This window comes from Numenius arquata, chromosome 9 (assembly GCF_964106895.1).
Source record: "Numenius arquata chromosome 9, bNumArq3.hap1.1, whole genome shotgun sequence".
In the NCBI taxonomy this organism is placed as follows: domain Eukaryota; kingdom Metazoa; phylum Chordata; class Aves; order Charadriiformes; family Scolopacidae; genus Numenius; species Numenius arquata.
In genome coordinates, this window is record NC_133584.1 from 16803657 (window position 1) to 16875745 (window position 72089).

Here is a 72089-nt window from a genome sequence, read left to right on the forward strand (position 1 = left end):
AAAACTAAGAAGAAAAAATTGTATTCATAATCTGGGAGAAAGGCAGGGAAGGATTAAAATTTTTCAATGTACAAAATCCTAGAGAATTTCACCCAGCAATATATATTTCCTGATAATCAGAACTGTAGCCCAAATTGTGCATGCATTTTACATTTCGGGATTAACCAATTCTTTGCTGCCTCTCAGCCTCTCTCCTCTGCACTTCAACTTACTTGCTACAACAAACTGCAAGGTATTTTCAAGCCCACTCCTCAGAGGACTTGTAGACTCCTCTGAGTCCACACACCTTAGTTTTCCTTCTGTGAAGCTCAGTATGTGCAAAGCAAACAGGCTGGAAGATTATTATGCCTCTCCTACCAGGCTTGGAAATGCTTCCTGCTTCCTGCTTTACAAACAAATAAGTATATAGATGTTGTAGTACAAACCCTGAACATTCACTCCTCTGTGAGGGAGAATTTCACAGTTCAGCCGCACTTTAAAGCCCCGAATATAACACTTTACTTACCCGAAAGGATTGCTTAGCAGGCTTAAACAGTTTCAGCAACTCTCAAGTGTTCCCTTCAGGGAAAGACTTGGCCTAGAACAGTCTACTTAAAATCCGTATGTTGAACACCAAGTGCAGTGATTTCTTCTGTGCCCTTCATTGCTGGAAGCTCACCCTTTCCTTGCTGAATTGTAAAGGGATAAAGGATTCCCTAGTTCCCTGGCTGCCACGATGCCTATGGACAGTATAAAATGGTAACAGGCTGGTGAGCTACAGCAGCAGCCTCCAGTGCTGACCAGGTTTGTTTTATGTTGCCTCCTCCCACGCTTTTTGCTGATCCATCCATATGTAGACTAATGCCTAAATTCTTATTCTCTGGGTCAAGGTTGTCTCCTTGCTTCTTTATTTTACAGAGATCTTTCATGGAGAGGCTCAGTCCTTGCAGCACCTAGACATTACCATAACATAAATTACTTCTACTAATAATTATATCATTATTTATGTTACTACATGTGTCATACAGAGAAAGATTTCTAACAGCACCATAAACAAGTCCAGGCTTTGCTTTGATGTATGTGAGCCTGTTCTTGAATAACAATAACAAAATACAACCTTAGCTCTTAAACATTATATACTTTCCCTATTTATGAGCTCAGTGCAGTAGCAATATATTCTCTTTTCTGAAACTGCTCTCTACAAATACCAGTCTTCAATAACTGGTAAAGTCTCTGGTAACACACCGCACCCACTGGTGGCACAACAGTAAGGGAAATTCAGCCCTTTGATTTTAAAACTTTGCACAAACCTTGACATACTGTGTGTCTTCACAGTGTTGTTTCAGTACTCAAACATTACTTCGTGGAAAACCCAGCTGTAGATGTATTTTCTGTAGGGATACACATGTGACAGACATGTCTGTCTCTGGCTAAACCATGGTGACCTGAACTGCACTCCAACGCGGGAGACATTAGCAGCAAAAGGAAAGTGCTGCCTAGGGGAAAGGAGACAGGAACTAGCTCTGTTTACTATATTTTTGGTAGAAGGTTCACAGAACCCTTCCCCTGCTTTTCTGGACTATCTGTCTTCAAAATACAGCATTGTCTTCCACGAACTTTTGAAGGAAGGACTTCTCTGGCACAGGGTGGAATAGCAGGTCAGGAAGTGAGTTAATTCAATACTTACTCCGAGAGATCTCTCCAGGGATTTTCGAGGATCCATGGCCACATCAATGCTCGACTTCATGCAGGGCGAGAACATCCCCTACGTTCCTATAACAGGGCAAAAACCTTAAACACTTTACACCTTACTAACTGTCCATGAGGGTGGGTAGGTGGGATCATCTCAGATTCTTTTCTTTATCTTTTTCAATTTCTCCAGGCATTGCTTTGTTCCACTGAAATCCAAGGAGGTATCAAAATCTGTTTCTACAGAAATCTTACTGTACATTGGTGAACTGTAACAAAAAGATCCTCTATCACATGGTATTATTAAAATAGAGACCGCAGCCTGCTGTATTATTTTAACTGGCAATTAATACACCTTTTATTCTATCTTTTTTCACTAGGAATCCAAGTTGGCAGTTAAGAGGATATAGTCTAGAATTTACATCATGAGAGTAGTTAAATATTACTGGGTTTAGCACATTCAGCAAGCAAGATAAAAGCTACCACTTTCCACACTAAGCTTTGAAAATGTGTTTGGTTAAGCATCAAAACATTTCCAAACATACTGGGGAAAAAAACCTGCAGACATACAAAACAGGATGGATTTGAATGGTATCTGTGAAAATTTTGACCCCAAAATTGTACTCAATATATAAAATCTATAATCTTCAGAAACACTGTCTGGTTTTGATGCCCTTGAATGCAACAACATTTTTCTTAAGAGACCAAATTACTTCAAAGCATTTCTGACACCTTGGACATCTATTCAAAATTACAAAAGCCATAAGGCGCTGGCAGACCGGTGTCTCGTTTCCCTCCACAGTTTGTCAAAGGGCTATAAAAGTCAAGGGCTACTTACAGTTATCTGTTAATAAGACAACTAGCAAGAGCCTTTTCAAAAGGCTAAAGAATGGGTGTCAATAAAATATATAATTAAATAACATAGATCTTTGAGTTGCAAACATATGATCTGAATACTCTATTAAGTAGTTTTCTTGTAGGGGAATCACATTTCGGCCATTGTGAATTACTGCTCAGTATCCCTTTTCATTACATCCACTGATAGACAGTCAGATACTGGTGAATGTAAAGTTCCCTAGAAACTGGACTCAGTTTGGTCACAGTAACTGCAAAAGAATCTCCAAGATACGTGGCTATTCCCAGAGTTAAACACTGTTTTCTCTTCAACTGGAACCTGGCAAAGGCACACTGGCTGATACCTGCCCCTGTAGGCTTCCTTTTGCAAGCTACCATTTTGCATCAAACAGAACTAGCAAATAATATATCCCAAGCCCTGTGAACTCTGAAACGTTGTGGAGGTGAAGCCTTCTGGCTCTGCCTGCATGCTGCTGCTCTAACACTTTTTGTTGCCTGAAGAGTAACACCAACACTTGGCCTTAGACTCCTTTGTCAATAGGTAAAGAAAAGCATAAGTCAAATTTATTCTGGCTCTTGATTGCAAAGCAGAAAACAGTTACCAAAGGGAAACTGGTAGAACAAAAGATCAACATCTACCTGGAACTCAGGGTAATTATGGGCTGCTGAACAGATTTCCTTCCGTGGACACCTCTCAGCTGCCTGGACTGAGGGGCTGTTTCAGCAGACATCCTCCCCTCATTGTTTCTTCTTTGGAAGAAACAACTCTTACCCTGGTTCATGGTCTTCTAATTATATTTCTTTTCTTCTTGCTAACTGTTGAGCACAAACAAATCTTAAAAACAGATCCTGACCCCCTGCAATACCTGCTCTTCCTGCAATTCAGTATGCTGATACCATTGTATACCAGATGCAAATTACCACGTGTAGCTCACTGGGAACAAAAGCTCTTCTAAACATAATCTCTTCTCTCTGGATGACTTTCCCATGTGTGGGGTTTTTTCAGACATGGTTCACTCTCCCTACGACGCATGTGAAGCAAGAGAAGTTTGACTTACAACCTCACTGCCATGGTACATTTTCAATTAGCTCACTTTCTCTAACCTAAGCAACTACCTTCAGCTTATTGCAATGCTTCCTAAATCACCATATGCACTTAGAAATCATTTATCACTCAGATGCCGTACTACTAATACCATTTTCAACTTATCGCCAGCACTTTTATAGAGACAGAACACATCAGAGAAATGGGTGGATTTAAGAAGATACCACGTTTGGACTGTGCAGCACCTTCTGCCCCATGCACACCGTCGGTGGGGAATCCACCACAAAGCTGTAAAAGGAGAAATGACTTGAGAAATGTTTTCAATATTAATTTAAAACTACAGCAGGAATGAGGTTTTTTAACAGACTCTTACTGTAACACACTCCTGTGTTACATCAAAAGACTCTTAATCTCACCATAACACGGTGATTATAAATTACCAAAAGGTCTTTTGTAGATATGTAAATCTAGATGTCTTTAGCAGACAGTCAAGTTCTGTTTTTTCACACATCTTCCACTCACGTCCTATTCCCGCAGCGGAGTTTCCCACATGCCTTGACATTTCATCCTACAAGTTACAACTGGCCAAAGAATATTAAATTTTAATATTGATTTTTAATAACATTTACATTATAGGAATAACCTCTCTACTTGGAAGACTGTGTCTTATGAATATTTCTGAATTATCAGTAAGATGATGAAGACATTGTCACAGGTAATTGATTTAATTGCAGTTTCTATGCAGCACAGGTTTTCCTGCCTACTCCATAACTGATTTGGTACCTGAACAGTAACCTGCATTCCTTCCTTTACCTTTCCAAACTCAATGTAAGGTTAAGGAATAGCCTTGAATTAATTGCACACATATTTTGAAGATTTAACCTTCTCTGGAAGGGAAGATAGGAAACGACGACAGAAAATAAAAACTTCAAATGTCTAAGAAGACCAAAATGGAAGCAGATACAAAATGGCATCGGACTCTCATTTCCCTGCCCTTTGAGAGGCACGTCATTGGCAAGGCAAAGTGCTTCTGCAGGAGGCACCTCTATCCCGTAAGAGACTTGTGGATGTCTGATTTAAATTTGTAGCATGGCAACTTTTAAAAATACGCGAGGCCTTAGAGTTTAGGCACTCAGAGACTGTAGCTGTCACAGTCCTGATCAGAGCCGCTCTTGGTGTCCCCACTGCACTCGTACCAATATTCATAGTCATCTACAGTTCCCCTTTAAACCCTTATCTCCTACATCTCCAAGTATTAGGAAGGATTTTGGTATGATCTTTTTTAAAAAAAAAAGATAGACATGGGAAAATATTACTAATGAGATCCTGTGTTCTTTGTATATTTTCATCAGAGGCTTTCTGTAAGAATATTAAGTAGGAGGGAGAAACAGACTTTCTTTTGTTTCTCTTCAAAACCAAATGATCTAATGCTTCGGTTTTGTCCATTAAAAGCACACAGATTTAGACCTGTTTAAAGACATTTTGCTTATTTCTAAAATCATAAAAAGGTACATCAAATCACATGATGTACAAGTGAGACGAAAAGCACATTTTAAACCCTGAATCTGTGTTTTAAAAAATGCTACAAACTAGTGCATCTGACAATCTAAACTCAATTGTCTACAAAATGGGCTCCAAAGAAAAATAAGTAATGTAGCAATCTCAGCTAACGTTTTAAAAAAGCTTTAAAAGCTGCTTTAAAAACTAATGGCATAAATGACCATATAAGGATATGTCTTCATCATCCAAACCCTCTACACACAGGAACATTATTTGTCAAAATATAGACTTCAAAATTAAGGAAGATTAATTGTAAGCCAAAGAATAGCAAGGTCTGCCTCTTGTTGGAATAACTCTTTAACCACTACAAATCTGAGATCTTGTTAGGGATGGTCTTCAAGTCAAAACAGTACATCTTTACTTTGAAAGTTACCTTCCTAGACTCAAAAGTCCACTATTAATGCTACTTCAGTGGAGTACTGCCAGCATCCATGTAAACCATGTCTGCAGTTCATCAGCCACCCCAGTGTTCAGGTATCTGGCTCTGAACCATTGATTTCACTGGGAACTGCCAGATAATCCAAATATACCATTGCTCCACAATTGCTAAGCACCTTTCCCTGTGTTTTAACTCACCTCTTCAGTTCAGGTTAGAGATCACTGGATCTGAAGAGCACTTTTACAGTGTAGTAGCCTATATAGTTGGAGATACAAGTTAGAATTCAGGTATCATTTTTATATAGACAGACCTCTCAGTCTATATATCACATTTTCACAGAATCACAGAATCTTCTTGGTTGGATAGGACCTTCGAGATCGAGTCCAACCAACAAAAAAAAACAAAAAAAAAAACCAAAAAAAACCCCACCCACACCAAAAAAAAAAAACCAACACCAAAACCAAACCAAACCAAACGCCCACAACCACACACCACACCACCCACAAACAGACACAAACCAACAATCTCAGGCACTAGAGCATGCCCTGAAGTGCCATGTCTACACGTTCCTTAAACACCTCCAGGGATGGCGACTCCACCACCTCCCTGGGCAGGCTGTTCCAGTGCCTGACCACTCTCTCAGTAAAGTAATTCTTCCTAATATCTAATCTAAACCTCCCCTGCCACAACTTCAGGCTATTTCCTCTGGTCCTGTCATTATTCCCTTGGGAGAAGAGGCCAACACCCACCTCTCTACAACCTCTTTTCAGGTAGTTGTAGAGGGCAATGAGGTCCCCCCCTCAGCCTCCTCTTCTCCAAACTAAACATGCCCAGTTCCCTCAGCCTCTCCTCATATGACTTGTTCTCTAGACCCCTCACCAGCTTGGTGGCTCTCCTCTGGACACACTCCAGCACTTCAATGTCCTTCCTGTAGTGAGGGGCTCAGAACTGAACACAGTACTCGAGGTGAGGCCTCACCAGTGCCGAGTACAGAGGCACCATCACTTCCCTACTCCTGCTGGCCACACCATTCCTGATACAGGCCAGGATGCTGTTGGCCTTCTTGGCCACCCGGGCAAGAAGGATCTAGGCCAAAAAAAAAAGTAAGGTATTATCACACAAGATGACATAGGTCATAAAGGTCTCCTGCAGCAGTATCCCATAATAGGATGACTAGAAAGAGTCCTATGATCTCACAACAGATAAGACATGGAAGTGTGGAGCCACTAAGGAATTGCTGTGCTTTACCTTGGTGACTTTTTTGAGTTCTTGCACATATATATTATTTCCCAGGTGCTCAGGCTCAGGCAAAGCAGGATCCCAACTAACAGCCTTTTTTTTTTATTTTGTAGAAAAATTATTGAGGCAGTTCATTGCTTGCAGCTTACAGCAATACACAACACAATATACACTTATTCAAGCAGCGTTAAAAGAGTATCTAGATCAATGTGTCTCGACCTACAAAAATGTTACCTGCAATCCACTAAATTTTATTCTGTATCCAATATAGGTTTAATTAGTAGCAGAGAAAGCAAGTTTCAACTATCTGTGATTTTTATGTATTCTCTAAAAATCTCTAGGATGAAAACCATGTCCCTCTTAGCAAAGTTAACTTTTTTTAATTATTTTTAAATTATTTCATCCCACATGTATAAAAGATCTGCTCTATGTAGTATTAATCACAAAAGAAAAAAAAAAAAAAGAGATTTTCCATTTGTACAGTGCATCTATTTTCTTTCCTTTCTCTGATGCTCAGCCTGTCTGCTTGTCATGATCACAGCACAAGTCTGACATGACGTGGTACCTTCCAGGATCTGCGCTGTGAGCTGTATGAATCCTGACTAACAGAAACGCACCTGTCACAGCTAAAACATACCCAAGCCATTTGCTGTACAGTAACAGCAGATTAATCAACAGAATGGTTCATTGCTTAGATACAAATTCTAGTCTGGTTGAGGCTTGGGCATCTCACAGGAACAGTAATAAATCCAGACTAGAGAGCAAGTCCAGAGGAGCGCTGGTGGTAAAGGCTTCTCTGCTGCTGAGCCAAGGCCCGTTAGAGAAGTGCTGCTCACTGCCTGAACTCCTGCAATGCTTCTTCTCTGCTCAGACACAGAAATCCCAACCACAGCATTCCTTTTTTTCACTAAGAAAAATTTGTGTACTAGGTAAATCCCAACATAATTTATGATGCTTTACTTACCCAAGTTGTTCTTGCTTCTTCCACGCAGTGATACTGTTCTTTGTTTCACTCCTCAAACCACTGTTTCTAATTTCTGGACCTCTGCTAGGTTGTAGTCTAAGGCTGGTGAAGTGGTATCTCTCCAAATCATCTCGCACATGAATATATCTTTGTGATATTTTATTATTTACTAAAAATCAGGTTGCTAGCAATGCATCTATGGAATCTGCTAATGCAGCTATTGCTTGCAGTCCCAGGTACTTTTAATTCACACAAATACACTTCATATTGTGGCTAATGTAATGGTACGTAAGTAATAGAATACAATTTTTTTTGTTTGCATAACAGAGAAGCTCTGATAATCTACTAATAAAGAGCAGTTCTAGAGACGAAGGACAGGTATCACCTCAATCAGGAGAAAGTAAGTGCTACTGCAACAGAATCCATATTACACAGAAATTTTAGTATAAAATATAACAGACAGGAAAGAGAGTGCCTCCTGGGTAAACCCAAGTCTGATACAAGTGATGTTTTTGGTGGGCAGCCAAAGTTCAATGTACCAAATAGAACTGCTAGCCCAAATATGGAAAAAAGTGTCTAGGAATAATCATAATATGAAAAGATGGTTACACTTGTCAAAAGTGTTTGCAATTACTGCTCATTTATGGAAATATATCACATAAAAATTATAAAATTCTACTTTAAAAGGTAACAATTATAAATTTCTAAAAAGTCTTGAAAGTCTTTCTTGACTTTAGCAAGATTTTAACATTATAAAGGCAGCATAATTAGACACATCTCATGAAGTGTAATCACAAACTCCAGACAAATATGGAATAATGCAAAACATAGAAAGATACAGGGAAAAAAAAAAGATATAACAAAAATTAATCTGTAAGAATATATTTTCTCCTTTTCATGAGGTTTTAGCCTTAAGGGAAGTTATGGTTGCTCCAACAGACAGGAATATTCTCATGCCCCCAAGTTAGATTTTGCATTTAAAGAACCAGTCTGCCCCAATTCTGCATGTAGCATTTGTGGGTGCATTTCAGAATTCCTACAACTGGCTCTGTTGACAACCACTGGATATCTAAAACTCAAGAGTCGCAATCCTTCTCTTACATTACTGACAAAACATCTAGAAGTCTGTAAGACGAGTATTCCAAATCAGCACAACATAAACACATTCATAATTATCAAAACAATCAATAATCACAGTTCCTTATCATATAAATACAACAGTGGCATACAATCTCAGTTACCACATCAGAAATCATAAAACTTAAGAATGACTTAAAATAAGAATATGAAGATCATTAGTCTCTTCCAAACAATAATTGTTTACAGAGTAACACCAGTATAAGATCAGTTTTTAGGTACTTAAGACATCAGATCTGCTGATCAAAGTGACTTAGATAAAGACAGCAAAGCAAGGAAATTAGGTTATCAGACTTCTCACAAGTAAAACACTTCCATTAAGGAAGACATCATTCTTAGCCGAGAACTTGGGAGTCCAATTAGAATTTTGCAATAGCAGCTTCTGCTAATATATACATACATATACACATGTGTATACAAGTGTGTAAATACATACAAATTTCATTTTTATATACTTATATAAATCAAATCTGTGTATATATATTTATACCTGAGTATACACTTGTATATGCAGATAAAATTTGAATATAACATCTGTAAAAAATAATAGATAAATGATGTAGAAACTCAAGAACTCAGAGGAAGTTCAGTCAATGCAGGTTCCTTACTCTGTCTAGCGAAGAACACATTTAGCTGTTAGAGTCTGGGTTTACATTAACATTTTGTTTCGGAGAGGAAAGGCAGATTTGGAGTGAATCTCTCAATCATCTTCCCACTTTCCAGGTTCGGTTGCAGAGCGGTGTTGATGCATGTGAACCAGGTTCCTTGCAGAGAAAACTAAGCCAGAAGCTCTCATCCATGCACATACCAAATGTCTTCCGAGCCCTAACAGACACGTACAAGTTCAACCTGCTAACCGAGCATAAACATACTGGAGGTGTTCAGTCAAGGAGGCAAGCCCCAATTTAGGCTGAAGCCCAATCTCAGACGTGTACACAGCAAAGATGTAGAGGCTTTGGCAGCAACGCTACAGTCCATCGAGCAGCTCCTGCTGCATGGCAGCGCTGGGTAGGGGAGAGACAACCCCGCGGTAGCAGGCACAGCCACAGAGAGCACCAGGGAAAGAACAGCTACTGCTGCGCCTGGGACGAGGACCTCCCCAGCCTTTTGTTTCCTTCCAATTGTACTTGCTGTTAAAGTAGCTGGATAATGCAGTCATATACATGATAAACATTTATAAATTCAGACAGCTGTGTCCAGAAGCAAAGAATTTCTACAAAATGGATAAAAAACGGTTTCTGACAACGTATGTATTTGGTGATGGGGCAGGTGTACATCATAGCAAGTATATGCCATATAAAACTAAACATTGGTCCATACTTTTGCAGTATAGCACAAATTTTTCACTTTTTAAACAGTGAACAACACCATGCTTCCATTAGCCAGTTTCTTTTTACCCAATCCCCATCTTCCTGAAAGGAACGGAGAATGACATGGCCCTAAGACTTTGTTTCAACTGACGATTAATTATTAAGGAAAAAATATAATGTTAGTAGAAAGTAAATCCCATCATATTTATAAGTATGATGTACTTAATGATTATTCCAAAAATAAACAGCATATAAAAAGAAGAAAGAGAAATGTCACTTAATATTATATGTATACATAATTTTACTATTTGGCAGAGACAAAATACCACCTCTTCCAACAAAGATCTTAAAAACCCCTATAATATAAAGTTTTGTGTAATGCCTTTGGAAAAAAACTGCAGTATTCCAAGTAATTAGAAAAATAATTAGAAAAATATTGTAACAGAATAGCTGATAGTATCTGCAAAAAAGACTGGGGAGAACTGTAGCAGTTATGTACAGCTGAGAAGGACTGGAAGGTGAACAGCTGAAGGGATAGCTATTAAACTGGTTTTATCTTCCTTGTCAAGTTCTCCTTTGTAAACTAGAAAGCCTTTTAAACAAAACTTCACCACCAACAAAAACAAACACAACCAACAGCATGTAAGTCAAAGAATGTACGGCTGTAGTCTGAGAAACAAACATGTTTTTCCATCCTTGGTCAAATCTGATCTTCCTCTAAAATAAATGAAGGGACAGCTGCCAGAATTAAAAAAAAAAGAGTCAGGTTTTTACAAGTGTAACTGTTATAAAACAATAAGCAAATTAAAAGAGAAATCTAAAGTCTTTTTTAAAAGTATATTGATTAATGCTCCATATTAGAACTAGATAACAAGTGGGAGCTGAGTTTCGAGAACGCAAACCCCAAAGTACGCTTTGCCATACATTGTGCATTCACTGTACAACTATTCTCTGCTCACTCACTGAGTGTGTTGGCTGTTGACAAAGAAAGAGCTCCCTTAAAGAGAGCAATTCTTAGTAGTTGTTGACAACTACATCTGCTTTCTGCCAGAGCTCTAAATTTACCCTTAGGAACACAAGCACGAGCATGTTAAACTCAACCATCTCAACATATAGTTTCCAAAATGAGTATCTAAATAAACCACTAGGACTGTTCTTCATATTCTAGAAGAAGTTAAATAATTAAGCCATATTGGTATACTAATTTTCTACTGTGAAGCACTGAAGTCAGTAAGCCCAAAATATTCCCCCTGATTTTTTATTTCCTCAGACTTATGATTATTATTTCATAGAATCATAGAATGGTTAGAGTTGGAAGGGACCTTAAAGATCATCAAGTTCCAACTCCCCTGCCATGGGCAGGGACACCTCCCACTAGACCAGGTTGCTCAAAGCCCCATCCAGCCTGGCCTTAAACACTTCCAGGGATAGGGCATCCACAACTTCCTGGGATGGGGCATCCACAACTTCCCTGGGCAACCTGCAACCTGTTCCAGTGCTTCACTACCCTTACAGTAAAGAATTTCCTCCTAATATCTAATCTAAATCTCCCCTCTTCCAATTTAAAACCATTACCCCTTGTCCTGTCACTACGTCTCCTGACAAAGAGTCCCTCTCCGGCTCTCCTGTAGGCTCCCTTCAGATATTGGAAGGCTGCTATGAGGTCTCCCCAGAGCCTTCTCTTCTCCAGGCTGAACAACCCCAGCTCTCTCAGCCTGTCTTCATAGGAGAGGTGCTCCATCCCTCTGATCATCTTCATGGCCCTCCGCTGGACCCGTTCCAACAGGTCCATGTCCTTCCTGTGTTGAGGACTCCAAAGCTGGACACAGTATTCCAGGTGGGGTCTCACGAGCGCAGAGAAGGGTAGAATCACCTCCCGCAACCTGCTGGCCACACTTCTCTTGATGCAGCCCAGGATGCAGTTGGCTTTCTGGGCTGCCAGTGCGCACTGCCGGCTCATGTTGAGCTTCTCATCCACCAACACCCCCAAGTCATTCTCCTCAGGGCTGCTCTCCAGCCATTCTCCATCTAACCTGTATTTGTGCCTGGGATTGCCACGTCCCAGGTGCAGGACCCTGCACTTGGCCTGGTTGAACTTCATGCAATTTGCACAAGCCCATCTCTCAAGCCTGTCCAGGTCCCTCTGGATGGCATCCGTTCCCTCCAGCGTGTCGACCGCACCACCGAGCTTGGTGTCGTCGGCAAACTTGCTGAGGGTGCACTCTATCCCACTGTCCATGTCTCCAACAAAGATGTTGAACAGCACTGGTCCCAGTACCGACCCCTGAGGAAGTCCACTCGTCACTGGCTGCCAATTGGACATTGAACCATTGACCACAACTGGCCATTCAGCCAGTTCCTTATCCACTGAGTGGTCCATCCATCGAACCCATGACTTCCCAATTTTGAGACCAAAAAGATCTTTGTGCTCTTTCCAGATGGAGGTAGGCCCTTCTCCCCACAGCAAAACTGCAAGTTTATTTGCAACAGTACGAAAAATTTTATATATATGAAATTGTCAAAAATCCCCACTAAATAAGAAAACTGTAAGTTTTCTTTTAAGGAAAAAAATATCTGTTAAGGTCCAGGTGACATAGCTGCACTCCAAGAACTGCTCGATTTTACAGAAAACCAGATGTTCTTATCCCAGCCTGAACAACCGAAGATGAGAACTTTCAAGTAAAAATTAAACTCCATAATGGTTGGAAGCAATGAAATCAGCTGCTCAACTAATTTGAGGAGCTTCAGAATTATTTTTTGGGGAAAAAAAAGCACAAACTAAAAATGCACTAAATTTTGAAAACCCTATTCCTTTAAAGAGCTACAGGGCATCTGTTTGGGAATCTGCAGCTCTACCAAGGGCACATTAACTGGATGCACTAAGCCTCCATTAATAATACCAAAAAGCTAGAATCTGTAGTAAAAGTTAAGCATATAAAAAAGCATCATGTTCAGAATAGAAAGATGCATATTAAAATTATTTGACTAACAGACAAGCTATTTGAAACTCTGTCCTAAAATAAAAAAAAAGGTCTTTTTTCTATCTGAACACAACCTGTATATTAAAGTCTATTTTGTTTTGAAGTATATTCTGCTTTCACATTTTTGTTCTCAGAAGACTGGGAGTTAATCCGCCAAATATAAAAAACAGCCTTAAATATTTTTTCTTTTAAAGTCAAAACTTTCCTGCTCTGACCTGAACATGCAAGTCAGTATTCGTGGCAAATGTTCATTACTAATGCTCCTTAAATTTGTCTAGCTTTTGAACCGCACAAACCAGGTATATTCTCGTACTTCCAGTGTGGAAACAAGAGACTCATCTGCTGCCAAAACAACAGGCTCCTCATTGTCCTAACATTACATGCACACTCTACAAAGACATCTAGCAGCCACAGGGCTTTTCTGCATCTGGCAAAAGCTCATTAGTGTAGTGTACAGTACAAGTCTGACCACCAAAGACTTTTGCCTGGAAGAACAGTGGAATGTGTTCATAATGTCCCAGTATGAAATATAAAAGGAATTTGATGCTTAGAAGTACCCCAGGCAAACTGACACTTGTCAGATCTGGAGAGTCACATTAAAAAAATGACAAATTGGCATAGGAAAAATTTCTTTAAAACACCCTAAAATGAAACTAGGAGGAGACAAAGGTCTATCTAAACTAGTGAATGTGATCTGAAAGTAAGGAAACAGAAAACAAAAAACTGGCAGACATTTAAATTAGAAATAATAGTGATGCTCATAATGAGTGAACTAGATGAAGGCTATCAAATAAATTAGCAGGTCTGTATATTGCAACTTCAACCAAAAAAAAACGTAGGTGAAATCAACAGTAATGAAGTTTCCATTTGATGGACTGGATTTTAAAGGCTTGGGAAGACTGTAAGATAGAAAGAAACCACGGCAAACTTCAAAAGTGGTTTAAGAAGGCTGTACACCAAACCTTCAATTGAGAAATATCCTTCCATAATGGAACATTTCTCTGATACTCACTAGACACATCCTTTTACAGATAGTCCTATCTATCCTAATCTCCAAATCACAGGCTCCAAACAACATAGATAACTAACAAAAAAGCTTAGAAGTCAGTACTGAATTCAGACATCATATGGAAAAACAGGAATCCATGAAAGCACCATTGCTAGTTTCTACAAAAACATTGGACTGCAGGGAACCAAAACATTTTAGTGCCTTTTGAAGGTAGACAAGGACTCGACTCTAACAAATATAAAGAAAACCACATTTATCCCAGTCTTTGTGGTAAGTCAGACTAGCATACAAAGTTTAACACATTTGAAGTGTCTCATAAGAGAAAAATGAAAAAGTACCTGACGAGCAAGTACTAGATACATGATGTCTTGAAGTTCAAGGCAACAAGAATCAGACTACACTATACTCTGGAAACCATTGAAAGAAAAGATGCAGCAGTTATTCATGCTAATTTCTTTTTAAGATTGTAATGATCTTGAAATGTGAGGCACACTGGGAAGTTTACAAGTTTCAGCCTGCATGTTTGCAGATCCTGGAGATGTACGTTGAGGCAGAAGGAGTGCAACCAAAAAAAAAAAAAATGCAAATCCAAGTGTTTTTGAGTCAAGTTGTTCCTATTATTTACACAGGCTCAGAAAGTCAGAAGGGAATATACGCCCCAGTATAACTGCAGGACTTAGTTTCAAATGCAAATGCTCACTGAAAAATCCAGAGTATAGGAGAAACATCAACAAGACATAATACATTTATATTACATTAACTGCTACAATATTGCACTAAAGACACAGGGGTAATATCAATATAAATGCCTCAATACAAGCAAAAATAAGTTTCTCAAACAATAGAGACACTATCAACTTGCTTAATTTGAAAGTATTTTCTTTCAGTTAATACAACAGAAAGACAAGGCTTGATCAAGTTGTTTTTAAGAAAATGAGCCCTACGTATGATAACGTCTAAAACAAAAAGATTCCTGACTGATCATTCATACTTTGGAGCAAGCATTCTACTAGAAAGGAGGGGAAAAAAAAGTTCCTACCTGTCACTTTTGACAATAGTGCATTCTCCAACACTACAAAAACTACTTCCATACATATTTTAATGCATCCTAGACTAAGTCAATCTTAAAAGACGTGCTGATCTGAAAATGAATATCTGAGATGAGGTTCTTAAAGTATTCTTTATTAATATCATTAGAAGTTGCAGAAACAACTTTCTTGTAATATAAAGGCACAGGGAGACAGTTCTGATAAAATATTCCAATCAAACAGTAACTTACAGTACAAAAGGACAATTGTAATGCACATACAAACCCCAAACATCTCATTCAAAAATATTTCACCGTGTTCATCACTAATAATGGGCAATGACTAAAAATATAAATTGTTATTGTACAATAAATATCTGATAGGTGCAAACGGAACAAGATTTATTGCTCTCCACAATGTTTTCCCTGTAGTGTTTGGGTTTTTTTAAAGTTCCAAATTCCTTTTATAATCGGCTTTAGTAACTTACTTCTGAGGGAACTAAACCCCAAACTAAATCTGATAGGACATTATGACAGTTACTGAACTGCCTCGAGTAGTAACCCGAACCTGCAGCGTTTGTTTCTTTTACAACTTCAACAATCATACTCCACTCGCTCATTAGGAAATGTGGTAGATGTTTAAAAATCAACTTTAGTGATAAGTCAAGGCTTTTATGGTAGGGTAGCATTACCTAGTCTGAGAATTAGTCTATTTTCTTCAAATAAGTGGATTTTATGATGGAAAACAACATGAACCTTCTCTGACAGCTTGTGCCAGAGCAAGCAAGTAAAACCATTTTCAAATGAGGGGAGGAGAGAAGTGAAAATTAAAAAGCTGCATTGGGCATTCTAACTTCAGAAAACGAGACAAGGGATTGGGAGCAAATTAGGACTACATAGGCAAAGATGACTAAAAGTGAGAATTTCAAATTCTAAAATATCCTTAATAGTCATCTAAAAAAATCAAAAAGCACTCTGCATCTTTATATAGCCCCACTTTTTGAGCTCTGAGAAAGAATGGCCAGTCAGTGAGTTTGCCATTTCCCTCACCTTGTGCTTGCAGCAATTTGGTAAAGCAACAGTTTCCATCAGTCTTTTGATGCCCTATGAGAGGCGCACTGACTTTGCTCTTGGAAGTAGAACATACTACCTTGCTCAGAATTCTTTTTAGCTTGTACAAAATATTGTTGCAGACATGTATTTAAGAAATATTAATTTCCTTCATTACTGTTACAAGAAGTAATATGCATACATTTCTTAAGAGTATCTTTTTATGAATAAGACTTCAGGAAAATGGAGCATTATAGTACTTGTAAAAAAAAAAAAAAAAAAAGAGGAGCAAGCTTTGAAGTGAGTTCTTGTAGCAGTAACTGAGGTTTTTATACAGACTGTAATTTATCAGAACAACTCCAAATTTACACAAACCTCAACAAGTCCATTTTAACTGTACTGGAATAGCTGAACTTAGTTCAAGAAAAGATGTTTAGAATGAATACAGCTTAATCAATTTAGCTGGTAAACTAAGAAGAATATTCAGTAAACTCCATTAAAATGAATCCAACAGAATTGGGAATGATGTAAAACAACCTGCTAACTTTCTAGACATTATTATTCCAATTAGGGTTTTCTTCTAACATAAGGACATAGTTTTAGAAGTTCTTCAAAAAGTAACCAAGAACCACTGAAATTTGAATTTTGAGAATTATTAGCTTCACTACAGTATAGCTTTTTTTTCTTTACTATTTGTTTAGAAACTAATAAACAAAACCATTTTCTTTGGTTTATGCTTAACTACATTGTATTAGTCAATTTTTACTGTTAGTCAAGCTTCTATCCCCAATTGAAATTAATACAGATCTTTTCATTGTAGTGTGTCTCCAATTCTCAAATTATCTCTGTTAAAAATAAGAATTTGCTCATACCATGATTTCCTGTTAAATAGTCATGTGTATTTACTGGTATGAAGGGTAAAAGTTTTGTACAATAATTAAAGTAAGTGATATTTCCAATGGCAGAACTACAAAAAGACACCAAATAAATGTTAGTTCAAATGACATTTGAGTTTATGATGATCTTAAAAAAAAAAAAAACACCAAAACAACACAATGTCTAAGCATAGTAAAATACAGTGTAAAACCCCGTAAAATTAGACAGTAAACGTGGGAATCCTGCACTTACAGTAGGAATGTACTGCACAGCATTTACATGAAAGCCCGTTAAATTTGAAACAATGCAGACAGCTAGATTTACCTGGATGTAAACGCCACTTTAAGGTGTTTAAACAAACACAAAAATGAGACAATGACGTCAGGAAAAAGGCCTTTAAAACAGGCCATCAGCCTAACTTGACTTTCCAAGTAAGAACATCAGCTTCACAAAACTGTGACACTAATGCAGTTTTATGTAAAGTACCCTTTGACACACAAGCTGTCAATTACGCTATCACAGTCTTTTTTGACCTACTCCCTTTTAAATAGTTAGGGAGGAGAGTCAATAGTAGCTCAAGTTTTAATTCAGTAAGTACCTTGTCTGTTTGCAAAGGAACATTATAACACCATAAAATTATATTTTTATGGTATTTAGAAAACTGATAAACTAGTTTCTTTTTTTTTTTATTTTCTCTTTTTAATACATAAGTTCAAAACTTCATTTTCTATGTGTCTTTGCAATAGTGTTTTAGCCAGTGTTGCAAAAAATGGTCACTGTGGACTACCTCACATTGTTACTCAGTTGTGCAAGGTATTCCCGCAGTTCTTTTGCAGCTTGGAATCTACCATATCGCTTCTTTGGGTTGGCACACTCATCCAGCAAGGCCTCAAGTCGGCCATCTTTGGCAATTTCAGCTGGGGGGTCATGAAGTAGTCCTCCAGAAGTGCCACGCCATGTGGCATGTCTTGATAAAAGGTTCTGACAAATAGCATAATAATTGTGGTCCACAGTGACACGAGCACAAAGAATCTCTTTTGAGAAGGACAGACAAGCTTCTTTATCACAGTCATCAAATTTGCTTTCATACCATACATCCCAGTTTTCAGGTTTATCTGTGAAATATAAGGAGACAGTAAAAAAAAAAAACAAGTGAGAGAGAGGAGGAAAAAGCATATGTGCATCTGAATACAATCAGAAGATCAATACACAGCAAACTGGAAATATTTAAGCTATAAATCAACTTTGTTTAGATGAACTCTTAAACATTCTAGTCTAAGATTGCACCTGACAGTTTCATATACCCTTCTGCTAAAACGGTTCTGGCAATACAAAAAATAAGGGAAAGAAAGGAAGAGGGTAAAATAGCAAGAAGAGGGAAGCAGAAACAACAGCACACTGAACACATGAAATCTACATTCACACACATACCCAGAGGAAAAAATGTAGCACAAACGAGTACAAGAGAATGATTCACAGCTGAAGTTAAGAGAAAAGCAAACAAGCAACATGATTTATTTTAGCAACATCAATTTGGTTTCTCCAGTTGCCCTGGGAACTAATGCCGGCAAGCAGTCAACTGGTCTACTAAAGAACAAAAAAACCATCACGAAGTAATTGCCATAAATTTCTGAAACATCCAACCTCTTACTTTAGACATGGTAGTAACTGAGAAGTACATATAAAAAAGCAGATGCATTACATATAGCCTTTGAAGAAAGAAAAAATTCAACAAAAAAGAGGACATTTACATACATGCATAAACTCTTCTTTATATATATTTTAAAAGTTATCAAAATCTGAAGGTATAACTACTGGCCTTGTCACAAAGCTTTCTTTGACTTAAAGCCTCACTTACATAAAATACCTTATGCAATAATAAGTAAAAGGTTACCAAGTGTGAGATCTCCTGAGTTCTTACCACTTTTTGTTAGAAAACTTTCATTTCAAGTTTCTAGATTACTACCAGCTTTGAGAAAAGGTCCTTATCAAGGAGTGTCAGAGCTTTGCAGATCTCTTTTAGCATTGTGATGTACAAAGAAAAATTTATCTGTGTTTGGTAGTCTCTAAGCTGACTACTGGTCTACTCATTTACGGTGCACTGCAAGCCAGACTAGAAACAAAAGCGTATTGAAGGGTGACTGCTAAAACTGTAAAAATATGATGTAAAATTTATACAATGAACAGCAGACTCAAAATGGAAAAAAAGCTAGCAAAGGAGAATGGGGAAAAAAGGACTTCAGCAAACTCAACTACGATATCCCATATAGAGTACAATTAGATATTACTGCACAATGCAGTTGGACAGAATGTACGTATTCAAATATCTAAACAGGCACATTAATCACTCTAGACAGAGATTGCTTAATGAAACTTTCCAGGATATAAATGAAATCAGTATAAAATGTCAAGTTTATACAAAGACTGAGAACTTGCTTGTGTCCTAATCTGTTTTCTGTGTTCTTGATTAATTGTTACATTACAAATCTTGCAGAAAAATCCTAGTTAGTTCCAAATTAGCCTGAAAATTATAGACAACAGATGTAAACGTGACACTTTCTGCATTCTTCTGCAAGATGCTACTTGCTCCTATTCCATGTACGCATCAACTTTTTCAGAGCTCATTTGGTAATCTTTGTGTCTGAGCACTTCAGATGTGCTCCAAAAGTCAAAGTCTTAAGTAATATTATTTTAAGATGGTGGCAAGGTGAAAAAAAAGAAAAAAAAGAAAGAAAAAGAAAGTTTATTTGTGTGGCCTGTAAGTACTAAAGTAAGTGTACTGCATAGCCAAGGTTTTCTTGGTAGACTCAGATAATTTTAATCTAAGATCCTTGAGAAGGTATAATAAATCTAATACAAGAAATAAACAAAAAAAACCAAAACAAAAAACCCAAAACCCCACACCACCAAAAAAAACCCCAAGCCCCAAACCATACTTCCTTGGAGAAAAATGTGTAGATAGAAAATATAGTCTTAAAGTTAATTCAGCAGCACAGCATATGAAGTCTATTTGCAAAGCTTAAAAAAATCCATTCACCCAAAGCAAACTGGAATCACCTGGCCTATTGCCAGGATCTTCGGCAGAATCTAGGGTTTCATGTTCCATGTCTCTAGCCCTTAGGTCTGTAAAGTTTTCCCTATAAGTTCAAAAGGAATACAAACCCATGTAATGCCACTTTGTCCGACATCTCTCTTGCTGCCACTGCTCTGAGCTTTTACAGTTGACAGAAAGATGAATGAATTTTCACTATTCCCATTTGGAAAGAGCATTAAAATTACCCATTTCTTCAGCTCCATTATTACAGAGCACCAACCTGAACAACTGAGCCAGAGGCAGGCCATGTAACTAAGGCCAAAGCAGGCAGGAAGACTGTCTTGTCATTCACAGAAAACAGAATGCCAAGATTTCCATCCTTACAGATGTTTGAAAAAGACAATAGGAACCTCTCTCTTTTAGCTACGGTAGACAAGGCCATCAGCCAGCCCGTCTGTCTATCTGTCCATCCATCTGTACCAACCCATCCAACATCCAAACCCCCAGCTCCCACCCCCACCTCTCCATTCAAACAGGATTACAGAGATTAAAAGTATATGTAAATCAAGTTCAGGTAAACTCAATGCTTCATAAAATTGACAAATTGGTCAAGTTAATCAGTAGTCTAATTGCAAAAGAAAGCTAATTGGTTTTTTAATTAGTAGGCTAGTTATAAAGCCAACAAAATGGGTATTTAGTAACTACACGTACTTCAAATATTGTGCTTGCAGAGAAAAAAGCAAGAGACATGGGGTGAAGCAAAGGGAGAGAAAGAAGACACTTACTCTGTCTGATCAACCTTTTGTCTGCTACCAGAACGTTTTCTGCATCTACAATGATAACTTTCCCATCTCTCGGTCCAACTGCAAAGTTGTCAAAGCTGACGTCAAGGAGGTAGAGTGCAAATTCAAAGTCATTATTTGTCAGTTGCTCAGCTATTTCCATTAATTGCCAGGCCAGATCCACTCGTTTCTCCCATGGTGCATTAAAATAACTCCACAGCTCTTCTCCAACGTAATTGACAGCCACCATTCTTCCGCATGCTCCTAAGTACTTTGCGAACGGCCAACCCTCATCAGATGGAAAACTCTATATATAAAAAGATTTTTTAAAAATTTCATTAGTACAAAACATCTTAGATTTTAAAAGGCTGTTCAATAAAATTTAGAAGAGACATCTGTAAATACCCATCAACGTGCATTTCCGCATACTTCTAAGTTTTGAAGGGAAAGAAAAAACAGCACAAAATGTATTTACGTGAGCAAGAGGCCCTGCTGGACTACGAAAGAGCCATGAAAGACCTGAAATAATATACAACCCTTATCTAGCTTTCCATACACTATAGATACACATATATATATTCACATACACATGCACAATTCCACCAACTATCTTTTTCTATTGGTGTTTTATACACATCTGTTGTACTAATGCAAGTATACTTCCCACCAAAACAGTTATGCATCTGATATTTTTAATTAAAACTAATTTTTTAATAACCTAAAGGAAAAAGCTTTAAAAAGTGACACCTCCTTCTCTCCACCACCCTCCCTTCCCATTTTTCCCAGTTGACTGAATTCCTTTGAGGATCCTCTCACTTGAAAATCTCTCACAGAAAGGATTACAGAACAGATTAAGGTATAAAAGCAAGCTTAGGGTTTCTTATGCCTCTAGTACTCCTTAACAATCGACCTCTTGAGTAATTGCTACATACATACTATGTGCTTATTACACACAGCCACATAACATTTTTATCAAAACTAAAATCTGTCTCCAATAGTAGCTTTCTTGGAAGTTAGCATAAGAGACTAAATAGTAATACCATACTACAAGCAATTAAAAAAAAAAAAAACCAACAACCAACCACAGTAGCATATTTTTCCTACTTGAGTAGTGCTGAATGTGTCCTAAGACTTCAATATGAACAGACAAGCATTTAAAAGATATCCTCTATACTATGCATCAGGAAGAAGCCATAAAAATATCAAATTAAAAAGCACCAAATGCATAGACGTTAGCGCTGTTTAAGAATATAATGTACACTATTTTAAGAATTAGGAGATACCACTATGTGCACATGCTCCTTCCTCGTGCACTACCTTACTATCATGTCACCAGAAGCAACTCATAATGAGTTCTGCAATGATGATGTAGCAAAGGTTTTTACCACACTTGGGTTGAACAGCATGGCGGGTTTCAGTCTGAATGGGAGCTTTATACCTCCTGGAATCCACAATGGCAAAAAACACTTATGGTAAATTGAGAAAAGAGACACTCGAAGGAAACATATCACGTAGAACAGATCTGAACTACAAGACCAGTCAGTGAAGAGGTGCCCAGCCCTCACCCATCTGTGTATGTATCTCACTTTAAAAAAAATCTAGAAAAAGTTAAGAATGCTTACATACCCAATCACCATAGCCTTAGAATGCACACCTTAATTTTACCTATGCCTGTGCTTCCTTTAGTAACAAATTTTTGATCATTTTACCTTAAGCACTAGGCATCAGCTGATGCTAAGCCAAGGTTAGAATACTGATGTTGTCCAGAAACACTAGGAGCTCTGTAATACACAAGGAACGGCAAGTCACATTTTCTCCCAAGAATTAATACTTATTCTTGAAATGCAAACCGCAAAGTTAAAGCTATATTCAATTCACACACTAAGACTTCAGCCTTAGTGAAGCCCTGAAAAAACAAAACAGGTTTGCTTAGATAGTCACGATAGTCAATACAATAATATAATTCACCAATACGCACTCCAGCCTTTACTCACAAAACTTGCTTTCATATGTCACTAGTTGTTTTCTGTGTATGCTCCCATGGCAGGAACCAAGTTTCATTAAAAAGACTACTAACTGGCCTCTGACCCGAAAGGTCATTAGATCAACAAATCCTCTAGCAATATCCAAGAGGAAAATGCTTATAGCTGTCTTCCCTACCCTTTAAAAGATGCTGATGGTAAATACACAGGAAGAAAAAGTAAAACAGGAACACTTGCTTGACACTGCAACAATAGTGTCTCTTGGTTCTATCAAATTTTCAAGATTTCACAACAGCTGCAGGTTTCAGGAGATAAAAACCAAAATCATGTGGATGGATTGTCTCCATCTAATAAGTTATTTCACTACAAAACTGGAATCTTAGTTACAGAATTTTTAACTACAAATGCTACTAACGAAAAGGTTTAATAAAGCACACCAAAGCCTCTGGGAAACACAAGTGCTTCCATGGTGCACCTTCTCCAGCAATTCATAGGCAGCTACAATTCCATTCTCACCCTTTCTGAATCATCTTAAATTGTAGAAAATTTACCTGATTACATTTTCTGATAAATACAGCTTTAACTGATTTCACCAAGTATGCATAACATTTTCACACTGCTGCATTTTATGAGCACTGAGTGCAATATATTCAATTCAATTGCTACAGCAAAGATGGCTAAATATTTGTATTTAAGCACGACTTTGGACCACCCCACTCCTTTTCTTTTCCACCCCTCTCCTTTCCTATATTCCAGTCCTGCTCTGCTTATGCCTTTACCTGCCTTTGCAAGTACAAATTTAGTCACAAATAGTTGAACCTAGCAAAGGTCATGCTACCATTGGAAGCGAAGGTGTCCATCCCTCCCAGCCCAACAACCACATTTATTTCAATCCCCTCCTTCATGCCATTAGGAAAGCAATGCAGCTGGTACTTGCTGGGCTGGTAATCAGTTGGATCAGTAGCCTGATGCAGCTCATCACATCCCCACAGCGTGCTAGTACTGACAGAAGGAAGGGAGAAGGCCTGAATAGCCAGGTGCAGAAGAGAGGAAAGGAGCTAAGAGGGCCTTTCCTTTCCAGCAGCAGCAGGGATTTATGTAATGGATTAAACTGTTTTTGAAAGTACAACGTTAGTCACAATGGTACACTGATCTTCAAAACATCAATTATGCTTCCTACATTGTGTACGCTGAATTTCATTTCAAACAAGAAATTCCAGAAGCTGTTCGGTTTATTAAGAAGTGAACATCCCAAACATTACTAGTAAAATATCTGCATGCCATACTGTAACACAGATATATTTATAACTCTGAGGCAATAAAAAGATCTTTTGACAACAGGAGTGTAGGGAATCCTGCCAACATCTGCACATGTACAAACAACATCTCTTTTTTGGCTCCCTTCCAACTGGTATGTAACAGCCACATCTACACTTCATTACCCAAGTCAGTAGCCGAAGAAGGGGATAAAAATATGTACAAGTGCCTCATTCAGCAGTTTTATATTCACTCAGTGAATTTGACAAGAATATTAATTGAAGTGCAGATCTGTTGTCTTTGCAAGCACAGATTTGTAACTTTTTGCCCTATTCTACTTCGAAAGCATTTTTCTACATGAAATTGCAGCTAATTTAACATGAGGATTTTTTTTTTCTTCATGTATTAATTTTTTTTAAGCCAGGAAGACATGAATACATTTGTATGGTTATTAAACATGCTTTCCATTAAAAACTTGCGTTTAGAAACAAAAGACATAGTAAATAGCTGTCAAAAATCTCAGATTTCTGTAGAGTAATGCATAATTTTAATTCTCAAATTATTAGTAATATAAATATTTAATTAGATAATTTTGTACTTGAATACGCTATTCTAAGACTGAAAAATGTGCACTTGACAATTAAGATAAAAACTAAGCTCTTGCTCAAAACCAGAAACAGCTATCTGACAAAAGAATCTGCAGTTCTGATGCACCCACTCACATTTCATCTGTGAATACACACACAAATGCCATGGAAACCACAGACAATTAAGCTTTTAAAAGTGTTTTAAAATACAGTAATGCATATGAAAAATTACAAACAGGTAGCTTAGTGCGTCTTCTCTCATTAAAGTTGTTACCTTTCTTTATTCCCAGAGAAGTATGTATAATCTTCTAACGGAAAGATGGAAAACAGTAAATATGACAAAAACTTCTGCTACCTCCATTCTCAATGACACATACATCAAAAAAAAAAATTCAGTTGCTCTAATTAGCGTAGCTACAAGATATCTCTCTAAGCAAGGCTTAAAAACCTAAGCCAACCCTGTCAAAGGGAGAAAGGGCACTTTGTTCCTAAAAGAATAATACTGCATTCATGTCTTTTTTAAAAAATACACTGTAGTCTCAGAATAAATATTGAGAATTAATAGGGTGAATTTATCATTTCACTGAAGCATAAAACACAGTATCAGTGAATTTGTCTCCCTCACTTCCATCTGTCTAAACATAAGAAGATATACATATCTGCCACTGGTTTTGAATGTTCAGAGCTGTGAATTAGATTGTGCAGTAAAGACTCACCAGCTTGAAGCTGATAAGGCCTTTGTAGTCTGCAATAACACAAATCCCCTTTGAATTAAACATTTAAAAGAATATTAGTTTATCATAATCAAGCACATAATTCATCCTAATAGTCAAGTCCAAAAAAAGCCGAAACAGTTGAAGTAACAACTGACATCTTTGAGCTACTGTTTCACTGTACCATTAAAAAAATACAATTTTCATTTTCAAAACCATTATTTAAGATGCTACATGTCGCTACCAATTTTTGTATAAAGTGAGGTCCATCTAAAAAAACCAACCAAACAAAAAACCAAAGAGCTACACCTTAAATATGACAGAATTAAAAAGCAAAACAAAGTGGGGACTCTTCCTATTCTTTATGATTCTAGAGACCTTCATGGCAAAATTACACTCTTTGTGACAACTTCGCTAACATCATCCTACTAAACTGTGTTTGCCCAGGCACAAACCGGCATGGCAAGTAGAATTTAAATAATATGCTCTTCCTCAAAAGGAAAAAAATTAGTTTGCTCTCACAGAGTACTGTTGATTCTGCAGTGTAAACAGAAGTAGCACTTGTATTAGTCACCAAGGCAAATAAGTAAAGCTCTGTAACCACGCAGACCTGGAGAGCAGATTTTACAATGAAACGCTTCAGATCAAAGGAGGTTAAAAAGCACAGTCCAAACGCAGATGCCTTCTTTTGTCAGGAATTGATCTGAATTCTAGAAGACATGTAGTCAAATGTATTTGCAAATGCTAGTGAGTATAATGAAAACACTTTCATTCTCAACTATATGCCAAATCATTTGACATTCGACTAAAACTCCCACAGAAGTTAAGCATATACATATATATATAGCCTACACACACAAAGTAAAGAGTAGATTGTATTGAATATTCCAAATATTAGTATTCCCACTGAAACTACATTTCTTTAATTTATTTGACTTTTGTTCAGTTTTATTACATTTTACACAGTTACTACATACAATTCACGCCAACAAAAGGTACATATCGGGCTTAACTGACACACTGTAGGACAAAAATACACAGACAACTCTAAATATAAACCCACTCAGAAGTTGCTGAATAATTAAGTTGAACACTTGAATTGTAAGTTAAATTTCACGTTAGCAGAGGTATGTCATTTCTCCAAACAAATTAATGAATAACGATTGAACGCAAGAAACAATGTATAGAAAATTTAATGCTGCATTGGTTGTTACCTGTTCAAATTAGTTTGTAGTTCATAAAAATTTATTCAGATTAAATTTGCAACAGATGAAAATGATCAGTATCTACTTCTCGCTAGTCTGGAACATACCAATATGATGAAGTCCTAGCAGAGATGGCCTACACTTATTTCTGAAAGTTAATTTGCAAAATCAAAGAGACTAAAACAAAGCCTCAAGTACTTAAATCAGGAAAGTAAAATACAACTCCCCCTCTACGTCACACATACCCAAAGTAAATGGACAACATTGGTAGTTTAAGGTTTGGAATGTGGAATAATACACTTCTTTTTTGTGTAACTGGAAACCGCTCTGAGTTACAATTTATCACAAGGATTTCTACTTAAGTCTGTATAGTGATTTCTCAGCAGCCTCTATATTAAGACAGATATTCATCTTAATATATACCCAACAAATTCTACACCATTCTAAAATATTCATATAACTTTACTTACATCTCATCACTTTAGGAAAGTTTCACCAGAAAGAAGGATGAAAATAGTTTTGATCATTTAAGGAACATAATTAAACACGGTAACATAACAAGTAGAAGCCACTTCTGGCCTAATATGTACATTACACACCACTGCAAAAAATAACTCTTCAATTTTCTATACAATCAAATCAGTGGAATATTCTCATAACACAAGGCTACTCAATTTTAATTTAAAAAACCAATATTTTTTCTTTTTCAAAATGTACACAATGCAAATTAAGGAATGGACAAGAAATTCACCTCCTTTCTGTGCAACACTTAAAAGCACACAAAACAGGAATCAAGAAAAACTAAAGGCTCACTTTAACATCTGAAATTTAAATCCCTCGCTTTCTGAATTATCTTTTTAACCAGTGTCAACTATTTGTGCAAAAAAGAATTTTAAGAAAAGTTAATACCCAAAAAGAAAAAAATAAAAATCCATTTACTCATAAAGTAGCACTGGATATTCCTTAAGCCTAGTTTACGTTTAATGCAAAAAGAAAAAATAGCTTCCAAACACAAAAAATAGTCCAACTGCATTGGAGTAATTTGAAGGGAGGAGGAGGTAATGATTTAAAATCATCTTCAGCAGACTACAGTGAATCTTTAAAGTGGAATAAAACATGAAATTGCAGATAATCAATTTTTGATTAAAAAGCCTCGAAACAACTGGAGGTAACGTAACTATTAACAACTGACCTCAAACAACTATGTTTTAATGATCAGAGGAAAACATCCAACATTTTAAAATGCAACATACATAGTATGTCAAAACGCCAGTATCTCTATGAGCCAGTTCTTAAATAATACAAGTCCACTGGAGGACACATCAGGTAGTGCAGACAACTGCCTTAAATCCACTACTTGGTATTTAGCATAGCAATTATGTACCAAAAATATCAAATTGAGTAATGAAAAAAGTTTAAAAGGCACCAAGTATTAAAACTGGATGGCATTCTACCAATGTATTTAGAATAGAACTACAGAAAATAACCTATGACTAGAACAGTGTGTATGATTAAAAAAAAGGAAAAAAGAATTCCCAGGCAAGAAAAGTTGCCTGTTTACTTCTTACTGAGTTATGTACGGATCAGCAAAATAATTCTGTAAAACATTTGGCTAAATTGCTACTTTGAGTGAATTCAGCGCAAGAAATTGTTTCAAAGAGATCACAGATAATGTTTTAATATATGTTTACCAGATGTCAATTATTGTTCTTCCCGTAACAAAACCAAACACAAACCCCAATGATGACATGAAGAAAAACCAGAAGAATTTTAGGTTATGCGGCAACAGACTGTTCATGTAGAGTAATTATACTATGAATAGAGATACAGCTGTTGGGTTTTGTGTTTTGGTTTTTGGGTTTTTTTCCACAAGGAATAACAATGATCAGAAGCTGTGAGAAAAATAAAGTCATTAAGCTTAAGTATTTAGAAAGCTAAATATGTATCTGAGAGAAGGGCAAAAATTTACACAATCTATTAAAAAATGCATAAATACTGCTATTTCCCATATAGGTACTGGAATTTTTCTTAGAGTCAGAAAAATAAGTGTCTTTGAGACTTGTAATTTACATACAAGATACAAACGTTCACCATCATTTTTTACAGAATTTCCATTTTACACGGGTTTTTAGAAGCTATAGCTTGAGACAAAGTTGCATATGAGACTGGATATGGATATAATTCACAGACACCTTCTATAGTTTGAAAAAACAAAACCGCATTCCTTGCAAGCATTTTATTTACCTTTATTTTAATGGCAAAGCTTGTGTGCAAACTTCAAGTTTGCTCTGAAAACAAAGCAAATGCACTGTCATTTTAATAGTGCATCTGGTGGTATTGTACACCAAATGCAATAGCCAGCACAAAGGCAAGAGTATTGCAAGACCAGCTCTAGATGCACTTTTGTCACAACAAGTAACAGAACTTACGTTTCAGTTTCTCTGGGACAGATGTAATCTGTCTTTCACAACTAACTATCAGATCTCAGGAGAAATACAACCACTTTACTGAAAAAAACCACAATTTTCTTATCTACACAATTTTCTTATCTAGAAACAATTTCTTACTTCAGCAGTAGTGAGTTATACCAGAGTCTCCCAAACTCACAGAACAAGGAATTCTCCACTTTGCTCTGTTCTTTGGGCGTTGTTGGCTTTGGAGGTTTTTTTCATGTTTAAGTACAAAGCTCACAGCTTTGCCACAGGTCTCCGTGTGTTGGACAACGCGTGGTTACACACTGTGGCTCCCAGCATGGCAGCTATGGTGGCACAATGACAGTAGCTCAAAAACTGTTAAGAGACAGTGGCTCTTAACTGGAAATCTGGAGGCTGATAGAGATCAGTGCAGGAGTTCTATGGAAAATAAGACGTACGTCTATAGAAAGCTTAACTATTTCTCCAAATCTTTCTTTTGAACTGCCTTCATTTTGGAAAAAATCTTGTTAGGAATGGGGTGGGGAAGGAATTTTTTTAAGAGTCAAAGACTGAACAACAATCTTAGCCTCTACGGAAATTAATAATAGGCAGCAAACATTTTTGGGTCTACAACAGTAAGTTTATGGTTCTGTTTGCCACTGAAGATAAAAATTAATCATGTTACTTCATAAAGTTGAATAACATCCATTATTTGAATGCACATCATGGTTAAAAAAATGAAGATAGTTTCTCCACTACAGTTATTTTTAAAAGACAAGCTAGAAGGTGTCATAGAGTGAAGGTCATGGAGCGAGGACAAATCTACTTACAACCATGCAGGTTCTACGAATTCGGCAAGAAGTGAGTATTCACACTGCACTCAGTCTGTAATCCAATTTATTTTTAAGGCTTTGCTATTTCTTCACAAGGGAACTTTGGCCGACCTATCTTTGCAAGTATTTCACACACATAGTCATCATATTCAATTACGGATGAGATGCCATGCACAGATCCTACCCTCCAGGTGACTCCTACTTAAAATACTCTGTCTTCCACTAAATGAGTGGAAGAGAAGAGCAGCAAGTTTTGTTGTTGCTTTTGTCTGAATAAGCTGTTCATGTTTACATAAAGTATTGGTTTAGATGTATCAAATTTTACTTACAGATCAAAATTTACTTCAGTAAAATGTATTTTCCTTTACTGCAGGGAAAGGACTATTAGAAAGAGGAAGGAAAAAAACCCAAACCTATCAGAAGTTAAATCTTAAACGTTTACACTTCAAGTTAAAAAATTCTTTCCTCAATCCTCACATACAGGTTGTTTCATTCAAATGTGAATCCAAATTAAAAAAAAAAAAAGTGAGAGGATTTAAGTACTGACTAGTGTAGCAAGGTTCTACAAAAGTAAAAATAATACTTTAATACCCAGAAAATATGTAAACTGTACCGAATAATAATGCAGCTGTCCTTCCATTTGATTCGTCAAGTAAAATGGCGAAAGGGGCTGAATTCTTCACTGAGTACACCTATGCAACTGTTTAACAAATGTGGATAAAGAAGGTTAACAAGAAAGCTATAAAAAATACAAACACTGAGTAAGGATTACAATAATTAATCTATATAAAACTGTACTGTTTTACTACTGTTAAGAAATTTGTAACGAAATTGTATCATGCTATGGGTTAAAGCCCCACCCGAAAACTTCCTACAGCAAAAGCTGTAAATCTGTTCTGACAATATGCAGTTTGTAAGCAACAGCACTTTAGGAATAATCCATACTCGAAACAGGCTTCAAGCTAAAATCCCAATCTCTGATAAGAAGTCATATAATCCACAAACTGCTAGCTCTAGTAGATGATTAAAGTGAATTTTCTACTGTAAATCAAAGATCAAGCTTTAAATTCAGTGCCTTTTGGTTTTTTTGGCTGCTCCTATAACTTAATTAAATAACACAGAACTTTAATGCACTGAACACCAAGAATTTAGAAGTTATCTCTGCTTCTAAACCAAAACTGTTATTCATGAGTGTTTTAAACAGTCACAGTAGTGTTTCATGAAAAGCTCAAGACAAAAACTAGCAGTTCTTTTTCTTGTGCCTTCCAGTGATAAACAGCATCAGCTAAATGCATTTTTTTCTTTATTTATTTGTTCTAAATTAATTCTGATTCTTTACACGACGCCATGCCGGTTTCCTTTCTTGGAAACAGCTGATTTTTAGAACAAGCCTAAAAGTATCATTCTCGTGACAATATCTGCCCTTGTCAATGCTGCAGAAACTATACCATAAGATGTTTTATGTATCTCATGTATAAATAAAAGCAAACTCCTCAGTAGCTTGTTATCACTTCTGGAAAGTAATTTCATCTCTCATAAAGATTACCTTGCATCTTGCCATTGCAGCAGCTGTGTAACACAGAATTATCCATTCCCTACATGTTTCTCGGGTAGAGGCTGAGAATGGAGTGGTGTGTGACACGTTACGCAGATGAGAAGAGTCCATTCAGATTCATATATTTAAGGTATTTCATTCCCAACTAAGGGAAGGTATTCAAGCCTCCAGGACCCATTAACAAAGTTGATGAACGCTTCTTCTGGAGAATACATTAAGAGTGTTTCCACACACAAAGCTGTCCCAAAGTTCTCCAGAAATATTTTCCAGGATATGCCTATTCATCAAAATTTACAAGATTCTGCAAAACACTTTTGATCTGGTAAGAGGTGACAACTCTACCATACTCGACTGGCAAAGGCTGCCTCACTTCCCACCAATTTGACCTGCTCTGCTCTCACCAGTACTTTCACTAAGATAAATGGCGAGCAAAGTGCTTGTTCAAAGTTCACATCCAAAGATTTTCATCTCTTCAACAGATTTGCTTGACAGCCTCAGGGCTCATCTACAGCTTATCAAGAAGCTGACAGGAATCAAGGTTCTTAAATCAACCACTGCTGCCCACTGCCTTTGATCCACACCACAACAGTAAATGCTGCAACTGTGCTGTACCTTTTGTCTGTAAAGAAAACATTACTCCTACAAATTACGAAGAAACATACACAGCTGTTTTCTGGCCATCTAGGTCTATGCTCAGTGTGTTGGAACCAGTGTTGAAAACCAAAACTGCAAGTGGTATGAAATGCAGCCAGAACAAATCAATTCTCAAAGAATTTCCAAATATACTCAGCAAAGCAAAGTAGTTTTGATTTTCTGACTTAAGTGGAGTTTCCTTTTTCGCTGTGCTCAGGAGCAACTTTATGGCAAAATGGAAGAGACATACTGTACCCTAAGTCAGCTGGGAAGCAAACCGGAAACTTTGAAAATAAAACCCAAGAGCTGTACATAGAAAGACTGAAGGGCAGAAGGCATACTACCCAAACCCATATTTTTAATTAAGTAGAGTTCATAAATGCATTCTCTAGAAATTAATCAGTAGGTGAATTTGCTAGAGGGTAAAGCCTGCAGCACTGCTTTTTCGAGCATTAGATATTTCTTGGCCTCTCACTAGAGCAACAGCAGATGTTTATAACAGTAATCATGCAGCAATACTTTCAAATGTATTTGCAAACATTCTTTTTATCATGCACCAGATAAAAGCAAGGACAGTTCAGTAGTTAGACTAAACAATTCCAAGTCCAAACTTGCACACAAAAGGCGTACTTGGAGTTCCATCAATAGTGTTAAGAGCCGAAATGCAAAGCTTCCAATCTAAGTAGACATGCAATAGAAGCAACTGAGTGGTGCCACAGAATAAAACAGCTTCCTACAAAGTTTTCACCTAAAAACATACATCACATGTTAACGAACAAATTTCTGGTCTGCGTACATAACCAGTCCTCCTAACTAAAGAATATAAAATCAGTAACTGCTGAAATGAGAATACCGTTCACTCATTTGTCACTCCATTTTCAGGCTACGAAATACCTAATTTTTACCAACAGAAAAACAAAAATTATCTTTAGTTCACATAAGAAGATAACATAGCACCCGAGTCAGTTTTTGACAAGGAAAGCACAACAGCATTACAGTAAAGTCTCTACCCACTACACATTAAACTAGACCCTAAGAAACTGATCACCGATTCCCATAGCTGCCTGGGGATATATGTATTATGGGAGATGCCACAGGATTAAAGCCTAACACTTAACTGTGAGAAAGGCACAAATCCACCAGAAAGCATCACCCCGCCTTGCTTCCTGCAGAATAGCTGCTTGCTTTCACCCTTCGCTGCCCAAGAGAAAAGTGAGCTCCCTGCCCAGACGAGAAAGGCAAGAAGGATGGAAAACAGAGTTAGAGCCGTGAGGCACGGCAGCACCGAGGAGGAAAACAGATCAGGAAAACGCACAAAGTCTTTGAGGAAGAAAGAAAAACTATGAGACTGAGTGTGATAAGGAAACACCTCCTGCCCAGAGTGGGAACCGGAGACCCCCTCCTCAGCCCACCCAGCTGGTACCTTTACATGAGAGTCACTGTCCGGGCAGAGACCCAGAGGAGGACCCCAGCGCTTCGCCGGCGTTCCTGAGCCCAGCTTTCCCAGGCGCCCCGCTCTCCCCGGCGGAGACACGGCGGGGGAGGAAGGGCCACGGAGGGCGCTCGGCGGGGACCGGGCTTGCAGCAAGGGGCCCGGCGGCCGCTGCCCGTCCGGGGCGGGCGGGGGCGGCCGCGCAGCACCAAGGAGAGCAGGCGGGGGCGGGCGCGGGGCGCGCTTACCTGCAGCACCAGCGGCTCGGGGTTGAAGGCGAGGGTGATGAGGAGCTGCATGCGCTCCGAGTCCTTCAGGTTGCGCAGCAGGAAGCTGCCCGAGTCCTTGGTCTCGGCGTAGCGGCGGACCAGGCGGTCGAGCAGGCGCTGCGAGGGGCAGTGCACCAGGTCCGACCAGCCCTCCACGGCGTCGGGGGTGAGGAGCCGCACGTCGCCGTTGAGGCTGGCGAACTCGGTGGCGTGCAGGGCCTGCAGGAGGTCGCAGCGGCCCCTGCCGGTGGCGCGGCGGCAGATCTTGGTGTCGATGTCGGCCAGCTCCTGCGCCGAGCCCAGCCGCTTGAGGACGACGCGGCGGCTGCCCTCGCGGGGCTCCCCGTAGCGGGCGAAGTAGACGTTCTTGACGTTGAAGAAGTCGAAGAGGCGCAGGCGGCCCCAGCTCTCCAGCCGCAGCTGCCCGTTGAGGAACTTGCGGCACCAGCTGGTGCCCCAGCAGGCCGGGCACTTATTGAGCTGCAGGAACCGCCGCTCCGACAGCTCGTTGCGCTGCAGCGAGGCCAGCAGCGAGTGCGTGTTCAGCACCAGCGCCGCCGCCAGGCTGCCCAGCACCGCCAGCTTCACGTAGCGGTACAGCCGACCCAACTTCAGCGACACCAGGCGCAGCATCGTCCCGCACGGCGCCGGACCGGACCGGGCCGGGCCCGGCCCCGCCGCGCTCGCTCCCCGCCCCGGCCGCGCCGCAGCTCCGGCACCAATAAACTCTCCGCCTCGCCGCTCGCCCGATAAAAGGCGGCCAAGTTACTGAGGGGACGGCGGGGAGGGGGAGGGTAGGGGACGGGGGGAGGCGCCAGCAGCCCGCCGGCCCGGGCGGACCCGCCCCCGGGGAGGGGCTCCGCCGCCGCCGCTCCCGCCGCGGCGGTGGGCGCGAGCCGCCCGCGCGCCCGCCCCGCTCCGGAGGGGTCTCCGCCTCCCGCCGCTTTCCCCGCCCACTCGGGGAGAGGGGAGGGGCATGGCGCGAGCGCCGGCGGCGGTTGGCTGCGCGTGACGCGGTGCGGTCGCGTGCGGCCCCCGCCCCCCTTTCCCCTCAGAGCAAGAGGGCGGGGCCGCCACGCGAAGCGGGGAGGGCGGGGTTTGGGGCGGTTCTTGCGCGCGCTCTGAGGAAGGGGCGGGGTACGCTTCCCGCCGCCTCAGCCGCGGTCCCGCCGGGCTCGTGCGCCGCCCGGGCCGGGGGCGGAGGGGCCGGCGCGCGGTGCCGCCATGTTGTCTGCCCGCCGCCCCCGGCGGAGGCGCTCGCTATCCGCGCAGCGGGCAGTGGCCTGCGCGAGCCCGGCCCGGGCCAGCGGTGGTACGCACCGGCCGGACCCTGCCTTGTTACTGCCCGTGCGGTTTCTGTCACCCCGCGCGACCCGGCCCGCGCCTCACGGCCCGCGCCTCAGCGCTGCGGGCGCCGCCGTCCGCCCTCAACGGCCGCCGTCCGCCCTCAACGGCCGCCGCTATCGGCTAGCGCGGTGGTACCGGCGCCAGCGCGGCTCAGACCTGCCGCTAAGCGGCCGCTCGCTGACAAGCATCGCGGCGGCCGCGCACGCGGCGAGTGCCCGGGACGTCCCCGCCCGGCGGGACGCGGCCTCTGGCCCGAGGGGAAGGCTTGGCCCGAGCGGCACCGGCGCGCCCCGCTGGCCGGGGACCGGTAGCCGGCGGGGGTTGGAGCCCCGCCCGTAGTGCTGGGTTTACGGTGCTTTACATCAGGAAAGACGCGCAGAGCTGAGGTTCGTGCAAAACGCCACACAACTGTGTGCGGCTCCCAAACAACTGACTCAGCTGCACAAACCAGTTTGGTTTGCTGGGGCCACAGGACAGTTTTTCCAGTTTCAAAGTGCAGTGCTGGCATGGGCAGTTCACGTATTCGATAATAGTCTGAGTTATGTCGTGGGACCACTACACCTGGTCCTTCCGAATGCATTCATCCCTCCCGAACGTGGAGGGAAGAACCAGCAGGGTGTAGCCACCCAGTCAGCTGAATGAAGGCAGCAGAGTCCCGTGCAGGCTGCCCTCGCAATCCCTCCGTGCCCATGTCACTGGCCACAGGTCACAAACCATTCTGTAAAACTAACAAAGAACAGAAAAAAAGAGATTAAAAAGGTGAAAGTCCTAATTCTTTCAATAGTGCTTTCTTAAACTGAGCCTGTACTTTCCTAAGTTAAAGACAACCTTCATATTGCCTGTTCCGTTTCAAAAGTGCAGTAGGGGATATGATTGTTGAGGGAAGTGTAGCAGACTGGATAATTTCCAGTTACTTCATTTCCATGATATATAAATTTAAGTGCTTAGTATCTAGAATATTACATCTGTCTTTTTACATCAGCATGTACTTACCTCTCTGTGTACTGTGTTTTGACATTTATTTGTATAAAAACAGCTCAAAGAATTCATCATACTGAGATTTTGTCACTGTTGAATGTGTACAGTGAACTTGCACCACTTGGTGTATATTGAGCGTGACCATGTCTCGTTCAATGTGCCTTGTTAAATGCTGTTTGGAGGGTCAGATCGCCCAATCAGCAAGTTCTAGTCTACAAACCATTAGTTTTATTAGAAAATAAATATAGAGACATAACAAATAAATGTATATAGTCTTCCTTAACTCAGGTCTTCACTTTTGGATACACTGCTTGATGCCACATTTCAAATAATAATAATAATAGATCCTGAAAGATGAACTGATTTTTTTGCTGGATGTAAACTCCAAACTCAGCAGCCAAACACGTTTGATTTTCTTTACAGGCTGGTACTGGTCTTTTCATCTAACAATATTTAGTCTGTAACTTAATAAGTCACTAACAAATCCAAATATAAACAAATATATTGAATTAACATTTATTTTCTACATTGCTTATTTCTCAAGCTTTCTCACTGGCTCAGTTATAGGGAAACAGCTTGATCCTTCTGAATATGAACAGAATATTTTAATCCTTACTAGACAAAATTACCATTTTAAAGCACAAAGAATCTTTTAAATAGTTTAGCTAATACGTTTTCTAACAACAATGTAGTGTTCTTAAAGCAATTGACATTGAAAATCCATAAACAAATAAATACATCTGCTGTTTCTAAACAGATCAGAAAACTTAGGTTCTGAGTTACATACAAGTTGCTTTTATTTCTGGTTTCATTGGTATCATTGGAGACTTTGGGGTTGTTTCTGAGGGATAAAGAAAGGTGGAGGCTGCCTTTTTTTACAATGTGGCTGTAATTTGGTTTCACAGATTTACAAATATTGCATAAAGAAATGAAGGAAGATGCAGCTGATTCCATTTGGAAGACTTGGAAGTGAAAAAATAAGTTGGGGCAGAGTTGGTAAGTAAAAGCAAAGGTGGGAGAACTGAGTAAAAATTGTTAGTTCTGTGAGAATGACAGATGTATCTTGTAACTCTTAAAAAGCATGATTTGTGAATGATCCATTTCAAGATGGAGGGGAATGCAAAATTGAGTAGATAATGCACTATAATGTATGTATTTTCTGTTTTTCTAGAGCTGACTTCTTTTGACTAAGCTTCAAAATAAACAACAGTAGTTTTCCTGTGAACACTACATTATATATGATAATGTAATTCATCAAAGATTCCAGTGACTGAAATGAAAATACACACCATCAGTGGAGTGCAAGGGCAGGAAGTTCTCCAATGTATAGCAGGTTAGTTTAGTTACAGAGGGCTTCTTTGCAGTAGCTCAGCAATGGGGTCTCAGTTTGCTGTATGTTATGAAGTATCATTCTAACAGTTACCTATTATTGCTGGCTCCATATATGGATTTTTTACATCTTCCATAGCAATGTTGTGTTGGAGTTATCCGTAGACCCATAATGTAAGTGGACATAATATATTCCCACTGTTTTCAGAGATATCAAGAGGCTTCATGAAAATCACAAACTGTATGGCTACAGAGACATCTTATACTATATTATCTAGTATATTGATTTGAAAGAAGACTTGAATAGTTCTCTCTCCATAACGAGAAAGCAAACAACCACCCAGAATTTTAACAGTTTAGAATGAAAAGATAATCCAGCAACTCTATGTAAAGGTCTGATAACAGACTGGCTTACTAGGGCACTTCACTCTGAGCTCTTCTATTTGAAACTAGAGAATGAGCTGCTGTCCAAAATGACAGCTATCTCAAAATCCTTGCAAATACTGCAAAACAGTCTGGAGTATCTTTTTCTTTGAAAAAATTGTCTAGAGACTCATTCCCACATTCAATTACACAATCACCTTGTCACTTTCAAAACAGGGGTCATTGTCACATTAAACAGGCAAGTCTGAAAGATGTGCCAGGAAGAACAATTCTAAGTTCTGCACCTTTATAATCAAAAGAGTTTACATATTTCTGTTCATATGCATTAGACTGACTGCACACACATAGTTCAGAAGCATGTCTCACAGGAATAGCTGCAGTGGGTACGCCTGAGATTCCTGAATATTTTGCCTTATAATATTGGAGGATATCCACAGATTGTGACAAACATTCAATATCCTCAGACATCTTTCAAATTTCACCTCAGACATAAGTGAAGAAAGCTGGATGTATGGCTGGGCTTTGTAAACTATCTGTCTGGCCAACCATCTATCCCAGAGAGAAGGACACTGTTTGCAGCTGTCTCAGGGCGCGTATCATAACCTCTGTTCTGTGTTCTACCTTCTGCAGATTCCAAATCTATTTTACTATGTTGTACCACCACTTACTGTATGGCAAAATGAAATTAGCATTATGGTTCTGGAAAAATAACACCTAAAAGGTAGTTCAGGTTAATCTGTCAGATGAGAAGTGGGAGGGAGTGTCCTCCTTTAACCAATAAACAGTTGCAGTAAATTGGTGTTTTAATTGTCTATGTACAATACTAATTCCTGCTTAGAGTGCAGGCAAAAACGAAAAAAAAAGCAACAAGGTTACATTTTTTATAAAGAATCATCAAATTTTTAATTGGGTTGAATTTCATGCACATAACATTATACATGTAGCAGCATAACACAGAAATACTGACTCTAGAAATTTTGCCTTGAGTAATTTGGTGTTTCTCCTCAATTTCTTCTATTTTTTAACTGCTGTCCAAGTAATACATGCTTTGAACAACTGAATAACGTTCCAAGTTATTTTGCTCAATCAACATCTTAGCAAATGCGCTTTATCATGATGATATGAAATTTGCTGATTATAGCAACATTTGCTGATTTATTTGACAGGCTGAGAGAGTTGAGGTTGTTCAGCCTGGAGAAGAGAACGCTCTGGGGACACCTTATAGCAGCCTACCAATATCTGAAGGGGGCCTACAGGAGAGATGGGGAGGGGCTCTATCAGGGAACGTAGCAATAGGATGAGGGGTAATGGTTTTAAACTAAAAGAGGGGAGATTTAGACTAGGTATCAGGAAGAAATTCTTTTCTGTGAGGGTGGTGAGACACTGGCCCAGGTTGCCCAGAGAAGTTGTGGATGACCCATCCCTAGAATTGTTCAAGGCCAGGCTGGATGGGGCTTTGAGCAACCTGGTCTGGTGGGAGGTGTCCCTGCCCATGGCAGGGGGGTTGGAACTCAATGATCTTTAAGATCCCTTCCAACCCAAACCATTCTATGATTCTGTGATAGCACTGAACTTAAGTATCAAAATCTACAAAAGTATTTTTAAGTTCTCATTTCCCTTTCCTCACATCTTCAAGTATAGATTAAGGATGGTCATTATTTTTGTCCTTTAAAGTCAACATCTATTTTTGTTCTGATTTCATGCAGTGTGTTCTTTATATCAGTGCAACAATAAGGTCACCTTCTATGAAGCCTATTTAACCTGTTTCTTGTGGAAATTTTGAAATCTCTCAATGAAAACAATTATTTGTTTTCATCTTCAAACTTTACACAAAAGTTTTACCATAGACACATAAGATCTTTTCTTTCAGTGCATAATTTTGCTGCATGATGAAGCCAATCTATGAGTTAGGCTTATTTAGGCTTTCAGTTTCAGTCTTAGTCTTAGAGTTGTTGAATTTTGCTTTATGTGGAGCTTGATTTTGTTCAATTAGTTCAATGTGAAAGTATTATATAGCATTTGATACATGTGTTTATTTAAATATATCATTGTTTAATGTGGATTTTCAGGTTTGCTGGGAGGGTTTAGGTGTTGGTTTCTTTTTAATCAGTCTGCAAGTTTTATTTTACAGTAATCAGAATTTTCATGGCATAGAAATAGTGGGCCCATGAAATTTATTATTCTTTTTGTATTATTTTATCTCAGTATGAAGCTGATAAGACTGCACCAAAATTAATAGAAGCTCATTGATTGGACTTCAGCTTGGACTTTTAGTGGACTTTTAGTTCAGTCCTGGGTCTGATGTTACTGATTTCAAAGGATTATTGACAAGTAATTATTCAAATTGGAAGAAAGGAACTGAAAACCAACTCTCTAATTTACTTTATCATGTTCCTTCAGTGGTGACTGTCCATATGTTAATAAAGTTATCTTACTGTAAACACTGAAAATCTGTAATACAGGAAACCACATGAATGCTATTGGCAACTTCTCCATTCTTTACTAAAGCTGCTACTATTATAAATTAATCTCTAAGTGACTATAGGAATGTATTGCTATGGTAACTGTCATCCACAACAGCAGCTGCTTGCTTTTCACTGCTGTTGCATATATACGTTAAAGATGATAATGTCTCTTCTTTCAATTTTTATGTGCTTAACCTGAAAAAAAGACACCAGCATTTCAAAAACTACCCATCTAATGTCAAATGAAGCCAATCTATGAGTTAAGTTTATGTAGTCTTTCAGTTTCAGTCTTAGAGTTGCTGAAGATTAGCTAAAAGCCTTAGCTTTAATGTGATTTTATGCCATGAAAAATAACTGCACAAAGGGTAACACAACAAAGTCCCTTCCATATTGTTTTGTCAAATTCAAAAGATAAGAAAATTTTCCAGTAATTCAGTTTCAGAAAGTCTTTACTATCAATACTTAACAATTTTTATAATAACTATAGTCAATAGTTACAAAGGAGTTTTCCTCCCTTGCCAGCCTTTCCAGGAGGAACATATAATTGGGGCTTCTGTTCCAGTAGACCTATTTTTACTTTTATTTTTTTTAATGTCTCATACTCTAAGAACTAAAATCCAGTCAGTTGTCCCCTGGTTCTACACTGTACTCTATTTTACATTTTCAGAGACGTCTTTAGGTCTAAGCTATGCCATTCTGCTACGCTATTTAGATCCTTGCTAAACAATGTGTCTCTTGGTCCAGCAGGCAGAGGAAGTACAAAGTATGTTCCTTATGTCAGTAATATAATCCCATTAATCTTCTTAATGGTCTCATGAGAGAAGTATTTTATGTTATCCCTGCTTTAAGGATGAGGAAAACATAACACAGAAAGATTACAAGTCAGATTCAAGTGTCTAGTATTACTTACAGAAGTAGAATATTACTTGGCATAGAAAGGGGTCAAAATAATTAAATTCCTGTGTTATGGTTCACCACGCTGGTCCTTTTATCTGCTATATCAAAACATGTAAACTAGGACTGGAAAAGGTTCAGAGAAAAGCTGAGGGATGATCAGAAATATAGCTTCCTTATATGAGCGATTAAGTAAACTAGAACTGTTCAGTTTGAGAAAAAGATATCATGGAGGGATATGATAAAAGTACAAATGGTAAATGTAATGGAAAGGCTGGGTATGTCTCAGATGTTCATCCTCTTGTCTACTGCAAGAACCAATTAAAAAACCCACAAATTAAGCTGGTAGGATCCTGTTTCAGAGCAATAAAATGAGTACTGCAATGGGTGATAGAGCTGTGGAACTCCTTGCCAAAGGTCACTGCAGACGCTCAGAGTTTATATTGGTTCTAAGGAAGACTGGGCAGCTTCAGAAAAAAGAAGCACCACTGAGGCTAACCAACTACACAGAATCTGTATCTGACTTTGGAAGTCCCTGAGCTGAAAAGGATTGCTCAGGTGCAAAGAGTCTTCAAAAGTATTAGAGAAAATTCTTACTTCTTCATAGGCATCCACTTCATGGATAAAGTTAATGACAGAATATTGGTCTTCATGGATATTTGGTTTGGCCCAGTGGGCTTGTCCTTAAATGTCCATACCCCGTAAAGAGCATTGTCGTTCAAAATATAAAACAATAGTAAGGTATTTAATCTTACTATATTTGTTTTTCAGACATGAAACAAATGCAAATATTTGAAAGTTGTTGGCAGGTAACTGTTTGACAGTAGGTCCATTATTATTCTGTTTATAAAACATTGCATTTTTAAACGCTTGATCTTCAGTGTAAGCTGAAGGGCTTAAACACTTGCTTTCATGTCCATTTATTGACATATTTTTTAAAACCTAATTGAAAGTTTCCTGCCACTGGGACAAAGCTTCTAAAGGATGTAGAAGTTCTCTTAACTGCATTTTGCTAACTTTCAAGAGTAGGGAACATAATTTTAATAAGCTTGGTGATTTTGTATTAAGTCATACTGGAAGAAACAAAGAAACAGTTGTTGACTCTGAAAGTACCACAGTAATGAGGTATAGAACTTGATTTAGAAATTGCTGCCACAAAGGACACTACTTTTTTAATAGTTGAGGTTTTTTTCTATTCCTTTATGAATATAGCTTAAGGTGTGTTCATACCACCCTTGCAACTCCCTCCACTACCAAAACCTTGCCAGATAAACACAATACAGAAATCTTGGAGGAAACTAAATATTTTGAATATGCTATACTTGTCAAACAGTCTGGAAGATGAAGAAATAACTATTCAAAAGGAAAAGAGAAATTAAGTAAATTTTGCTTCAGCCAACAGTTTCACATATGGAAAAACATATAGTGCTTACCCTCCTTTGCAGATGAACACTGTAACAAGGCCTACATGTTTACAGACCTCATAATAAAGACAACTAGAATAAGAAATATCATGGTGAGTCGTGACTCAAACTTTCAGGAAAGTTGGTTATGTCCACATAATTGAGGTTTCTATAGATAAGAGCCACAGCAAATTCAGCTTAAATAATCCAGAAGGATGTTTCTTTTATTATAAGACGCACAACTAAGTAAAAAAGTATTGCTTCAGGGCTTAGCAAGGTGGCTACAGACCTAAGTGAGATAAAAATTAATGACTAGAGAGCACTGAATTAAAAAGGGAAAAAAAAAAAAAAAACACAGAAAAAAGGAGAGGAAAAATTTACAAAAATAATCTGAAAATTCAGTAAGAAAGACAGAATTGAGTTTAACCTCTTGGTAATTAAAGAAAAGTCCATTGCTTTATCTGTTAACTGACAGCTAATTAAATTTTTCTAATCGCAGAAAGTTAACAGGCAAAGATACCAAAAAGGGGGAAATTATTGACTTTGTATCTTTTTTAAAAAATGGGGAGCAAAGCTACAACCATTGTTAGAGCTGGAATGGTCAGGAAAAACTTGGGAGATTAACATCTTGAAAGGATGCATAGAATCCCAATGCAAGATTTCAGCCAAGCTTGAAACTCAGTGCTATTTGAAATAATCTTTTCCTTCTATAAGTGTTGTTATGGTGGCCTACAGTGCAGCTTTCAACATGCAGTTGTCTACAGAAGCAATACTCAGTTTTGGTTTCTATAACTAGAAATATTTTTTAAATGGACCTCAAAAGTGCTACATGGGCATAGTTTATTCTTGGATAACATGGATACAGTAGAATACTCAAAATGAGCAGGAGTGTTAAGATGTACTCTTACAGAAGCAGAAATAGTAGTCTAAAAGTGGAGGAACTGGCATTTGAATCAAATTGTAGATCTATCATAGTGGGAAGAACAAGAGAAATGAGTAAGCTTAGATTCACTATCGCAACACAGATCTAAAGATAAAAAAACAGCCACAGATAGAATGAAAAAGAAAAAACTGATTTAATTTTTATTCACTTATAGTAAATGCGAACTAAAGGACTAGGGATATCACAGACCAAAAAATTAATGTCTTTTAAAATATGAATTTGGGAACATAAAATATCCAAGAGTAAAAAAAGGCAAAGCAAAACGATACACAGAATTTTGGCATCATATCTATTAAACACCTCAGTGCTATGACAGTGAGCAAAATGTGATCACCTGTGTTCAAATAAAAGTTTGGCATGCAAGTGCACCGTGTTCAGAACTCCCATTAAAATTCTTTTACTGACTACAGTTTAAGTATTACATCTAGAATGTATAAACTTAACCCAAAGCTAGTTGTAATTAATATCCTTCAGTCTGGCTTTGCCTGCAGGATAACTGTACAGAGGTGAAGGTTGGTTGTTTTTTTTTCTACTCATTAATTCACTGCATGATTAGACTTTCATTAACTGGAAAAGGTCTAGAGACTTAAGACAAACAAAAGTATTTTAAAAAGCTGTTATTTACTTATTAACTGCTTACTAAAACAAAAATGAAAGGAAAATTGCTTGACAAGGTGAAACATTCGGACAACAAAAACAGCATTACCAGTAATATATATTTTGAAGTTTCTGACTATCCTAATAAATACCTTTTTTTGTTTGTATGGTAAAGATCTCAAAAAGATGTAAGTTTAAAGCTGAATTTTTTCTATTTACCTGCCTGCTGTTCAGGAGACAGCTATACCTCCAGTTTGATTTCATAAGTTGCATTAGCATTGAACATTTGCCAGGCTCAAAGACAGCTTAAAAATGTTTGCAGTGTTATTCTACTCATAAATAAGTGAGATTAAAAAAAAAAAAAAGTGTCCTATATTTCCTAGAAAGCAACAGTCTGCCTGACTTTTTAAAAGTAAAGCAGTGGAAGAAGTGAGGGGATACAATTAAGGTAGCACTATTTATTTCATTTTCATTTGTTTCAAATTTCATTTTAACTGGTTTTGATTGAAAAATGAGTAGTTCACAGGAACAAACATCAGTGACTCATTTGACAGATGACCTCACATTTTTTTTCAACAGGGTTCCATAAAAGACAATTATATGTTGCTGGTTACATAGTTAGAAAGCATTGGTTCATTGAAGTATTCCATTTGAAATATCTTGGGTTTAACAAACTTTTGCTGAATCCAAGATAGGGCTCTCTCAGAACTCTACCAGGGTGCAGCCATGATAATAATGGACAGTCTGAGCATCTTTCTCCATTATGAGATAAAGCGATAAAGAGCATGCACCCAAGCAAGCTGTGCTGGTGGGGAGAGAGCGAGCTGCTTTTTTTCCCTCCCCTACCTATCCAGTCATGAGGGTTCTCAGTTCCCCATGAGCGCACTACCTGATGTTTTGCAATTAACCGAGTTATTGAAAGAACCTGAAGGTTGGTGCTTACTGGCCACACTGTGTTAGGAGACAATGTGCTTTGGGTCTTCAGACTGAAGTGGTTTATCCAGGGAAGTTTGCAGATCAATTAAAGAGTAGTCTGATTGTGTTTCTGAAGCTTGACTTCAAGATCACAGTCTGAAAATATATGATTTCTAGCATGTAACCATGCAAATGAGTAGAACTCTATTTTGTAATTTGCAATCCAAACAAACTTACTTCTAGGTATCTGAGGTCATAGGATTGAGAAGCAGTATTATAGAGTGCTATTTTATTAAAAAGGCATGTCTTTCAAGTTCACAAATGGTTCACATTTCAGAGCAAGGTTTGCAGCAGTCCTTATCAATCACTGATACATCTTGTATGAGAGAAGAAAAAAGGAAATGGCCTTCCCAAGTCAAAACATCAATAGTTTCATCCTCTGATTCTGAATCAATTCCTACAGAGACAAGGCCAGTTAAATTACATACTTTCTGTACTTTACTCCAGCTGACAATCTGCTGGTTATAATGCAAGAACACAAGGGCTTAAATAGATTTTTCTGACATGGTGTGCCATCTGGCACAAAGCAGTCTTACAAATGCCGTTTCCCTGCTCTGCTTTTGCAGATCTAGTGAAGGCATAATTGTAAGCCCTGTCAGTTTTCAGTAGCAAAGTTAACTTAATGCAATCTATCTGTAGGTATCAAAATCACTTTTGCCAGATGCAATGTTTCATGGTTTCAACTTAAAGATGTAATTACATTTCCATGCAGAAAAATTCTCCAACATTAGAAGTACATTTGAAAGCATAGCAGGATTAAAACAAGAACTAGGGAATTATATCTGTGACTGGTTGGAATATTGGTGCTTAATGGAGTAACACATTAGGAAGCAAATGAGTTATTTCACTGTTATGGGGCCAAATTGTGATCTCATTTCCTCAGATGCAAGACAGATGAGAATCTGCTTTTAATAAGTGAAGCAGTAACAGAATGAACCATCATGCACTAGTGCTGCTTAAGTGTTCCCAAGCAGCACTATCAGTACATCTCACTAGAGAGGCAAGGATGTGTGTCTTTGCAACTTTGATTTCATACCATTCTGAATGATGCTAGATTGTGTGGTGATGTTGTGATGCTGCACAGATGGTGACTGGCATAAAATTACTCTTTCATTTGTGACCCAACTCAGAATTCAACCTTAGGTCTCCAGCAGGAACAGGACAGAAAACCAGCTTGCTGTGACAGGTTTTTTTCTTTCAATGGTTTTAAAGGTCTGGCTAAATACCGCCATTACTGATGAAAATCTTGTTTCCCAGACATTAATGCTACAGGGAAAAAAAGACTGCAGATTTTACAGTAAGAGCACCATGTATTCAGATATGCTGAATAGCCAGGTGTGCAGTTCTGAAAAAATCCTCCTAACACAAAGATTCTATCATTTTTTTTTTTACTTATGTACAAATGGCACTAAATGGTATTAATTTTATCTTCCTCAGTACATTATTCAGTGTTCAGGTTAACAGAAGGCTCTCCTTCAACCTATTTATGATACAATATTGTTCAGTGGAATCAATATACATTTCACACTGTAGGGCTACGCAAAAAAAAAATGTGTATACTTGCATTTAACAACCATAATTTTGTACTCCTACAGTTCAACTGTAGGAGTATAAAACACTTCTGAAAAATTAGACACAGCTATTTCATGTGTTTTTGATTTACCTACTCTGTCTTAAACTGAAGCAAAGACAGTTGTTACTGCAGATTTACAGGACAAATGAAAACATCACCCAAAGCATTGATTATAGCATGGGATTTTTTAATTTCCCAGAAGATTCCAAACATATGTCATAGCTTTGCAGAAGTGACAAATACCATATCTGAACGGGTATTTTTTGGTATGCCACTGTAATACGTTACTGTTTAGGCTGCATAACTGGCAAGATCCCAGCTTTCTGTGATTCTGCAATTCTAGAAATACCATTCTTCCATGGAAACCTCGATGCACTGTGGAATTAACTTAAAATTGGAGGCCCATGATTTCCACTCTAAACTTTAGTGCACAGGGAGCAAGAACATTTGTTTTCCGCAAATGGGATTGAAATGGAGGGCAGAGTTGAAAGAAAAGATGCACCTGATGTATAGCTATTGGCAGCTTTTCTTCAATTGCACATCCTATTTACAAATAACAACATTTTCTAGTACTATTTAAGAAATAAATCTCTTTTCCCCCATTAAATAGTACTGTATTGACTTCTATTTGTTTTGCAACAGAAGTTCAAATAACGGTATTGCTTGTAACTTTTGCCTACCAATATGAATGCTAGAAACAAAAATCCACTATTTACAGTACTTTTGAAAATGCTATCTCACTTACATGAAGATGTTTGGACAATTTAAAGTAATTTCAGTGCTTCCTTAGGACAAAGTATATACTCTATTTAATCATTTTAGCTAGTGTTTTCAGCAAAAGAGGCCTAAAGTGTCTAAATTCATATGTAAAAATCTGAAATGGGATTCATTTTTATAAGGAGTCCAGGTAGAATAGCAGAACACAAGTAACAAGTAATGGATTGCTTGTTTTTATGGCAATATCACCTTTATGAATGGCAAAACAAATGCCTGCATTGGATTTAGATTGTACACAGAGAAAAAGCCAAGGTGAAGAAGAATAACAGTAATTTACAGCTGAGCAGATGACTAATCAGGCTAACCCTAGATTTGATTCCAGAGCAAAAGTTCTGTTTAAAATATATTGTTTATCTGGCTAGCTAATTATATGGTCTCTCCCCATCCATGTCAAATGAGTGATAAATTTGAGAGGCATTGTCTCAACACTGTTCTTTCAACATCAAAAATCATAGTATTTTTCTCCACAAAATCATCATTTTAATAGAAATTCTAAACATGTTAAGAAAGGACAAGAAATTTGCTAATTCCCATTTGGTATGCAAATATTCCTCTATTTGCCTACTATGACTGCAATTCAGTTTAAGATGTGCTCTTATCATACCTTTTAAAATGCCATAAATCTTTTGAAATATCACATGAAAACTATATGACCCACTTTTTTATTAAAAAAAGCAGTGTAGTACAAGGTATTTCTCAGCATACAATATTCCATTTTGGGGATATGATGAATGACATATTAGTCAATAACTTTAAATAATATATTAAAACATTTTTACTGACTCTTTTTACCAAAGAATTCTACCTGAGATGTGAATTATTAAATTCCATATAACTGATTTCTATGGGAGATTTAGGAGGAGACTTTGAAATGTGAATTTTCCTTGGGAAAATGTGACCCATTGTATGATCAGAATACTAACATACACTCTCTTTTCTTCTACCATTTTAAGACATGAAAAATATATATCATTATAAAACATTACAATATCCACATCCCAAATATTTAATGTTATTTTTGAAATGCATAATTCCTAGATAAAGGAACAACTCATGAAGCCAGATAATTGTATTTTCAGTTTTACTTCTTTGAAAACCACTAAAAATTAATTAGTATGCAAGATGCAAATGTAACCCAAGAAATTACTTTCTTTCAGAGCCAATAACTGACCTTTTGCTCACCATAAAGTGTCTTCCAACAAGAGGCCATATTCAAAACTGGACATAACAAATACTCAAAATAATTTGTGCTTTGCTGACAGTCTTCCAGAGGCACAAAGAAAACCTTTAAGCCTGCCTGTTAACTCAACCTGACAAACATATTTCATTATGTAATATATCCCATTTAACACCCCAAAAAGGCCCTGGTTTTTTCCATGTGGAATATTATGGAATATATGAAGAACTACATTCAAAGGCTATTTCTCTATACATTTAAGAGATGGGAAAAAGATGGAAGCAATAACAAGAGGAGTGCTGAATCTTTATGACTGTTTTGTCTCAAAATCCAGTAAAATCCAGTTCATCAGGAAGCTGCAACTTTTCCTCTTTTCCAAGACCAGTTCAATTCACTCCACTTTGGAGTGGCAGATACGTAGACGCACAGAAGTTCTGGGGTTTGATCATACTAAAACAAACCAAAAAAGGACTGCTGTGAGACGTTGATCTAGTAATCCCCTGTTCACAGCTCTTCTCATTTTAGAGAATCTTAGGTCTGGTAGGTGAGGACCCATCCTGCTTGCTTTCGTACACCTGGAGGGCTGTTCTCAGCAGGTAGAGTGTTGCCAGATTTAGACTGTCAGACATGATGGAGAGAACATTCTTCATGGGAGAATGCAAGCTGTGCTCCACGGGAGAAAAGTCAAGCAACAACAATAAGTAAATCTAAGTTCAACACCCTTTTTCTTTCTTTTTGCTGAAGTTGCCCTATAAGGAACAACTTTCTCCTGGCCTGCATCCAGCGGAGATGGAATATGACTGGCAAGAGAGGGGACAACAAGGTGGATAAAGAGCACTGTTAACTGCAAGTCTGAGAACAAAGCAGCAATCCCAGAAGTGCGGGCTCATCTTGAATAACTTTCTACCACTTTCTATCTGCAATACTTAGCTGATTTCTCCTAAAATTATTTGCTTTTACTTTAAGGGATGTTGAGAAGATACTCTTGTTTTTCCAAAGAAGCACCTAAGCTGTGAGAGACAGTAACATTGATGGAAGTCTCAGTGTCCTCCATGCACACTGGTTAATCAGTTAAGCACTTAAGGAGCACTCACCAGAACAACATGTGTGATTTGAAGACACACAAACCCGGCTTTGTTCCAAGCCTTTAGTGCACTAGGATGGTGAGCCCCTGTAGTTCCTCTCCCTACCAGTGCCAGAGAACTGCTGTAAATTTTCATATGGGGCATGGATGGAAAGAACATCCTCAAGCATGGAATTAGTATTTATTCTCCCTTCAATAGCAACAGACACAGCTTTAAGTTTGTTTGTTGTTTATTTCAGATCAAGTATTCTTAGTAGAAGGATGTGGAAAATAATCTCTTTCAAATACCTGAATATGGTTTGTCCATTATATTGTCATACAAGAATGCACTAGGCATCTACACAGAGCATGTGAATAATCCAAAATACATTGTGCATGCGTGTTAGAAGACAGGACAGAATAACTCACATGCCTTGGAAATAGAGCAGATTTGTCAGTACGTAATTCATAAACATTTTTCCTGCAAAGCAGTCAGGGAAAATCTCACCAAAATTAGAAGTTCACAAGAATTTTCACAAGAATTTTCAGTATTTCAGTTTCCTGTGTCTCCCGTAACAGACTGGTGGAAAATGTTCCTGCAACACCTAAGTGAAACTTCAGCAACACAAACAAGACTTCTACTGTTATTCCATGACCTGACTGACAGAGGAATGAAAATGCAGGAGTCACTATATGATGCTTTGAGTACGATGTGATTCATGTATAACTTTTTGAATTTCAGCTCTACTTTATAAATGTTTTTTGTGTATCTAACTTCCTCAAACTGCTAACTTAATTTGTATGCAGCACTTGTTTCCTTCCTCTCTTCTCTACCTGCAAGTTAAAGACCCAGTAAACAAAACAGCAAGGCGTTGAGCAGTTTGGAGCCTGATCTAAGCTGGCTCAGATTTTTGGATCAGAGGACTCTCCGAAGTCCCTTCAAACCTGAATTACTCTTTCATTCTGATTTTATGATGCTATATCAATCAGAAATTCCAAAAGATAATTGCACAGGATTCACAATAGACAGTTGTTTTCAATTCATGAGCCTCTATTCACAGAAAATCTAGCATGCCTAAATAGCAAGAAGAACCAGTTTGCCCAACAGGCTAGTATCAAAACAACAAAATGCCTAAAATGAACTTTGATCATCAGATGAGACTGATCACCAGAGCAGAGCAGAATTCATAAGAAAGGATTTTTATTTTTTTTATGATTTGAGAGTCTTCCACAGCTTATCTTTGGACAGCAGAAGAAAGAGAAACAGAAACGACTGCTGCAGCAAGAAGAAATGCCAGATTTTGAGGAATTTATATGAAGCAAAAGGAAAGAGAACTGTGCCTGGATTCTTTCAGAGTCTTGGTCTGGGCCCAGAAAAATGCTACAAAGCAGTAAGCACACCAAAAACATCGGAGTACATACATGCAGAACACTAGAACTCTGTATCTCAGTACCTGAGGAGCAATTCTGGTAGAAATCTATACAAAATATGTGCTGATACAGGTGCAGTTTACTAATGACTTTAGTTTTTCTGTTGCAATGGCAGTGTTTCTCCATTCTATACTTTTCCCTTAGCAAATGAAAAACTCCATTGTCATGATTTTGGCCTAAGTCTTTAGAAAGGGACCAATGGTAGCTCTTTCAGGTAGTTTCATGATTTTCTTTCATCTATTCCTGACTGCTTAAAATGAGCACGATGGAAGTCTGTAAGAGGACTTCAGAGTGTTTCTTAATTTTGCAGCAGCCATTGAAGTTTTTATTCTGAGCATGCTGAATATTAGACACTTTATAATCTTACCAGTAACTTCAACCTTATCGAGGGGATCAAGGGGAAGAAGTTCCATTCTGCTGACACAAACTCACAGCAGATTTCCACATAGCTTCATAAAAACAGTGGACAGACAGGAGAACAGTAATGAGTTCCTAAAAAGGCTGCCAGAAGAAGGAGCAAGTGACTACAACAGTCATAATATATGATAATTTGGGTATAACCTAACAAAACAAACATGAGTGGAAGGACACATCAAATATACCACTTTCCAATCTCAACTTGAATTTGAATTGGATTCCCACAGCTTTAAAACTATCTCCAGGATACCTTAAATAGAACAGAAATAGCTCCAAGGCAAAGTTGGCTTTAAGACATTCTTCAGAGGTCATTCCCATAACGTCAAAAAAATTCGGGGAGGCTGCCAAGAAATAATGGCCTTTGGAAGAACAGTATTGTATCTGCCTTTTCAGTAGGGATACCCCTTCTGTGATGTGAAGATATTTCCCTGAAGATGTTTACTCTTGTCACTATTTCCACAAAGCAACAATAGAGAAACATTTCTCCTTGAAGAAAAACAAATTATCTAAGTATTGTAAAGATGACTTTTTTTTTTTAATGGTTCTTCTGTTTAAAAGAAAACACCCCCTCACCAAGGACCATAATATTTTTGGTCTAAAAATTGACTATTTCTATAATATTCCAAAAGAGATTATCATTTAAGTTAGTCTTTACTGAAATACTCACAGGCATCCAAGTTTTGTTACTAGGTTCAGTTGTTACGAACTGAATGAAACCGTACTCTGGGCTGAAAGTAGATTCCTTTTGTTATTTATGCACATGGGAGTTCAGGACCAAACTATGGTCTCACTGAAGTTAATGGCAAAACTCCCACTGACTTCAATTAGAACAGAATTTGGCTCACAGTCTCATTACTGAGCATAACAATTAAAAGAAGCTTTTACAAGCTGCAAGGCTGTGTAAGAGGGCATGTACCATGTAGCAGATTTCATTGAACCCATAGCCAACAGTCATTGCTATAGCAACTGAGGTTCTAACAAAGGTAGTCAGTGTCTCTGTAATCATCAGGTGTCTCTATAGCAACTAGAGTTTCCAGAGAACAAGAGAAAAATATTTGAAAGCTGTCAGTTGGAAGAAAAGAGGTCTGTGAATAAGAAGGTTGGAACCAAAAGCAACATAGAGAAATGATTGTCCAGAACCTACACAGACAATGACAAAGGAAGAGAGAGCACAGGCCAAGGGCTAGACTGGGGATGAGACAGGGAGTGGTTCAGGCTTTCCATTGGCTAAGGGAAGAAATACAGCCCCCCAAAAAGATATTCCCAGATCTAAATTAGTTATGTTTTGGTCATAATTCTCTTAAAGAAAGGCTGGTTACTACAGGAGAGAAGCAGGGGTAAACCTGCTTAAACGGAGCACCTGCCTACAATTCTTGCTACATTTCTTTAGAAACGTAGCCCTATTTCTCTTCAATATGGAAGAAGGCAACTTGTGTTCTTGAAATGCTTCTACTGGTAGCACAGTGTAATTATGTAGAAACAACGGTTAACTGTTTTTAATATTTCTTATTTACAAGCTTTTAAACAGTGTTCAAGTGAAAAAAGGAACAGCTGCTGTTTGGATACCGATAGAGATAAAAACAGTATTGCTCATCACAGGTCTATTTTAGTAAAATATGTTTTTAGGCTCACAGGTAGGATTATTCACACATTATCTTCACATAAGAAAGGCCGTCCTATGTAAATATAAATCCCTGCCAAAAAATCCTTTAATGATATTGGCAGAACCTATAAAATAACAATTTTGGCCTAATCTGATTCCTGCTGACCTCAGGGAGGTATGAATTTGGGCGAGATGTTTAATTTAATTAGGAGTTATCCAAAATGTTCATGTTTGCAGTCTAAAAATAATTCATTTGGACCAGCATGCCTCCTCTGAAAATGAAGTCACAGAACTAATTATATATTCCAAACGGGGTCTTATCCAATATACCGGTGCACTACAATATGTTTCTTACATAAACCAAAACCCCTGTCTTTAACCTGAAGAATTGATAGAAAGTCAGATTTTCATTTCACGTGTAAAGAGAGCCCTCTAGTGGAACATACTTTCAGATTCAATTTATGAGAAAGAACAATCTTTGTCACGCAACACCCAGTTAAATTGGGTATTTTTCCCACTTTCCTTAGTAGTGCAAATTACATTGCATCGTACTGTGTATCTCAAACAGAAGTCAGCAAGTGACATATATTTGAACAACCTACCTGAGAAAAAGAACACTGTAGCAATGTACTTTGTCAGGCAGCATTTTTTTGTTTGGTTGGTTTGGTTTTTTAAGATTTAAATGTCAACTGCAGTCAGGTTGTTTGCTGCTGTGTGACAATCTGTAGTTGCTGTATACCCAACACAATAGAACAGTGATGCAATATCACTGTTCGTATGGGAGGGCAGGGTATTTTTAGTGTCAGGAGCCCAGGAGAGCTGATTGATCTTCAAAGATAGCATCCTCAAAGCACAAGAGCCTCCCAACATGCAGAAAGTGAAGCAAGCAGTGTGGATGAAGAAGGAACACCTGGCTGAGTTCAAATGGGAAAAGGAAGCACAGAGAAGGTGGAAGCAGGAACTGGCAACGCAGGAGGAATACAGAGACATTGCCTGAGCATACATAAAAACACTTAAGCATTTGGAGTTGAAACTTGCTAGGGATATAAGGAAAAGGGCTTCTATGAGTCCACTGGCAGCAAAAGTGTCTATTGAAAATATAGACCCATGGCTCAGTGGGGCAGAGAAACTAGTGACAAAGGACATGGAAAAGACAGTTTTTCAATGACTTTCTTGCCTCAGTTTTTACTGGCAAGGTTTGGCTTCACACCTGCCAGCCTGCAGCAGAGTCTGTGAGACCAATGCATTACCTGCTGCATAAGAAACTAAACTTAAACGAGTGGATGTGCACAAGTTCATGGTTCCACAAGTTGAACATGAGTCAGCATGCTACAGTCCTTCCAAAAATGGACTGAGATAAGAATCAACCATTATGTGTGCTGAGATTTCAGTGGATAAACATTACATTTCACAGTGAATCCATCTCCCCTTTTTAGTTCCTCAGAGTAGTCTTCCAACAGGAAACTATAATTCAAAAATTATCTTTACAATTGGCATCTTTAAGTTAAATCTTGCTATCAAGACTGTTCTTCAGTTTATTAAAATATGAAAATAAATAAATACCACAGGGCAGCAGTTCAAGCTGAAAATTAACATTAAGCCTACAGAAGTAAACTTGGAAATATCTCCTTCATGATCCTGACATTTAACAATGTGGATTCACTTAAACTGTGTAAATAGGTAATACCAGTTTCTCAGAATTTTGTAAGAATTCATCTTAGTTCTGTATCGATTGGCTACAACTGCACAAAACAGATCAGATCAACTGCACTGATAACTCATAGAAGCAAACTGTTTTGTCTTTCAGGGCTTTAATTTCTTTGGGAGTGCTGGCATTTCTGTCTTCTCAGAGAGAAAAATGCACACGAGCATTTCAGCTCTCATTTAAGTAAAATTGGTCTGTAAATGTTGGTTCCAGCATGATGATTACAGTGGGTTGAGCTGGACATTACATCACGGGGTACATTCAATTCGTTGGTGCTCAAAAGGGAGAAAAGATTTTCCTGTGTTGATACAATGCCTGGAGACAGTGACACATGAGCAGAAATACCACAACTCTCTTGGGAGATTAAAATTCCAGTTTCACTCAATTCAATGTATATTTACCATAATCATTATTGTATTTTGAGTTTTTTAAAAAATAGACTTTGCCTTCTGGATAGAAAGGTGTATTCCCGTAAGCAGAAATAATTTTTAGAGCTATTTTTTGGCTAAGAGTAATAACTGTAATATACTAGATATATGGATTATGTGGACTGTTATTTCTGTCACTGGAGACTCTGTGAGCCACATAGATAGAATACCAGCAATAGCAAATAAGCAATAGTAAAACCAGAGTCTGACCTCAGGAGAAAAAAAAAAAAAAGAGGAGACAGGATCAATAGCAACCAGCAAATAAACCAATTTCATAGGAAGGCTCTCCTAAGCAGCAGAAGAATGGATTTCAAAATACATTGAGGCCTGGCAGTTATACACTGACACCTACCCCACCACCAAGGGCTTAGTGGCCTTAGCTCACAGTATTTCACAGGCAGTTGTGTATCAGAACAGGAGCTAGCAAGGCAGATCTTCCTGGCTGGAATGGATTAGAGAATGGATAACCAGTTGTGATCCCACTAATCCTGTTCCAGTCTGTCTGGGGATTTTAGGCAAGCAAGCTGTGACGGAACATTTGTTACCTGTGCACTGGCAATGTGGTTGATTTCTCAGTTTCAGAGTTAGTTTTGCTTTTTATTTACATATATAGATGCACTTGTTTTCAATGTTTGTTTTTACTTTTGGCTGTGCTTTTCCTATGCTTGCATAACTGCCAGTGTTACTAAAGTATTGTCTCTTTGCTTGGAATTCCCACTATGATTACTATAATTAATTACAATTTTTAAATTGTGCTCCTTTTCTGACTTCATATTTTCCAAGATGAGAATCCCTCTATTCATTTACAAGACTGCTCTTACTTTCTATTCAATCTTGATAGTTCCTCTAAGAGCAGACTTCTACATCTGCTAAGCTAAGGCAAGAAGGGATTATTGTTCTGTGAAATTCATAAAGTAGACTTGATAAGGTGAACACAGAAAATAAGCGAACTACCTCTTGGTTTGTAAAAATGACATGCTAAGGAAATTTGCTAAGAAGCAAATATTCTTTGTAGTAAGAGCACAGTATTATGATAATTACTTGACCTTCCAACAGAAATTTGTTTTGGCCTTTAACTTATTCTTTGGTCTCTTAAGTAATATTCAAAATATCTTCCCTGTGAAAACTTTCTTCATTCACCTGGTAGCCAGTTCTGAAAACCAAAGTGTAACTTTTTTTCATCCAGATCCCTTCCTTCTTGATTTATCATCTGTTAACAATATTGCAATTAAGATGCAGCTGCTGCAAAACATTGTTGTTCTATCTGACCTGCAAACCAACCAAAACTTGGAGAGAAGTTACTCCAGTTAGACTTGGAAATTGATGAGGGGGTACTATATAACCCCTGAAAATGTGGTTATAATATAAGAATGCAGAAAGGCCTAAGCACAGAAAGAATCAAACAGATTGTCTGGTCATATTGCCAACAATTTTTCAAATGAGATCTTCACACGCTGTTAAGGTTTTCTGAGGTCATACTGTGTTTCTGTGTATTTTTCACAGAAAACTCTACTACTTTTTTTTCTTTTTTTTTTTTGGTAGAGCTGCTTCCCATCTACCCAGAGTCATCCTTTTTTCCAGGACTTTACTTAGCAAAACATTCCTGAAGAAACACTGGAGAGGTGATTTGATTTAATTTAGCTTAAGAGGTATCTGCTTAAAGTAAATTTCTCCCAGTAACGTATGTATAAAATAACCACTTGCAAACATGTTGCATCAGATAGTTAGCTTGCCTTAATCATCATAGCTTCATTTTTTTGATATTTCAGATAGTGTATAGCAATAATATAGTAGTGAACTGCTACATGGATCGCTGCAGTTGAGCATCTGGCCCACTTAGAATATAGTAGTAAATTAAAACTCAGATACAAGAATTTTGCTTCTTTGTGTCCCAGGATATTTTTCAAATGCCTTATCTGATACAGAAGGAATATGAAATAAGCACCAGTTCCTACTTGCAAAGGAAATTTAAAATAACTGAATGCCAAAAGCTGTTATTAAGATTACCTTTTATTCAGATAGCACTTTTCACTCAATGATCTCACACCATTTACAAGTATTAATGAATTCCTAAAAAGCCTTGTGAATGAGGTAAACATTGCTATTCCCAATCCTACAATTGGACAGCAATGTACTCTCTGTAAGGAATCAAGCTAAGTCAAAGGTATTCTACAGATGTAGGTAAATTGCAGCTGTTAACCAAAACCAAATATCCCGTGTTTTGTAGAAAAAAAACCCCATGCTGCCTCTATTTTTGTAGCACTTCTTCATAGGGAATGAATGATGACATTAAATTAGAAAGAAAGAAAAATGGTCACTTTGGCAAATGTGTTGTCAAATAGAAAAACACCATGTTGTGAGACACGTGACATTTTTCAGGTATATACACAGTGATTTTTTTTTTTTTTTTAAATATAGAGAAAAATCAAGTGTTCTCTTTGAGCCCAGGCCCTTAGCACAGATCACCTGATGAAAAATACTTGGATGTTTCAGTCCATTACTCAGTCACTACAGAAGTCTGTAACATCAGCTTTCTACTCACTAGCACTACATGAGAATTTCTTCCAAGGTCTACCTGTGGATAAGCTTATACTGTTTCAACATGCCTGATTCTTTAGTAGATTCATGAATGCTAGTAGTGGCAATAAGTTCACTTATGAGTCTGTATTATCTCTGTCCCCAAAAATGCAAGATTAACTCAGTATGTGGAAAAGATGTCGACTGATGCAAACCTGCATTAATTTCTTTAGAATGGCACAGTATCATAGAATGGTTTGGGTTGGAAGGGACCTTAAAGATCATCGAGTTCCAACCCCCCTGCCATGGGCAGAGACACCTCCCACTAGACCAGGTTGCTCAATACATACTAAGAATGCTAAACTGTTCTGGTTGGAGGGGAACAGAATTTTCTTAAAATCATTAGGACAAAGTCCCTGGAAAATAAATATCTATAATAAATCTTTCATCAAGGGAGAAAAAATCCACATAAATTATGAATTTCATTTAGAAAGCAAAAAAACCTTAATAATTAATTTGGAGAAATACCTTTGCCCAGGAATCGGAGATCTTATGTGTTGGTTGGAATTCACAGAGAATGCTCCGTGCACCAAATGAAATGGAAGATTAAAAACATTGGGGGGGGGGGGGGGGGGGGGGGGGGAAGCGCCATTTGAAGAAATATAGAACGTAAAAAGGAAAAAAATCCCAACACATGGAGTTAAAATAGCGTAAATTTTATCCTTTTTTTTTTTTTGGTGGAAAATAAGTGCTTAGTTTCAAATAATCAAAATTTATCTTTAAACAAAAGGAAAAGAAAATGATTGATTGGCATAATGGACATGCAAGCTAAAACGTCTGCTAGTGCCAGTTGCCGACAAGGATACAATTATAGGATTAGACACGTATTCATGGCTCTGTGAAGGATTAATATAATGTTTGAGAATATGAAGAAAAACAACAATTTTGGATGTTATTTCTGAACCCAGAAGCAGCAGCTATGATGGGTGGCCATGTCTGGAAAGCTGATTTAAAATTGTCTTGCATCTCTGAGAGGAAAGCAATGCCTAAAAGCCCAATCCTGTAACATTATGAATGCTATTTAGAACCACATCTTCCCCAAAATTATGTAGGAGTTGTGTTGAGTCTTTGTCAGAATTTAAGCCCCAAGTCCAACACCTGCAAGCCTAAAACTTCTACTCAGCTAATAGAAAACTCTGATTACAATGTTTCCCTGGTGTCTAGTGTTGTGTTTCTGTGCATAAAGGAAAACATTCAAAAATCACTTGCCAAACTCAGAGCATATGTAGGAACAGAACTGTTTAGCCTAGAGTTTAAAGCCATTATCAGCAAGAGGTAAAAAGCTAATCATTTCTCCCAACGTTTTTGTGGCTATCTCAGATATTCCAATAGTTTAAAGAAAAGAGAGGTTTGATCTCAGGATCCAACTATGTTTATATATCCTCCAAGGCTGCCTTGAAATATTTAGCTATTTTCTGTAAAGGTGTGGGCGTTTTTCTACTAAAATAATTCACTTGTATGCAACCAGAATGTGGAAGCAGTTAAAGTGATAAAATACTTAATTTATCCCTCATCCATTACAGCAATAAGCTCTTGAAGTATAAGCATCTTTTTATTATGCCAAAATTAAGGAAACATAACCCTTAAACTATCGGTAAAGTTTGGTACATGTCTAGATTAATTTGTTAAGTCCCAGACCTATTCAGTAAGTGAGGCTTGAATCAGTGACTTAACTGGGAATGTTCTCCTTCAGAAAGTTAAGCACATGCTCAAAGGTCTGTAGAGCTGGGACACTTGGTCTTACTTTTCAGATACAGTCTTTTTTGAAGCCCTTATGTTGTTAAGATTCAAATTTCAGAAACCTATAACCTACCAAAAAAGTAAATCTTGGAATAAACCTGTGATTTTTAGTTCAGTAGAAACAAAAGAAGAAATGAAATCAGTTAAACAAACAAACATAAAATACCCAACACTTTCCCAACAAGGGCAAGTCTTTGTGATATCTGAAGCAAGATTACTAGTGTCTACATTCTTATTCCTGAGGTTAGGGTTTTTTTGAGTAAAGCTTTTCCTGACACAGATCTTTTCTTACGTAAAAGAACCCTGATAATGCCTTCAGCTCTTCTCTAAAAAAACCCATGCTCTCTGATGACCTTACAGTTCTTTCTGAAAGGTTCACACACAGAAACATGACTGATCAACCACTACACAATTTAATTATTTTTACAGTGTGTCCATTTTGTAGAAAATTCTTCCTGAACAAAATCCAATCTTTGGTTATCTAACGACCACGTAAGTTAGATTTTTGTTTTTTCCTCTTGAATTAAACTTTTCCATATAAACAAGCACATAAAAAAAACCCCAAACCCGCCAAACAACAAAACACCATGCTTAAAATTCTTTACTGGGGACTCAAAGCCAGGGAAACTGTACTATTTTTTGCCCACTAATATATTGCCTAGCAATTTGTACTTTTTATGTGATAGTCAGCATATTCTTCTTAATATTTTTCTCAGAATGTTCAACACAATCTAAAATACCTCATATTTGGGGTTCTAATTGACAAGCAGCTGAATATGAACCAGCAGTGTGCCCAGGTGGCCAAGAAAGCCAACGGCATCCTGGCTTGTATTAGAAATAGCGTGACCAGCAGAAGTAGGGAGGTGATTGTGCCCCTGTACTCAGCACTGGTGAGGCCACACCTCGAGTATTGTGTCCAGTTTTGGGCACCCCAATACAAGAGAGATATTGAGGTGCTGGAGCGGGTGCAGAGGAGGGCAACGAAGCTGGTGAACGGCCTGGAAAACAAGTCATATGAGGAGCGGTTGAAGGAGCTGGGACTGTTTAGTATGAGGAAGAGGAGTCTGAGGGGAGACCTCATCACTCTCTACAACTACTTGAAAGGACACTGTAGAGAGGTTGGTGCTGGTCTCTTCACACAGGTAATTAATGACAGAACGAGAGGGAATGGCTTCAAGCTCCAACAGGGTAGGTTTAGACTGAACATTAGGAAAGAATTTTTCACAGAAAGAGTGGTCGGGCATTGGAATAGGCTGCCCAGGGAGGTGGTTGAGTCACCATCCCTGGATGTGTTTAAGAGATGTTTAGATGTGGTGTTGAGGGATATGTTATAGGGGAGAACTTTGTAGAGTAGGGTAGATGGTTGGATTCGATGATCCCAAGGGTCTCTTCCAACCTAGACGATTCTATGATTCTATGATATTATAAGAGAAAGTGCAAAAGACCAGGAAATAAAGAACGCAAGTTGTTTATGCAATCTAAATTCTTTCTTCCTTGCTCCTAAGAAATATACCTTTTATATATATCCCAGTTGATCATGTACTGTGTTTTTTAATGTAACTGATGTGACCAGTATGCAAATGGACAGGACACAGAGAGCAAATAACTCAGAAATTTCCATCATTTCCACCTCCTGTTATTAGGTCAATAAATTAAAATAAATTTATTATCCAAATCTGATACTAAATCTAAAATTATTTGTTTCCATTTAAGCTCTGGCATGGTGCAAATTGCTATACCGTGCGATTGTTCTACAAACATCCTTCAGCTTATCTTGTGAGATAGGGCAGAATTTTAACCCCGTTTTGTAAAAAGGAAAATGCAGCTCTGAGAAATTAACAGGCATTTCAAATATTTCATACCACAACTGCTCTAGCAGTAAGACTGAGGAATTCCTTATTGTCTGGTGAGAAATATGGGTTTGGGTGAATTCAAATAGAAAAGGGAATTGAACCTCGTCTTCCAAATCTGAGGTGAATAGTCTAATCACTGAGATTCTCGGTTTAAAATTACCTCCTTTCACTGTTTTGTGCTTCTTTTCCATTAATTTTATTATAAGTGCTTGCCAAGTACCTATTTGACAAGAGTAGCAAAGAACTCTGGTTTTCATAGTAAGTAAATCTTTGTTTTTCGTTGTGATAGATACCGAATGTAATTGTCAAATTATTTTTGTTTTGCTTTTGATACTGCCACATTGGAGATGGATGATCAGTCTCACAACATTAAAGTCACTGTTGTTTCTAAGATGTGAATATGATATCCAAATCAAGTCTCCATTTTTATTTTTCTCCTTTATAAAAGTTACAAGCCTTAGCTATGTGACTCTAACATTTTCAAATAAGAGTTGCAGCAGTTGTGTAATGAAATTGCTACACCTAATTCCTTTATACAGTATTTTGTCATTCAAAATACAGTAGTAAATAATTCTCAACAAGTACAGGTTAACATCAAAGTTTTATCCTTACTTGAAATTGAGTTGCATGGTTCATTAACTTGGGAAGTATCAGCTGGTTTTTGCCAACTTTCATCTCACAGAGACTCCATTGATAATCGGCTCAGAAGTAGAGTTTTGACTTACATAATCCTGACTATGTTTGCAAATTATCAGGTAAAATTACAAAAAGAAAGAGACAATGAGGGATTGATTAAAAAAACAACCAGAAGGAAACTGCTTTTCTTACAAAGTGAAAGAAAAAATTAAAACCTGAAAAGTATGATGAAATTAGTTAACATGAGGACACAATTAATTGCCGAGCAGAAATTATTTTAAAACATTGTAGATTGAAGCAACAGTGCCTCCTTAGGAACACTCATACTATTATGAGCTACAGCCCTGAAATTATTGAGAGGATGGATATCTATGTATTTATTTCTATTTTATTCACCTTTGAAAAATACCCAACTTGGAATGGATTCTGTACAGATTAGTTTGGCCCAAAATGTTTTTTAGAAGTTAGTTTTATGAGATTGTGACATGAAAAAAAAAAAAAAAAAAGAGATAAGACTGTCCTTTTTTAATGAGAAGCAGAATCAGAGGGTTTTTTTCTGATGAAGATGAGAGTTTATTTGGAATTCGCCAGTATAATACATGTATCGTGCCCTTGGGCTTAGACAGGAAAGATCCCATGAGTTTATCTATAAGACAATTTCTACCATTTTACTGGCTTAATTGAGTAATGTAAATAAAAGCATGCAAACAGCAGAAATGATGGAAAGTAAATTCCACTGCATTTTATTCAGTTTGATAGGGTTTTAAAAGTTCTTTTAATTCTAGGTAATTGGACCCTTGCTTTTACAGAGATCTTTCAGTCTTTCTGCAGGATCAATACAAGTTCAAGGCCTAAATCTTGAAATCCTTATTCATTGTTGTTTTTTTCTTCCATCTTTGCACCATAGAAAAGTGCCAGCTTTATTCTACATCACATTTAAAAGTGGAAAAGAGGAAATATTGTTAAACTTCCAAAATGTAGTGAAGGTTGCTATACCAGTCTTTTAACATCATTTTTTCCATCTTAAATTTTCACGACAAAATATGATTTTTTTAGGACTCGGATTACGCTGTAAACTATAGGGACAGATATTATGAACACAGACTAAGTTTTACAACAAAATGTTAGAAATTGAGAGAGCCTGAGCCTTGGAGGCGATTTGTGCATCTGCAGCTGGAGCAAGCGCAGTGCAGCAATGCAACCGTAACGTTAAAAATGAGACAGGGCAGCTTTAAGAGAGAAACAGGAAGCTGTAACTAGAACCCAGCTGAATTCTGAGCTGGGGCACTTTACCCTGAGGCTGCAAATGAAACAGATGTGCTTGCTCTGAATTTCTGTAGTATCTGGACTTTTTTGTACCAAAGGTGATAACACTTTCCTTCCTGTGGCGTTGTTTTTGTTTGGGTTTGGTTTGGTTTTTTTTTTTGTTTTTTTTTTTTTTTTAGTTTTATTTTGCACATATTTTCCATAAAGGGGATGAAATGGAGAAGTTGAAGAAATATGTATCAGTGAAAGATGAAGATCAGTTTTATCATCAGGGAGCTGCGGAGTTGCTAGTCTTTAACTTTCTACTCATTCTTACAATATTAACAATTTGGTTGTTTAAAAACCATCGATTCCGCTTTCTGCATGAAACTGGAGGAGCTATGCTTTATGGTGAGTATAAATTCAAGTGCCAGCTTAACATGGGTCTAGTTGCATATTTATGATCAGGCACTTGATCTCAAGTGCTGACAAAGCTCAGAAAATGTGGTGAATGAAGTGTCATCTGCTCCATAACTGTACAGTAAAATAATAATGTAACAGCATCTCATGAAGTAGCCAGAGGCTGACTTGTTAAGGGAATGACTATCATGAGCTGATTATCCTCACGATGTGCACGTTATGTTCCTCTCTGGACAGGCAGATGCATGACACTTCGGGAGTTTAGTATTTTCAAAAGAAAGAAATGCCCACATTGAAAAAGATTATTTAATTTGCTTATTTTCCATGCTTGTTTTCTATAACATTCAAACATGTTAGACTATGGAGCCTTGTGAATCCAGCCGTGTTGTCTAATTTTAGTTTAAATGATCTTGAGATTTTTATTTTGCTTTTTCTCCGTGCCTTTGAAAAACAGACTATGAAAAAAGCCTCTCAAGTCTTCTCTGAATGCTGTCATTGTACTGCAATTTCAGTTTGCCTTTCTAGTTCTAATCTTTTATGAAGTTTTGCAATATTGCGTATCACTTTCATGTAGAGCTTTCTGCATTGTCCACTGATAAGAAGTACCCACTACTTTAATGGTATACACTTACATGTACAATGATTTCTCTTGTTATTCTCTTACTCAACAGCTCAGTCATTACATATCTAAACGCCAGGCTGTTTTGACTCAAATTTACTGTATGCACATCATATATTCTAGCAGTGCAATACCCCAAACTGGTTTTGTTAAGATTGCATATTCTGAAGAATATTTATCATGGCACACCACATCAAAACACTCCAAGGAAGTTCAGTTGCAAGCCTGCAACAGAAGAGGCAACTGACCCCTACAGTTTGAGATAGAAGCTTCATTTGCTGCATTTTAAGATTATCTCGATTCCACAGGAGGACTGTAGCTGAAGATCACAGTCCTCCTTGTATCCCTTTCAAACTATTTCGTTAGATAAATTAACTGTATGAAATTTCAAGAACACATGCTATTTCATCTCACTATCTTCACAAGTGACTTGATACTTTGAAGGAAAGCAAGTAAAGAAGAAACTCTCAGATTAAGCCAGTCACTGGGTCCCTAACACCTGGGCGAGGAAGTCTATGGGATCTCTTAATTCTCATCTGCCTTGCATTTATTTTAAAGCTGTGATAAAGTATTTATTTGATAATACGCCCTTTTTCTGATCTTGAAGTCTGTTGCACATAGTAAACACACTTCAGCTGAATCAGTTGAAACTGAAGTACCCATCACAGTATACTTAAATGCAATAGTTTTCATTGTCAGACATCACCTAGACTGTTGTTTAACAGTTTTACAGGGTAGAAGCTTGATAGCATGACTAAGAATACATTTGCTTATTGCATTTCTATTAACATCTCTCAAAAGGAAAGCCATGAAACACTGTACAATATATTATGATCAACTTGTAAATTACATTTTTTTCTATGTGGGTTACTCTTCTACAGTAGCTTCCTTTACACTATTGTGCAGTTTCCCATGTGCAGCTTGCAACAGTTGAAGAATTAGACAAAAGCCTATCAAAATAGAAATGAAATATGGGGGAATACAACGTTACACAAATAAAATTAGTATTTAATTAGTTTTATCTATCTTTTGGTTCTATTCTTCTGCCTGCACAGAACATAATCTGCACATCATGAGGATAGCCAGCTCATTATATTCTTTTGATCAGTTAAGAGATTAGTGCTCCAGCAGGACAGAGCTTTTGAATTATTAAAACATTCATGAACAAAGGAAACATGCCTCATGATTGTAAATAAACTATCTATTTAGTCTTGCATTATTTATGGCAACCTTCAAACAGAGGAAGAAAAAGCTTATTCATAGGATCCAGAAAGCTGATGATGTCCTTTTTAGCCTTAGAAATTTTGGATACAAGTTTAGGCATCTTTAGCATTGTGGAATAGCAGTAATTAGAAGTGGAATTTCAGAAGTCACGACAGATCAACAGGCAGCAGCTTCAGGAGGAAATCTTCATGGCACCAAGCACTGCCAGTGAGCTGAACCCTGCCCGTAATTATTTTTTGCCTTGTCTATCAGAGCAATTCTGGTTTACACCTTTTTGTGCAAACCAAAAGTCTCTGCCCTACAATTTGCTTTACTCCAGCCCATTGAGCTATTTGCTAGATACATGAATAGCAGCACAAGCAACCAATAATTTTACTTCAAGTGGTAGAAGAATATGGCCACTTATTTGCCAACTGTGTCCCGCAGTATGATAGATGAGTCTGTGCTCCCTATCAAGACAGTGTGCCATTAGGGATATAGCACTGGAAAGGATGGAGAGAGTGAAATATGAGGAAGACCAGGGGAAAAAAAAAAAAAAGAACAACACAAAAACAGGAAGAAGTTCTGCAGTTACTGCGAAGTGCTGAACAGCCACAAATTGAACTCTAGGAACAGCCTGACAGAAAGTTCTATTTAAAGAATTAATAAAAGGGTTGTTTTGGGGGTTGGGGTTTTTTTGCATAAGCTTTGTAGAAAAATGGAGTTTTAGACTTAATAGTTCCAGCTAAAGAAAAGCCCATACTGGAAAACTGTCCATTTAGAAACTTTAAAAACTGAGATACATTAATTTTTTTAGCAAAGCAATAGTTCAACACTAGATATAGCTATACTTAAATTAAAAACCTTTCTGCAGTTGCAAAGAAAAAACCCAAAGCATTTAGCATGACCCAGAATCAATTCAACAGGAATTCAGCATTATTGCACAAAAAAAATTATGTGAACATATATATACATTTCAAGGCATTTAGCTTGAAGGTATTTAAACACTCAAAACGTTCTGTTAGCTTTGACACCAAAGTGAAAAATCACTCAGACAATGAAGAAGAATATAGACTTACCTGTTTATTCATTCGTTTCTTTGTTTTCCAGTATTTCAGATAACAGATTTCTCTGCACACTGTAGCTTTGTTTGACAAACAGACCCCAAATAGTAAACTCAACTTGCTTCCTGATTTCTGTATATCAAGGAGGCAGGTAAGCATGAAAGAGTAACTCTGTGCCACCCAAAAAGGGAAAAGCATCCTTTATATATGTTATTATACAGAACTAGTGTGGTAGATTATCTACACAAGCAGAACAAAAACTGAATGCCGCTTCTCTCAGGTAAGAGTAGGTGGCCTTTCTCTTACAACCAGACCCCAAAAGACAGCCTCTAAGTATTAGACTAAATAAAAAGTTAAGTACCTGTTAGCCAGATCCTACAGAGCCTAATCTCTTTAAATACCTCAGTTGTAAAATGTTAGGTGCCAACTTTACCATATAATACATAAGTCACAGCCCTCCACATTAGCAGGGGAACAGCCCAGAGGTAGCACAATGAAAAACTGAGCATAAGTATCCAAATTTCTGATCCTCCCCATAATTTAGGTATTAGGACTACATACAGATGCTACCAGTTACCTCTTAATCAGAGGCTAAAGCACCCCTCCAATTAGGCAGCCAGAATTTAACCAAAAAAAACCCTAACAGACAAACAAAACTTCCCCCCACAATTCACCAATACAATCTGTGCCTTTTATCTGCTAGGTTAATTAGCAACTTTGGTTGAAATTGTTCTCCGCTTGAATAGTTGTCACCCCTAGGGAACATGTGATGCCCCTTAGGGTGGAGGTGAGGCTGATTGAAGAGATACCTGCCCTCAAAGTTGTGTTCTGTGGGACTAGTTGGTCAGACTGGAAGGAAAACATAAAAAGGATGAATGATAGAACACAGTCATTGTAGCACTCACAAGAAATGGCTTTGTGTTGCAGTGGTTAGAGATGCTTTCTGAAGGTTGGAGGGGTGGGACTGGAAGTCTACCACTCTTTTTTTTCCTTTCCTCTCGCTGTTTAGCTCTTGGCAGGTGTGCAGTGGGAAAGCTGACACACAGTAGCCCTTCCTCAGCCTCTTCTGGGGATTCCATGCAGCATGTTTGGAAGTGAGGCAAATACCAGAGTTCTTTATTCAGCTTTGGTGGAGGTGTCTAATGATTAGGCTATGATTCTTACACCTCCTAAATCCATTCTGCTTCTTGTGTGGAATAATTGTAGTTTTCTTCTGATTGTGTGTTCCTAATTCTCAAAGGCAGCAAGGGATGTAACAAAGCGCAGGAAAAGGAATCTCTAGCCCTCAAAGAAATAATGAAGAGTAATTCTTTGTCTTCCTGACTACAACATTCATAATGAGGAGAGATTGTCAGGAAAATCATGAACAAGGCAGAAACTGACATTGTAGTGGGTAGATGGAAGAGAGGAATAGCATTCTTGAGGCAAACAAAGAAATCTGGAAGAAATTCTAAAATATTTGGAAAAATCAAGCAATGGCTAACACTACATCCCTGGGTGTCATTATTAAGGAAGGCATTTAACAGCTGACTAGATAAAATCCTGGGGAAAGAACAGTCCTGTTCAGGACTCAGGAGTTTGGCATGAGTGACTTAAGAAATCCCTTCTAATGCTCTCATCTATGATGAAGGATTTTATCCTGCTTCCGCTGAATAAGTTGGAAAACCTGCATTGCCTTCAGTTGAAACATGACTGAGTTCTAGTTAGAGATTTTGCTGCTTCAAAGAACAACTGAGAATTTTTTTAAGGAAATCTGTACCTTTAGTTATACCCTTTTCTGTTTCAATCTTGCATTTAAATACATGTACTTTAAAACATGAATTAAAAGAAGCACTGGTACTAGTTTTGAAGAAAAATGTCTTAAATATGGGGAAGCTGATTTATCATTGGATTTGGACTCCTAGAATACAAGATAGGTACTCTGTGCTAGTACGCTCAAATTTAGCCTTGCATAAGAGTGTGCATGTACAATTGCCTACATCCTTAAGTGATGTAATACTACTTGCAACTTTTTTATTCCTGCTAACCAGTACCTTAGTATAATACCTACTTGTGATGTCAGGTAATGGATGCAGCATCATTCCTGACTCATCTTCAGGGAGTTTTAACTGCTGAGTTCCTAAACTTAGGTGGTAAAGCCAGGCTTTCTGTGCGTGCCACTATGAAGTCAAAAGTATTTGTACAGAAGGTATGCTTTTACATACCAAAGTCCATAGAACTTTGTGAGAAAATTTTCATGTTATTCTGCCACAAAACACCGATTGCAAGGAAATCAGAAAGTATTAGTCTTTTTTCATAACAGATACATCCAAATGATATTTCCCCAATTTTTTTTTCTTTAAATGAACTATAAAGAATGTTTCAGAAGATACATGACAAAAGCATTATTTCAGTTTGGAAGGGGGAGTAGTAGAAAGGAGAGTACATTATACACCTACTTAAAAATTAATTATTTCTATTAGAATATAATCTGGCTCCTGAATTCTATCAGGAAAGAAATGTTATATAATGATTTAAAGCAGAAAGAGCACTCCGTAAATAATACACCTACTAAAATATTAAACACACTCTTCCCAGATTTTTAATTCACTGCGGGTTTTATATAGGGTCTTTGGCACATTTATTATTACTGAAGCAAGAATAGAATCCCATCACTTACATTGGCTCTTGCAATATAGTGTAGTGATAGCGATTTTCATTGTTTGAACCTTCCAGAAAGCATTTGAGAATATTCTAAATCAAGCCATCATTATCAATCCTGTCCATGTTTTTTTCAAATTTAATATATTCTAGACCTCAAAATACCATTGATGCCCTCAGAATATCGACTGTTAGAATCTTCTCTAACGTAATTTCTCCAAGAGGTGTATTCTGCTGAATACTCTCCCAATTTCCTTGTTCTTCCATTATCATTTCATTATTTGTGTGGCTCTGTAGGTTACGCAGATCTGGACTCCATCAGAGGATAAGACCTAAAGCTAGTAAAAGAAAGCCCAAAATGCAAACTTGAATTCCAGTTGTGAAGCTCAGTCAGGATCTTTATTTCTCTACAGCCACTGTGATCATATTTTAAAAATATTCCTTTTCTGCAAATTAATTTATTTATACTCAAGAGCTGTCTTTCAGAACTAGGATCTACAATATTTGCATCTGTTTCCATTCCAGAAAATTCCTACAGACACAGTTTGAGACTACCGCTGAAGATAGCATATCTTCTCAGAATACAGAATAAGAACAGTCACCTACTCCTAGTTTAAACTTGATACTACAGGTTGAAATAATTTGCCCTTGAACAATTCAATGCAATTGCATTACTATAATTGAGAACACTCATTTTACTTTTAAGACTATCAAACAGAATGTGTTTCAAAGTATATGGTATATTAGCCAATACAATACAACACACATCTAGGAATCTCAAGATGATAAAGGCAATGTCAGCTGGTCTCCACTGATCTCCCTTCAGCAGTTCCATGTTGCCATTCTGAAAGTTATTGTGTCTACAAGCCACGTAAACAGTTAAACTTCAAAGGTTAAAAAGTAAATCAGAACTCTGAATAGTAGGATTTAAACTCTTATTTTTAAAGTCACTTTCATGTTTTTAGCTCTTTGTTTACGACTTTTGAGGTCTCAGTTAAAAATAGTGCCATTTCCTTAAAAGTCTTGTCTTCTGCACGCAACAAGAAGACTTGTACCAATAAGCATGATACTCATTGTTGCTGGTATAACAGAAGCAAAGCTAGTAGAAAAAAAGATTACCGTCCTACATAATTTTGGAAGACATAGTGTGAAGGTCTAGGTAAAACTATCCAGAAAAAGGCAGGTTAATATGAAAGATGCTGTAAACAAACAGGTAAATGTTAGAGACCAGGAAATGCAGCAAGACAAGAAGTTGGGCAAGCACAGAAGAATCATGTGTGGGAAATACGATGAGGGACACACAGGGAAATTTGGTAAGCAGACAGAGAGAATGAAGAAGGAAAGAAAAGGGAAATGAAAGAGGAGACAATGAGATGGGTGAACAGGTTGTAACGACACATTGGCCTAACCAAACACTTCTTTGTCCTGACTATTCAAAACCTATTCCATTTTGTGACCTGATACTGATTCTAGTGAACTATGTTGCCAAATATTCCTGTTCTTGAGTAGTCCTTTTCTGCCAGTGTCCTTGCACAGGCACTGGTGGTCTGCAAAATATTTTTGTTACCTGAGCTGATTAAATCTATGTAATACCTGATAACAGAAGTGCAACAGAGGCTGTAGTTTAAAACACTGAGTGATAGGAACAAACATGCTAAACGAAAAAATAAAAGTTTTCCATTCCAGAGGGTGAGAGGAAAACATAAATTCTTGTCCAAGCATCAAATGAAGTTGAATTTTTCATTTATTTGAAATTTAATTTGAAAATTAAATATGTGGTTCTTCTAGAGGAAATCTAATAAAAATAAGATGAAACCCCTGGCTGTTCTAACCGATTAATGGTTTCCTGGGTTCTGACTCATGATTCTGGGCATCTGGGGCTGACCACTGTAGAAGTCATAATTCACAGTAGCAGGCGCAGTGCTTGCTTCCCTTTTCCCATATGTGCTTTCCCTTAAAATTTTGAGGAATTCTGTCTTTTACTACAACTAGATTTATTATCTGATCTATTGCACAAATGCTGTACAACTTCAGAAAGTGGCCTTGGGGTTTTCTACTGCTTATCTAAATCCTCTGCCATTTAAGAAACCAACCATACTAAACAATAGATACAAAACAAGCATAAATGCATATGCATATACTAAACAAGCAGCGCAGCTGTTACACTGTAGTAGCATCAGTCCAGGAAGCTACAAGCTTGCCTTGTATGCGTGCTAGAAATCTGCAGTTCAGAGAGTCTCTCTCACGGGAAAATGTGTCAATAACAAAAACATTCTATTTATCTCTCTAGGCATTTATGAACACTTATCACTGTGGCATCAGATTACTGGATAAAACTTAAACATCGTATTTTTCAGATGCTTATCAGCTATTTCCTGTAATTTAATTTCTTTCTTATCTTTCATTAGTAAGTGTATTTATCTAGATGTTTTCTAGATGTTTAGATGTCTTCCATCAATATTTAATCTGAGTATTCTTATCATTTTCTGAACATGTTCATAATCAGTAACTGTAAAGCTGTTCATCATATACATGGGACTTAAAGCACAGACATAAAAAAAGCATGGAAATTAAATTTGAAACCAAATCCAATTCTCTGAGGGTGAAAATAATCTCAGTAATGTTATCTAGCTAAATATTAGTCACTTCTGAAGTAATCATGCAAGATCCCACTAGAGCCAACAAAAAGAAGTGTATCTTCCAGAGCACAATTGCAGAAGTACATTTTCCTCTCTGTTAACCATAAAGGGAGCCAAAATGTCTGTCTTAGATAAGAGTCCTAAATTGTAGATAATCAAATCAATTAA

The 72089-nt window shown here is 37.9% G+C and overlaps 2 protein-coding genes across 3 annotated transcripts in view; one reads left to right on the forward strand and one right to left on the reverse strand.

The window, feature by feature from the left end:
• Window positions 1-17221: 17221 nt before the first annotated feature.
• Window positions 17222-34429, reverse strand: DIPK2A (divergent protein kinase domain 2A). 2 transcript variants are annotated; one of them, XM_074153595.1, is made up of 3 exons: window positions 33776-34429; window positions 20920-21223; window positions 17222-18215 (listed from the first exon to the last, which is right to left on the reverse strand). In XM_074153595.1, exons 1-3 carry the CDS (start codon window positions 34427-34429, stop codon window positions 17884-17886), a joined length of 1290 nt encoding a protein of 429 aa, XP_074009696.1. In that variant the 3' UTR covers window positions 17222-17883. The 2 variants fall into 2 exon arrangements, with proteins under 2 accessions (XP_074009696.1, XP_074009697.1); XM_074153596.1 differs by lacking the exon at window positions 33776-34429 and adding an exon at window positions 30521-30607 and having other exon boundaries at window positions 17802-18215.
• Window positions 34430-63572: 29143 nt separating this feature from the next.
• SLC9A9 (solute carrier family 9 member A9) overlaps window positions 63573-72089 on the forward strand; it is a 212752-nt gene continuing 204235 nt past the window's right edge. Inside the window, exon 1 of the mRNA XM_074153102.1 lies at window positions 63573-63747. Coding sequence (XP_074009203.1) covers window positions 63573-63747 — 175 coding nt within the window. The remainder of the gene's footprint in view (window positions 63748-72089) is intronic.

What these genes read in the sequence shown, in the direction of transcription:
- DIPK2A (XM_074153595.1), bottom strand. Translation starts at nt 34,429, where the DNA reads ATGCTGCGCCTGGTGTCGCTGAAGTTGGGTCGGCTGTACCGCTACGTG. An exon ending in CCGAGCCGCTGGTGCTGCAG is followed by an intron (nt 21,224 to 33,775) that starts GTAAGCGCGCCC and finishes TTTTATATATAG; the next exon opens with AGTTTTCCATCTGATGAGGG. An exon ending in CAAAAGGTTGATCAGACAGA is followed by an intron (nt 18,216 to 20,919) that starts GTAAGTGTCTTC and finishes TATATTTCACAG; the next exon opens with ATAAACCTGAAAACTGGGAT.